A 70,764-nucleotide genomic window follows, 5' to 3' on the forward strand; every position below is an offset into this window, starting at 1 on the left:
ATACCACTTATAAATGACCTCTATTCTGATGGAATCAAAAGAAAAAACTACTGAATAATTAGACTGATCCCCTTGGTCATATTCATATTTGTCAATATTCATACTCATATTTGTCAATAAATAAGAAATTGTTATTAGGAGAAGTGACATTATAAATGTAATTTAGGAAAACATTTCAAACTAAGCTACTTCAACTACAAGATCACATTGAAGAAAAATTCTGCATTGTACCACCATTGCTTCGTTAGCCATACACACCTTTGCTAATATTTGGGCATGAGAACAAGAATAGGCACCAGACGAGTAAAACACTCATGACCATACCAGTTACCAAACAGTTATGAGACTTAAAGGTTTTAGATGATTAGATTTACCGAAGAGCATAAAATATAAGCAAGCTATTAAGGAAAGCTTCATCTGAATGTGCTTATGGTTCTTTTACAACAATAAACTGATTATGCTGTAAACCACTAGGTGAAAATACACATATTACACACATTTTTCTTTTCAGAGGGCTCTATTCACACAAAGGCTATAGGGCTATGGTTGCATCTACATTACCAGGCAAGAGTGGCTGAGTAGGAGCAGATATGTAGGAGTAGGAGCAGTACAAAGATGGCACTGAGGTCCCAACAGCCACGCCAACTATTTTGGGAACTGTGTTTCAGACTAGAGCTACTCTAGCCCCATACACTTAAAACCTGTAAGTATTTGGAGGACAGCTCTAGGTTTAGTTTCATCTGAAAGGAACCCAGTTTGTGTGCTCTGAGACCACTCTGCCATGAAAGCCACTATGTGGTAAATGTGGAGATTAGTTTCCAAAGAGTACTCCTGACCTAAAAGAAAATACTAGCACAGATATACCCTACGAAAAGAAAAAAAATTTGCTGCCCCCTCTCCCCCATTAGAAAAGAACCACTGGACAGGGATGCAAGCTTTGTAACTTTTTGAGGAAGAAGTTATTGTGCTTACGTTTGTCGGTTTCCAGTCATTCAGTCTATTGTCCAAAATTACATCATAACAGAAAGCTCCAGAGATCACTGCAATTCCAATTCCAAAGAGAAAAATATTCATGTTTGTAACAAAGTATTATTGCCATAATACACATTTATAAATATATCAAAATGAATGAGAAGAACAACAAAATGATCTCAAGAAATCATCATAAAATATAAATTTTCAGCTGTGAATATATACTCAAATGGCAGATTAAACCTGTATCAGGTCACAGATGAGCAAAGTTGTTACTAACCCTGTTTGTACTTCAATAATCTTCCAACTCGATGTATACATCATAATTTTTAGTAGCTCAAGTGCTCACAAGGTTATGTAGTTATTAGGGCAAATTTCACAGAAACACATCATGTCTTCTAAATACCTTACTCATGTAACTTCACAATAAGAAGGTTATGTCCTCAGATTATTAACTTAACCTATGAAATCCCAAGTGGTCTGAAACCCAGTTGCCACAGACCAATTTTCTGTACTTTGATAACAAAATTGTTTTCAGTGTGATTGCTGTAAATTAAAGGCTACAACGACAGCATGGAATACACAAATCAATGCTAAGTCCCTTCCATTACTGGAAAAGAAGCCTCTGATTTTGTTGGTAACATTATCAGACATCACTTAAGAAGCAGCAAAAGACAAGATGATGAGTATAGAACACTTATATCACCTGGCACTTCTGGAGCTTTAATTAGATTCACTGAGTACTCATCTTTGAACGCCCGCTTTAACACACATGCCATGATCATGGCACAGGAACGCCAATAGGCCTATAAAGAGAATTTCAAAACACAGATTTATTACCTCGAAGCTAACAACCCATACCAGATGAACATCAGCTATTTATTCCAAAAGAACACCAACATTTAACTGAATTAGGCACAAACCTAGCTGTCAACCCAAGCATTACTTTCTTTAGTATTTAAACTTCTATTTGGAGATTATTATCCATACAGAATCAATCAAAAAAGTCAAAACTGCACTTAAAATGCAAGCCAGATGTTTCCCTGGAGACACTTAAATCTGAAATCATAGAACAATACAACAATATAGGTTGAAAGGGATGCCCTCACATCATCTAGCCCACACCCTAGTCCAACTAACGATAACCATGATGTGCCAACCAACTATTAAAAATAACTGAACTTTCACGACAACAAAGTTCAAGAAAGCAGACAGACGTGGAACTGAAAGGGGCATAACAGAATCAAGTGGTCATAATCAGGCTCACCTGCAATGGGATAAGATACAGACTTACCTTGTTTACTTCCTCTGGATCTTCATCTTTGAAAGTAAGGAACTGAATTTCACATGATTTGGTCAAGGGTCTATACATATCCCACGCTTCACCATCCACAAGAGCTAGAACAGATTTCCTGCAATGCCATTCACTTAAGTCTAAAGAAAATTTAAAAGTATTACACAGTTATTAACCATACTCCTCAGAGTCAGCAGTTTAGACCCCTGCAATTGTAACAACAAACTGCAAGTTTCGTTTTTGTAAATGACTTGGAAGAATGATCCTCCAAAAATTAACTCAGCTTCTGCTGATGTATTTTAGTACAAATGTATTTTAAACATAAGAACTACAAATATTCTGAATGCATGTCTGTTACCTTGGTTATTAAAATGTCAGTAATATTAACATTTCAAATTTGGATGACAAGTACTTCAATTGGCAGTACAATTTCCATCACCAGTGGCACAACATTAGCTTAAGAGTCCATCCACTTACGCATGGCACAATTGTATGGAGTAGACAAAGCTTTGTTCATTACAAACACACTGCCAGGGTGAGATTTCCCAGTGTATTTTACTTCGATTTTCTCAATTCGTGGATACAGAGATAACTGTCTCTCTTTCTCTTTGGTAAAGAGCTCATTACGCATCTGAATCACTTCATCTGATGTCAGTCGAGAAACAGTCGGCGTAAAGATGAACCCTGGTAAAAGGAATAATCTAAAATAAGCAATAAGGAGTTTTTAAAGCCTCTTTATAAGATGTTTGTTTCTACAGAAAGGAAGACATGCCACTGCTCTGCTAATCCATGTGCCTGTCTCAGTATGTATAAGGTGAACACTTCAGCAGCTCTTACTGCCCGTCCATTCTCGGTCAGCGCCTGCATGAAGTCACAACAGAAAACTCTGAAGCAACGAAAGCTTAATGACGTTCTCTGGCTCCAAAGGCTCTTCCCTCAGACAGGCTCCTGCGGACCGGGCCCGCTCTGTGCCACCTCACCCGCGCCTGCCTCGTCCCTACGGCCGCCGCGCCCCGGCCGGCGCCCACAGCGGCCTCCTCAACCCGGCGGCCCGGGGGCCCGAGCCGCCCCAAGCCGGGCCCCTCAAGGCACCGGCGCAGGACAAGCCCGCAACCAGCCCGGCGCCCCGCTGCGCCCGCACACGCCCCCGCGCCCGAACCGCCGCCACTCACGGCGCCCCTCCCGCCCGTCCCGCAGGCAGCGGGCGGCCCAGCGCGCCGCCATGCTCCGGCCCAGTCCCGCCGCCCCGGTGCAGCCTCCCCCGGCTCCGCCGGAAACAGCGGCGCCGGCAGTGCCGTTCCGCCCGTTGCACCTCCCGCGGCCGCCAGGCGGCGCCGCGGGGCCCGGGCCGGGGCCGCGTCGAGGCGCAGCGCGGGGCCTGCGGGGCGGCGGCGGCTCGGGGCGGGGCGGGGCGGGAGGAACGGCCGGTGGCCGCCCGCAGCGCAGCGGGGAGCTGGCCCGCCTCGCCCTCAGCCCTTACCTCTCTCTTCAGAGGTCCCATTATGTATATATTAGCTCTGCTACCCTGCGGGTGTAACGCATAGCCCCTCTGCCCTCCCTTTGCCTCGACAGGCCTCATTTTGCCAGGCAGTAAGGTCATCCCCGAAACCAGCAGCTTTTGGATGGCCTTGAGGTGTATATTCAGCCATCTCGTATTAAGGATCGTTGATATGTAGCACTGGGCTTACAGCATGAACATTAACAGCTGGGTGGCCGGTGGGAAGGGTTTTTGGTGCCCGGCTCCCGGCTGTGGCAGGGCCGCGGGCAGGCCCGTGTGGCTGCAGCTCCTCACGGCCAGCTCCCCTGCGCCATCACTGGCCTCCCTACTTCCCCAAAAGATTGAAGCCAAGCACAGACTAGCTACTGCCCAGGTAAAAAAAAACATGGCTTGTGTCAAATTTTTTTTAAATTTGTGAAATAACTCGGATTGTGTTTCAATGCTTTACAATTTAGCTGATGGTGGTCTTCAGCCCAGTCCCCAATTGGCAAAGATAGAACAACAGCCATGAAGAATGCCAATGCCAAACAGTTACACTGAATTAGTGTCATTAAGAGCTAAAGGATGTAATTAGACTCAGCATCAAAAAAAAAAAAAAGTGTTCATACTGGCAAAGGCCAGCAACAGACAGAGAATTTTCCACTGTGAAAACACATCTGCAGAGCAGCAGGACAGCTGGCTCCTCCTGGTTCGGTACCTGGCACTGGCTTCCCTGCTCACCCGGGCTCTCATGCAGAAAACCAGGTGTGCAAGTATGGTAGCTATTTGTGCCCTTAGTTGCACTATTTGATAGATTAAGAATTTCAGCAAGTCAATCATCCTGCTTCCTCGTTTTTCAAAACAAGTTAAATACAAGTTATTTTTTAGTGCACCAGGCTCATTGTAGGCTACATACTTGCTTGTGTAAAACAGTTTATAGCCTTGAGGTGAAAGGTCCTGAGAAAACACAAAGATGCTATTATTATTTATATCATTGTAGCTCAACTACACCATTTCTTCTATTAAATTTTTATTCTATGGCTTGAGGAATCATATACAGTCAGTGATCAAATCACATAATTGTTTTATTTTTTACAGTAAAAAAAAGAAATTCACAATGTAGGGTATAAAAAGAACATTTTTACTCTATGAGGGGATAAATTCAAAATGTTTGGAGAATGAAAGACAGAATCAAACCCTATGCTGTCATTCTGAGGAAGTCTTGAACAACAAGAGTAAAATCCTATTTGATACCGCACACTTCTTTATTATATGTCTCTCTCTGTTTTAAATGGCCACTTTCTAAATCTTCTTTTGTACAAGTATTTGCAACTTTTTATTCAGCTTAATCTTCAGAAAAATGGTGGTAGAATATCTGGTCCATCCTTCCACTTGTTTGGTGTCATTCTGGAAGCACAATGCAGATAAAAACCATCTGGGACTTGTAACACACCGAAGACTATAGAAGGATCATGGTCATAGCCCTCTGCCTTTTGGTAATCCCTGTCCAACAGAGTGACAGTGCAAAGCTTTACCCCTCAGTGGAAATCAAAAGACATCCAAAGCTGCTGGAAATTTCACCCAGGGTTCAGCTGGCAGCTCTACAGCCCCTGGACAAAAGCAGAAAAGAGGAAGAACAATGGCATAGATTTGGGGTTAATTAAAAAGCTCAGACTTCAAGCTTATTTTTGGTTCATGCTGACACAGCTGGCTCACAACTGTAATATCATTTCTCTGTTTACTACAGTATATTTACTTGAGGATTCTGTGAGAGGGTAAAAACCCCTGAGTCCGCTCAAATCCCATGGACTGAGCCAAGGGCCAGCTGGGGGTTACTCTCAGCTGCCAAACATGGCCCTGTCAGCAGCCTGTGCGGGGACATAAAGGCTTGGTGCAATCCCCCAGCTATCGATCCCTCAATGCCAGAAGACAAAGGCCTTCCAACTGAGAATAACTCTGGGAAGGGTTTGGCTGAAGTCCAGCAGCTTTTAGTGTGCCACAACATGGAGCATGTTTGTGGTACTGAGAAGAGACAGCTAACAAAAGTGAAAAACTGTCCAAGAATAATTACAAGGTATCAGACTTCATAAAGCCCTTTGACTTTCAGGAAAACTGTGGATGTTATTTTATAATGTGCAGAAGAAAATGTGAGGTTGCCCTATGAGGCAACAGCAACCCCATTAGGTGCTCTTATGCCATAGTATGTGATCCAACTGTAACGGGTAAGTAACAAACCATGACGGTTTATGGCTCTCACGGAAACAAGATTGCCTCAAAAGCAAAACTGGCTTAAAAACTCCTGCCCCTCTCTTTGCCATTCTCATCTATTTCTCGCTGCTTACCCTCTAGGTAGACAACTGTGGCAGTGCTGTACAAGGCACTGAACACGGGATCACTGAAGTGATACAGATTGCAGGATCAGTATTGCTGAAAATTATGTTTTATTCACATTATTTCAGTGACCTGGCTTAAAGTGCAGCTTCATATACACATTCCTGTGCACACTGCGCACTGTGGCAAAATAATTCTGAATCTACCACCATCAGGATCCTGGCTAACGCATTGTCCACTGTTGCTTAGGTAAATCGGGAAACGTCCTACAATGCCATACAATTTGGTGGATCTCTTTGAGAGATGTACCTTTGATTGTACCTCATTTTGAGAGATGTACCTGAGCTGTCTGCTCAGCGGCAGTAATCTTGCAGATTCAGTTGAAAAAAATGGCATTAATACTGTACTTTGCAAGTCAAAGATAAAATTATACAAGACATTCCAGAAAACGGAGAGGGGGTATTCACAGAAAAAAGCTACTGAGAACAAGTAATTTGTATTGCTGTTATCTTGTTCTACCCTCACATTTTCTGGCTTTCCTGGTTCAAGTTTGGCTGACACATTAGATAAGAAATATTTTAACAGTCTAATAGAGATACAGTATTCTATCACAGCGCTCTAATCCTTTTCATTATAGCAAGACAACTAATCTATGGCATACTCTGTCTTTAAATAGCCATCAACAACAGCTTCATGGAAAAAATATCTGAAATCTTTTTTGCCTCTTTTCTCAAAACTATACTTGCTCACAGTTTTCAGTTTCAAAGTACAAAACAAGCAGATAATCTGCTAGCTAAATCAGATTTTTTTCCAGACAGGAGTTAAAGCAATTAACATGAAGCAGTGAAACAAAGTAACAAGATGCCACAGAAGTAGGAGGGGGACAAGGCCTACTGTAACTAAAGGAGTGGATAGCCATTAAAGCAATACCCCAGAACATTATAAAAAGCTAGGTGTGGTGACAGTTAAAATTGCAAAATAAAAATTTGTTCCATAAATTGTAGATATCAACCTCTCCACACACTTACACATGGCTGCTGGTAGTTCTTCACACTAAAGAGCAAGGCTTTCAAGCTGATAGATTTAATGTACTGCAGGCTGGTAGTCTGGCCACAATAAAAAATATATAGCACATTGATCAATGAGTTTCAGAAACAAGGTTTGTGACACAGAGCATGAAATATGTATTTTGGTGATTAAGCTAGTTAATTAAATTGAATCTGTTTTAGCAGTTTTACAAAATAGATTTCCATCAACCTGTCCCATTGCTGTGGCCAGAATCACACCAGAACAGGTACCTTACAGCTATGTGCTCCTGTCTTCATCACTGACTAGAACAAACATATGTGACAACAATTTGGTGTGCTTGGAAAAAAGGTGTGTACAGAGATTTAACCCACAGGCTATGGCACCAAGTCTCCAATGGCATCTCTGACCACCTCAAATGCAACATTCCTCTTTTAGAAATACGAAAAATTCTGTTTCTTCTTCTTTAAATATGGGAAAATATTCAAACATGTCTTCTTGATTAAAACCTAAACAATGTAAATTCCAATAACAATCAGCCCTCCAACTTTCCATATAAATAAAGATATAGGTATGCTTATGCACAGGAGTGCTTTTTTCCTATGTCTTTTACTTTCTCTCTCAGTGGCTCCAGATCCTAAATCCTTCCCCCTGCTCCTCTCACCATAACCAGGCACAGTTATCAGCAACCTTGCTGGGCTACCTGCTGTTATAGATCAGCTAAGAGACACTAAAAAGTTTAAAGAACACCGAACTTCGGAAAGCACAGGAAGAAAAGGGAAGAGTGGTGCAGAACTGTAATCTTTGATGCTTTCACTTCGCAAACAAGACATGAGCTACTCACAGATCATCACACATCCATACTACCTACTCATCAACACAATAAAAAATATGCATTTGCTTACATGAAACTAGGGTTACACTAGTTGATCTACTTAAATTCAATGAGTAAACTTGAGAGATGTCAGGTTTGCGCCTGAATGGGATATACTAGGGAAGCATTGCCTTTCATTAAACTTGTTTTTTTTAATGGCGGTGCAAGGATGAACATTCATCAGCTCTCCCATGACTGTCTTCTACTTTGGTATGTGCAAGCCATGACAGATGAGTGATTACATCTTACTAGTGAAGTGAATTAACATCTTACTATTCTAAGTGATAATTAAACAGCCAGTTCTCTTCTTGTAGTGCACTACTTTTCCCCCTATCCTACGCATGTTTTTGAGAAGAGGAATCATGATCACCTTCCTCTTTTACCTATCTGTACTGTGTACAAACATTTACATTGCAACACCTTTGTAACCACATTTAGCAGTTCTAATTTGTTGTACTGATTTTTTTATTATTAGACCTCAAAGTTATTCTAGAAATCAGTATGCAAGGTGCAGAAAAATAAATCTAGGGTGATTTGGTTTTGTTCCCCCTGCAAAATAAAACCTATTTTGAATGGAGAAATCACCAAAAGGAGTATTTTCTTAATATAGATTAATTTCTCTATATTCATTTTTATCATCCTGTAGCTAAGAAAAATGAAAAATTCCCAGAGTGAAGAGTCAGAGTTTTGGCTTATACTGTTTCACAGAATTTTTGCAAATTATTTTTCAAAACTGTTTTTAGAGTGATGGTGCCATCATAAAAGAGGTAAACTTGTATTGCTAGAGCAGATTATCATCAGCACTCTGCATTTGCAATAGAAAGTTTCATTACCAGGAGGAAGAATTCCATTGCAATGTAAGAATGTACATTTATCTAAAATATCGTCTAATGAAATGAAGGTAATCTTTTGGTTTGTGAACTATTGAGATCATTAAGAAGCAGACAAGTCTTGAAAACATGTTGCACTTCCACACAATTCTTAAAGGCTTTTCTACACAAAGGACTCGACTAGAATAGTTATTACAAAATAAGATAGCTATTCTTGACCAGAATTCTGTGTGCAGATGTTAATTGTAGACTATTTGTATTATTCTGAAAAGCAGTCTCTATGGAAAGCTCTCCAAGAATAACTGTTAAACTGAGTATCTCGAACAAATTCTTCCATGTTGGGCTCTATGTGCTGTGTAATGAAAATATTTTCACTATGTTTAACTTAAAAAGATTAAAAATATGGATAGCAGTCTTGTACTCTTCTAGCAAAGTACTTACAGTATTTTTAAGAATAGCATTGTTCAGCAAAGTACATACATAAAAAGTATATACATTAATGAACTATATGCATTACAACCAGTTTTTCAATAATTCTGTAAACACATTCAGAATACTCTCATTTAGTTGCTGGTGTTTCCTACAATTGTATAAAGCAAGCACAGAAACCGTGATCTAGTTGTTGCTGAAATAAAAGAGAGAAATGTAAAGCAACTGTGAAAGTACTGTGAAACTGTACCAGAAAAAGTCGGAGAAATGCTGGGGAGACAGCCCTGTACACTGGGTATTTGCTTCGCTTGCAAGAGAAACAAAACACTGAACAGAAAAAAAAAAAAAAAGGAATTTGACCTCATGCTTATATAAGCCCTACGCATTTAAGTGGATTTACTGGTTTACTGTGGTGTAAGAGTCATGTTAGTGAAATCCAAATTAAACCCTATATGTGAGTCTATGTATTTGGGCAGCTAGAACTGAATGTTTACTGTGTTGGAAGGACTACTGCACTAGTCTAAACTTCATCCCATCGCCTAATGGGATACCTTCTCCTCACGATTCATCTCTTCATTCCCCTCTTCAATTCATTGTAATTACATCAGCTTTAGTAGTCATGCTATGAGCTATCCCTTATTCCGTACTGCCATTTCTTTACATGCCCCACCTCTATACCTTTTCCACCAGGCTCCTCCCATATATTTAAATTTTATAGCAACACGGTGTTTCTGTCACCGTGTGGCTTTAAATAGTAAAGCAGTCCTACTGAAATCAATGAAACTTTGTATATGCTGAAAGTTACAATGTGCTGGGCCACACAAAATAAAGAACTTTTCTGTTGCCTATGGAATAGTTTTGATTCTATTAAATGCTTGTCACCACTATACGGGTAATATATACTGGACACATATATAGATATGCACATTTTTTACAGAAGTATTACTTGTATTCTGTGTACATTTTTGCATGTGAAAAATAAGCTAAGAAGATTTTGATATGAAGAGCATCATGGCATCCTACTTCTTTGGTCTCCATTAAAATAGCTGCTAGAGATTTTATTTATAAATAATCTTTCTTCATTTTGCTACAGTCTAACAAAATATAGCCAGCATTGCTGTTCTGATTATCGAAGAAATGCTTATTATACTTTTCTTGTTATAGAGCCGTATGACATCAGTGGTAATAATTTTTAAGATGTCATTAGAAACTACTCAGATGCACTATTAACTGTCACAATGAGTAATTTGCCTTGATTCATAAATTTAAAGGGCCATTACACCTCCTGTATATTTAATCAAGGCTCTCCTAGACTGGTGTAAACCGTTAATGAGAAAGGCTTTGAAGGTCACCGTGTAGTCCGGCTCCTGCTGGGCAGCGGATGTGCCCTACGGTAGGTGGGATTTTGTCCAGTCCGGCGGTACGGGCACAAGGAGTCACTGTGACTTCGTTTGAAGCCTGCGACTTAAACCAGCGCCTCATCGTCACATCGCTCTCTTTTCATCCAGAACATCTACATTTCTGTTTCGTGATTTCACCCTGTTATTCCTGCTTCCACCCCGGGTGGGTCTGACGTCGGGAAACGTACCAACAGGGATACGGTCTTCTTTGCGAAGTTTAAGCTTTTCGTCATGAAAAGTTTATTCTGTTGCAACAAATGTCCTTGAGCTTATGAAGACCTGACAGTTTAAAAATAGACAAATAATTCGGAGGAAAGAGCTGCTGAATACAGTACGATACAACACAACACAAGCCCCGGGATGCGCGGGGGCATCGCGCTAGCCCCATGGCGAGGAGGAGAAGAAGGAGGAGGAGGAGGAGGAGGGAGCTGCTTCCCGCCGCGGCTCCCCGCTCCGGGGCGCCGCAGGGCAGGGCAGGGCGGGCGGCAGGCCGGAGCACAGCCCCGCAGCCAGCCGCGGCTCCCTGCGCTCGGAGCCAGCGCGGGGCGGGGAGGCGCCTCCTCGGACATGTTAAAAGTTGTGGGGTGGCGGCGGAGGCGGGCTGGCGGGACCGGCGCGGGAAGGCTCTGCCGGCGCGGAGGCAGAGCCCAGCGGGCGCGGGCGTTGCGCCCCGGCTGCCGCACCTGCTGCACGGCAGCCTTCCCGCGCGCCCCCGGCCCGCCAGGCGCCGCCCCGTTCCCCCGGACCGAGGCGAGGCCGGGCCGGGCCGCCCCCCCCTCCCCGCCGCGCCTCACGCCCCGCCGGCGTCGCCCGGCCGTTATTAACCGCTGCCGGCGGTGGGGAGCGGCCGTTGCCGGGAAGATGGCGAGCCGCAGCCTCCGCCTGCTGCTCCTCGGTTACTTGGGGGTCCTGAGCTGTAAGTGGCCGCGTCCTTTCCCCGCGGAGCAGGCGTGGGGGCTGTCGCGTACCGATCCCTCCGGGAGCGCCCCGGCCGTAGGGCTCCCCGGCCCGCTACGGCGCTGGGCTCCCCGGCCGCGGGGGGGACGGTTCCCCCGAAGCGTGTGTGCGTTGAGGGGGCACGGCTCGCCCGGCCCCTTCCCCGGGCCCTGCCCTGCCGCGCCCCGCCGAGAGCCGCGCCCGCCCCCGCGGCGGCGCTGCCCGGCCCGGGGAGCCTCCGGGCCGGGAGAGGGGAGCTGCGGAGCGATGCCGTTTCCCTGCCTCGCCCCCGGAGCGAGAGGAGCCAAGTCGCGTCTCCAACAGCGAAATAAAAGCGAACGCGTCCTTCGCTGGAGCCGAGGGAGTGCGCGCTGATTATTTCCATGTGTCTCTTATTTTCAGACAGATGTAACCTGTTTAAGCCGGGCCTGTTTCAGCGCAAGCCAGTGGCTTTCTGCAGTGATGCAAACTTTAGGATGCAGGCTGCGTAGTTTGCTTTTCTGATGGCCTTTGCAAGATGAATGAGCGAGTGACGGGAGCATGTTTTCTGTTGCCAGCACTGGATGCTGCAGCTCCAGAACAGACTTACGTTTCCAATATTTTTGTGGTCCTATTGTCTAACTCCTTAAAAACAAAAGGGAGGGCCGGAGGAGATGTTAAAATAAGTTGGCAAAAGCTGCCCCATCCAGAAAGCACATGGAAATAAGAAAAAAAAACAGATCGTGGGACCACATACCTGCAAAGAAGCAGTGAGTTCATACACAGTGTTAATGGTGCCAGTCGTGTGATAATGCTGTAACTTTCGGATCATGTCTCACTGTGCTCCTGTTGTATGCTTCTTGTGTCTTGCTGGTATTTTAGGGACAGAGGCTGTACATGGAAATAATGTTTTGCAAAGAATTATGTAGCACAGTCTTGCAATGAAGTGACCACCTGGGACCAGCCTGGGACAGGTTCTCAATCCGTTGTGGATGTGGGATGTCCACAGTGCTGATGCTGGGTATATTTTGTAGTTTACCATTCATTCCTCCTCACCTAACAGAAACTTGTGTGTGTGGAAACTCCTTTTTTGCAGAGGAGGGATGAGTCCTGTCAAGGAGAGACTTGAAGTAACATGTGTCTGTTAGGTCTTTGGTTTGGTGGTGGTTTTTCTTTTCCTCTCTTTGCTTCTATGAGACCTTATGGAAGTTTTGGGCTGTTAGATGGGCAGCTAGTGCAGACTTTCTCTTTCATATAGTAAATAATAATAACAGTTATTTTCTCTGATGTTTTTTTCTTCGTTTGTTGTTAATTGCATGGGTATATCTGAGCAGATGAGGCTCCTGTGGTTTTTTTGGTGATGGGTTTCAGTGTCTTCAGGCTGCTCAGCTTTCCGGTTAGTTGTGTCTGTTGACAGTGCTGGCTTTGACCAGTGAGGAAATGATAGAGGGTGGGTTGGAAGCAGTACAGTGGATCAAGGTCTGGTGCCTACGTTGTTGTCAGACGTGCATCTTTTTTTTCCTTTTCCTGTCCCAATTCCCAAGAAATGCTAGGTGGGAGGAAAGTTTACCAACAAGGTGCTGATAAGAAGTCGCCGCATGAAGAAAGTGACTGTAGGTGGGTGTGCAAATGCTGATTGTTTATGTGAGCCGGAGGAAATCCAGGCAATCAGGAGTCTGCTCCTGCTCCTGTGGCTGGAGTATGTTCACATTAACAATAAGAGTGAGTAATACTGCCGTCCAAGTCAGACGTGTGGGCTGAGTGATCTCTTATGTGGGACTGGGGCCCAGCGTGCCATGGTGATAGTGGGAAATGGGCAGAAACTAATGAGGAAAATAAAGTAGTGATTGATACCTGAAGCATGTGAACATTATATTGTGGAGTAGGTCTAGAGAACTTGCTTGGTAGTTTAGCTGCAGAAATCAAGAGCTGTATAAGTTGGTCAAAGGATGTCAGCATAGCCAAGAACAGTGCTGAGGTAGATGAGGTTTTAATTGCTTTTCAGTGAGAACCTACTAAGAAATACTAATGACCCGGAGAAACAGTGGTTTCTCTGAGTTGAAGCTTCTCTTTCACCTTTAATTTAGGGGAAAGTAAGGGAGTTGGAGATCTTCAATCATATTCTCTGTCTGCATGAGCTCCTGAAACTGCTAGTACCTGGAAGGTTTTAAAAGGTGCCACAGAGTAAGACTTGTGAGCTCTGTTGTCAAGACAGTTAGAAAATTGACAGAAATTATTGTTATAAATCATCATGGCTACTCTGGAGGAGATAGTATGTACTGATGAACTGGCCTTTTTGTGAAGCTTCTAGGTGTGATTTTTCTTGCATTCGTGTACATTAGAAATTAAACTTAAGCTGGCAATGCTGGAAGCAAATCCAGTACAATGTGTCTGTGTGAGGACAATGCAGAGGCAATAAATAGTAGTCTTACATAAACATTTGATGGAGCTTACTGGGGTAGTGTGAGCAATAAATAAGGTGAGGTTTTGTTTGTTTGTTTATTTTTTGCTTTAAAATAAACACTCCTTTAGTGCTCAGGAATCTTTCAGCGAGATACAGAGGTTCCAGACTGCAAGATACCCGAATGCTTCTAAAACGGATAAAAACTGAGGACTTGGTTGTAAGACCTTCCTGCCTTTAAAGGGGAGACATGCTCGTCTCTCTAGCTTATGTTATATAACCTTCACAATTTCACCCTCTTGGTTAGATGCTCAGGGCTCAGAAGAAACTTTGGGTGTGAGCTATTGGCGTGTCTCTCAGAAATCATGGCCTTTGCTGCATTTGAGCAAGTCATGCTATTTCCTTAAACCTAGACATGCTACTTGGAAGGGGAGCTCTATTTCTGAGAGGCCTCAGCCAGAAGCAATGCTGTTCTGTGGTAAGGGCTTTGTCTCTCTCCTCTCTCCCTCCAGCAGAGAGGAAGCAGAGCGAGCTGGTCCCTGGCTGGCCCTGCAGTATCCTTAGTTCAGGTTACCGGCCCCACAGCCTGCTATTGGATGTACAAAAGAAAAAATGAGGGTGACTGCCTTCCCTCGCTGCATACAGGAGATGTACCTGGAAATGTCACGTCAAGACAGTCGCAATTCCTCTTGTTTTCTTCTGTTTAAGGTGGATGTATGCAAGTGGAGGACTTGCTTTTGCTGTTGCTTGGCCTCTGAGGTCCTGTTTTCTCAGCTTTAATGTTGCAACAATTCTTTGTTCATGTCATAGGACGTGTATTTCTGGTAATTGTGAATACCACAGGGCATCTGGCATTAATAATGAGAGTTAAAACTACCACTGTGATTAGCAGATCTAATTGAGCCTGGATGAGGTCTTCTCATTGGCTATTTAACTGAATTACACAAAGATATTTTTGCGATTGTTTCCTGTATTATACCTATATTTCCTACTGCAGACTGTTTTGGCAGCAATGTGGTAGCTGCCCGGTTCTGCTGCAGAAACTGGCTGATGACGTCACAAATGATTAGGTAAGAACTCACAAGCAGTTGAACTTTGACTTCACCTTTTCTCTTTAGCTGACTGACTTAACAAAACGTGTGGGATCATCTTTCGTGACCTAGAGCTATCAAACTTGTCTGTGTCCGCTGACTAGCCCTGAATGTTATTGGGGGGTGTGCAGACCTGTTTTTAAAGAAGTGAGTTAAAAATGTTAGAGAAGGCTTCTACCCTTCCTCAAAGGGTGCCCCAAGTGCTTTAGCTTCTTAAGTGCTGGTGGTCACGAGAGAGATCTCTTAAGTATGGGAGAACCTTCTTGTACAACTGATACTAAAAAAAATCCAGTTTTCTCTTCATTTCACATGAGTAAATAATAGTGGTATAGTGGTATTTCTTCACTGATGACAGACAGTGACATGCATGTGAATCTTCTGCAGTAGCAGTAAGCAAGATTCCCTTGTTGGGGGGGGGTGTAGGTTTGGGTTGTCAGTGCTTTTGGAGGGGCAGGAACAAGTAGTAATTTAGCTCTGAAATTGGGATTTAAAATTTACATATGGTATGATCTACTTAGAGTCCATCAACACTCAAAATGCCATCTTTTTGTTGGAGCACTTCTGAAGACAGTCTGTTTATCATCGGTTCTCAGCAGCTGGTGATCCCTTTTAGGAATACTTTTCTCAAAGTAAGGCTGAGAGTCATACTTTCTCTTAGCAATGCTAGAGGTGACTCCAGTGTAAATGCTTACATAAAGGAAGATTACTAAGAAATGTTCACCCAGCCAGAAGTGTCCACATTGCAATATAAATATCTTGTATATCAAAACAATTGAAGCACAAGGTAGATATTTGTATTTTTCATTGCAGACTATTTGCCAGGGCCATGTGGAATGGCTAAATTAAGGTTCCCTTGAAGTTATACAATGATATCAAACAAAAAAAAAATTGCTTAAAATAGTGTCCCTGTGGATGTATACAATGAACTATCTTATTGGTGTTTTTTCTTGTTTGGCTGGTTGGGTTTTTTTCTCCACCATGGTAACTTTGTGGCACTATTGCATATATGGGGGAAAATAGATGGTTTACAAGTTCTTACTTTTTAGTTGAGTGGCTAATTTACAATGGGGTGAGCACTTTAATGGAAACTGAGGGAAATGTTATGTGGAAGCTGAAAGGCAATTCATTTACCGGTAATTAATTCTATTCCAGTTAGCTCACCTTCCTCCTACCCCCTCACCCCCGCCCAGTTTTGTAAAGCTAGCTTTGTTACAGTTTTACTTTCTGGCATGTCCTTTCCCATCCTGAGTACTTTTCAAAGAACTATCAGTTTTAACAAAACGTTTTTGCAGAAGAGCCTGTCTCATCTTCCTCAAAGCATTGTACGTGATTGTGATGTAATTCCACCACAGGAAGCTTAAAGCAAATATTATGGTGTCTTGTAATCAAGACAAATGATTTGTTTCCTTCATCTAAATACTGGGGTTTTTTAGGGAGATGAATATGTATTTCAAAGAATGAGACAGCAAATAAGGCTGGAGGAGTGTTTGGATGATTGCCAGTGCTTGTGCTCACCTGTGCTTCCAAAGCCACTTTTTTTCTGGAGGGCTCCAATGAGTGATGTCACCTCTATGCTCACAGTATATCATTGAGCGCTCAAGTGCTTATGTAAAATTTCTTAAACCAGGCAGAAGGTGAGCTTGGCAGCTGAACATCTGGTCCTGTTCATTTATCGGTTTCTAACATATGCTGGGAGGTGAAGGAGCTTTTGGAGAAGGAAGAGGAGGGAAAATAGCCATTTCTGAACAACAGCAAGTGATATAACAGCGGTAGTTGTTGAACCACTAGTAAGTCTGTAACCCCTCTGGTTAATAGGAATTAAAGCAGGCATTCAGTTTCTCGCAAAGATTATTTGCAGGGGAAAACATGGTGGAAAAAATCTGGTAATAAGCCTTTTTGAATGCTTGCTTTTTACAAGTTCAAAACTTAGCAGTTTTCAGCAAGAGATGGGAAGATCAAACTTGCATTGAAATAGCTACAACTTGATCCTGGCTGTTTAAAAAAGTAAGAAATAGTCAGACTTGAGCTAGAGAGAACAGACCCTACAGGTATGAAGTTTCAATAGATATATTTACATAGCTTTTGTTTGGATTAACTTCTTAAGGGTTGAACATGCTCTCAAGCCAGTCCAAACCACTGAATCAGACTCAAAGGGAAAGAAAACATATCGTCTGGATGGAAAGTGAAGTATTATAGGGTTGTTTTGGTACCAGATAATGTTAACAATAGGGGCTATATTTGCAGTTCACAAACTGCTAGCATAGTTCTTGGAGGTAATGATGGAACATGCATTCTTGAGAAGCGACTTTTGCTCAAATTAATACAATACATAATAATTTTTGTTTCTTTCTTATATCTCAGTCTGCAGAAAGTGCCCACTATGAATTGGGAGAAATTCTTGGGGGTGGTATGCTAAGGACTTGTGTATGTTGGCTAGAGCTGGGTTAGAGTTGGAGAAGCGTTTGTGCTTGGCATACTTGTAAACATAAGAGGAAACAGTATGCAGAAAACCAGAGTTTGAATACATATTATGTGAGTTAGCAGTTTGTCACTTGAATGTATAGGCAGTACTTATCTCTGGGAGGCCTTGGTTCATAACCGAAGCTTTCTAGTAGCTGTGCTGGCAAAAATGAGTAAATACGCATCATCTGGAATGATATCTATAGAATGCGTAGGTGTGTTTAGGTGCACGTTATGGCTAGCTTTTGTACTCCAGTACCCTCTCTATTTCTATAAAATGGTCTTAAAAAGTAAATAGTGGTTCTTTGCCCTTTGACTATTGGGTTACCTAGACTGATTTTCTACCTCTCGTCCAGTCTTTAAGCTAGTCAACCACAAAGGTGAGTAATTCTCTCAAACTCCTAACTTGTTGTTTGTGGCTCTTGTTTTATGTACCCTTGTGCCAGATTGACTGAGATTTTGGGGAGTGTGACAGGGCTTTGATGCAGCTTTGACACCATTCCAACTGGTGGTGGTGAGCACTTCTGAAACTGGCATTCAAGCAAGCTGTCCCATGTATTTAATAACGAAGGGCTATACTTCTGTATTTGAGCAGGCTGCTTCCCTGACTAAACACAGAAAAATCTGAGAGGACACAGTGGCTGGGGATGAGAAGTATGGGCTTTGGTATGCCAAGACCTGTGGAGGGCTGCTGGCTGGGAGCCCCTGCAGCTCTGGCTTGAGGTGTTGCTCAGTGACCTCGGCTGGGGCATTCTGAGCCACCATTTTCATGCTACAGAGCTTTGCTGGGTCCGATTGACTGGTGTTAAGGTGTTGAGCTTGCTTGAGAGCCTGAACACTTTTAAAATGTAGATTGGGGGAAAGTCAGGCCCTGCTGAGAATAAAGCACTTAGCTGACCCATGCTATATGAAAGGTGTGTGTGTTAATTAAGTTAACTCTTAAGTTGTGCAAGTTAATTCTAAACAGAAATATATGCTTTCTGTAATAAATATGACATGACTGAAGACTCTTTAAACGCTGCCACTGAATTAAACAAATTTTAATGTGATGTCTTGTCAATTAAGATGTTATATGTCAAGATTTGGAAAAGGGTATACATTTTAGTAACTTCTAACAGATAAATGCATATATTTCATTGTTTGAGACTTAGAAGATTATAACTAATCAGTGACTTAGTTAATACTGCACATAAACAACTCCAGCTTGTTTCAGATGTTTGCAACTCCTAACTGTAGGAATAATTAAATAGAGGAGGATTATCTCTAAAACCAAAGTGGTAGAATATCAAAGGAAGATATGACTGGTATCTGCTTAGCACTGTTCAGAAACAAAAATATGTGATAAATGTTGCTGGGCTGAGTTCTTTTGTTGTGTATTGTTGGGGGTTTTTTGTCTCTCTCCATCCCCCCTGCTTTTCTTTAAAGAACAAACATGTATCACAGGGTTCTCCTTGGAAGGTGGGGAAGGGGTGTGTCCTTTTTTTTTTCTGTTTCTTTCTTTCTCCTCTAATGTCCATATAAAGTCCAGTTAAAAGATCAATAATAGCAATGCTTAGATTTTGGAAGTTTGTGCAGAAAAGGTTCTTTATCCTCTGAGAAGACTTAGTAGCTTTCCATTTAAATGTCAGTAAATATTTTTATGTAAAAGGTAAATGTTTTATTTTTAGTCAGTATTTGAGTATTCTTTGTATCTTGCAATGAATACTGCTGTTGCCTTCTGTTCACCAACATAATGGTCCTCCCTGGTGTAATGTGATTCAGTGATACACAAGAATGTCATAATAATTTGAGGGGCTCCTGAAAGGAAAATCAATATTTCAATATTAGAATAGAGCAATACAGCATGTGAAAATGTAAAAGAGAGGGAGGGTTGGGACAGCCAGGTGGTAGTAAGGGCTCATAAGATTTTTAAGATGATGGTGCTGTAGTATTGGAATGACTAGTAAAGCAAACAAATTCAGGACACTCAAGATTCACTGGTAACATGGAAGTTGGTGCCTAGGAGAGCAAGTAGAGAGAAGTAAGCAGATGCGTCCATAGTGGAAGTATGCTTAGACATCAAGAAGCGGCCCTTTGGGCTGCGTTAGCGTATGGTTTTGCTACTTGCCACACAGTCTAAGAGGCCTTCACATAATTCCATTTGTAAGTCAATTGCTTTTATTTTTTTTTTCCTTTTCTATATGAGACCTACATCCTGGACATCAACTAGTGCTGTTTGAATCAAGTGATACAGAAGTCTTCTGAAATGTATTGGGCACAAAAAGTAAATGTGATTCTTCTCTTTCTATGTGTTCAGTTTAAGTGTTGTTGAAATGATGGCTCGGGTACTTCCAGAAGTTAATGTACTTATAGCACTTGTCTTTGGAGCCTTTCAATAAATAATGTTCTAGGGGATAAAAGTCATCTGGGGAAGCTGTTTATCAACAGGGAATCAGCACCATATGGAGAGAGACTAACTAAAAAATTGTTTTCAGCTCTACTTTTCCCCTCTCACTGAGTACTCTATTTCTTGTTTCATTCATGTTGCAGTTGTACCTCCGGCTGAGTCCTCAAGGCTGTAACAATCCACATGTAGTTGCTGTTAGCTTTCTAGCTGTGTTCAAATTCTTAGCCCCCTTTTTTAGCGGGGAGAAGGGAGGGAAAACAGTGCTACAAAGGTTTTGCTCAGTTGCCAAAGAGTGCAGTGGCTTTCCAACATAAATAGCTGTTGGGAGAATGCACTGATTTTTGTGAGAGAAGAAAGAAGTGATGTCTCTTTATAAGCATTTAAACTTATTTAAAGTTTATTCAAAGCTTTTGAAAGGTATGTAAACAGAGAAAGAGGAGGGGGATGACCAGTTCTTATATGTACAGACTTTCAGGTACAGAACATTTTTCCTGAGTTAAAGCAAACTTAATGTCCTCTGTGGAACATCAAAGCTGCGCAGAAGTTGTTTTTTCCTTACCTTTTTAAGCTAGTCTTCAGTCCAACAAAAAAGTCACAGAAAACTTATATTTTCTTATGAAAATGTCATAAAACTTTGACAGATACTTTGTCTTCTACTAAAATAATAGAGTCTAAAAGAATATAATATCTATGTAACAATCTACTAAACCCAAAAGATTGTTTTACACTTCACTTTGGAAAGCTGGGAAAAAGTCAGTATTTAGGATAGCCTAACATTTGATAAACTCTGAAGACAACTGGTTTTAACTTCATGTAATTTGGGGGGGAGCAAAGATGAACTTGGATCTTATTGGCATCTTTAACAATTGATTGTATGTATCAGTGTACGCTCCCCCCACCCCCAAAGCAAAAGAGCAGCTTGGAGGTAGAACAGGACAGGAAAGGAACAGAGCTGCTGTTTGTTACTGAAGCGATGCTGTACCTATGGATTCCAGCAGAAATTAGATGTTACAAGCACTTAACAAAATATTGGGAGGGGTTAAGGGGGAATTTGCTCTTCTTTTGAAGTTGAATTAGCTCACATTGTGTGAATACAAAGAGAAGGAGAGGGACAAATCGTAACTAGGGAGAATATCAATCAAACTAACAGTGTAGCTTGTGTGTCCAATATGTACATAAAGAAGTTGACTGGAGTCCTAGTAACCCTGTTTACAGGCATACTATTTAAAATAGTATGTCCAATATAGATATGTTATAACTTAAGCACCTTCAGTTTTGGGGTGGGACTAATCATCTGAAAACTAGGAAAAATTATCTACTGCGTCATGTTGCTGTTAAGGCTGCAATCCTGCTCCTATATGCTGCATTTGAATCCCTTGTAACTTTATGGAGCCCTGATGAAATCTTGTAAGTAAAAATGTGGTATGAAATGTGATTATTTTAGATTGTCAGTTGTGGTGACTGAAGGGTAGATAGTCCATGTTCTTTAGCTGCGTCTGCCTTGGGATGGGAAATGTGCTGGGTGGACATATAGTATCCAAGGAAGCTCCTATGGCTAAATGTGGCAAGGAGCTTAGTTAAGAAACCAGACTGTTTAAGTAGAAGATATGGGTAGACTTGGCTATGAAGAGTTGCATATCTGTAAGCTCTGAAGTGGATACCCTTTCCTGTGAAGGAGTAATCAATTTTTTCTTGCAAGGAACCTGTTCCTTATCTGCCCTAAAACAATACCTGGCACTTCTAAACATAAACCATAAAAGCTTATGGGCTGATTTTACAAAGGCGCTTTCAGCAGAACTGTACAACTTTTACGTAGTTGGTGATGAGTTCCTCTTCTAGAAGAGAAATGATGGTAGCAATCTATTATTCAACAAGCCATCTGGTTCCCTTTCTTGATTTCTTGACCACTCATAGCTCTACTGATGCTAGCTCTGTACCATCCAGGCTCATTGCAAGAAGCTCAGCCCTGCAACAACAGTGGGAATAAATATGTAAATGTGCCCAGATCCTCTTCTTACTAAAATATATTGTTCTGTGAATTTAGAGCTGAACTCTGAAGATGTTATTTTGTGTTTGGGTTCCATGTGGTCCCAGTGCTTATGCTGATGTGCGTCTGCCTGCATAACCCGTTTGCCAGCATAGTCCTTGGCCTGTTCTTCAGTCATCTTTCTCAAAAAGAGATCCTTATGCTGAAATTAGTTGACCTGAGTTGAAGGAGCACAAGCACCTTCAAAGTGGTATTCTTTAGTCTTATTTCTAAAGGAAACTTCAGTTTAAACAATAATAGCATCACACAAGTTTCTAGAGCATTAGTATCTCATGAGCAGTTGGTTATAAAGGGAACATGGGCAGAAGTAGGCAAAGCAGGTGGCAAAATAGTAGTTTAAAGCAGCATATATGCCTATCTAGGAGTCATGGTTTCATGAAATGTGTTGATCTATTAACTCTAACAAGTATCCTAGAAATGTAACATGTGGTTTTTGGTGATATAATATTTTATGTGCACTGTCGAGTATTCCAGATATAGCCATTTTAACCACCAGACCTTTAAGCACTAAGTTGTGCTTGAGAAGGTAGTGACCCAGGGGGCTGAATCCTTAATCAGATATGGTTTATTCTAAAACAAACAAGCAAAACCAAACCAAAACAAAAAACCCCACCCCCAAAAAACTAATGGCTTAAAAAAAATTAATCCCAGCTCTACATGTTCCTGGTACTATTTCTGTCTGTGAACTGTGACTAGATTGACTACTTAATTCTGACAAGATTATTTGTCTTCCATACAAATCCTTCTGTCTCCTGGATTTTTTTTTTTGGTTGTAGTTTTACAGTATTACAGAATTGCTGACATCTTTTTTGTTTCACTTTTGTGAGAGTGAAACAGCTGGTACTTTCTTAGTTTAAGTACCTGCAGACAAGATCATCAAATCCTATTACATGAAGCAGCAAACCAGTGAATTGTGAATGTTAGCTCACATACTGAGCTTTCCCTTCTTCTGATGCAAAGCAGCAGTGTATTTCATTAGTGAACCTTACCCAAATATTCTCAAGGATGTGGCTCCTAACACATCTGTTCTATTGAAAAGCTGTGATGATCACCAAGTTAACATTTATGCTTGATTTAAAAATAAATAAAGCACAGAGTTACTCTATTATGTTTATTCCTGTTTCCTGTGTAACTTTCCAGTGTTGTTCTTCTAATGTTTTCTAATCAGAATACCCATATGTTGTTTTGCTTGTGTAGCTTTTAATGTCATGAAGACTGTAGTGGTTTTTTGTGGTTTTTGTTGTGGGTCTTTTGTTTTGTTTTTTTTTTTACCCTCTTCATCCCCTTTAAGGAAAACTTGGCACCTATTATACTGTGACCTATTGTTCCTAGCTCTGCCTTCCGGAGGATTTCTTCTAATCACCCTTCTCCTTTAATCATGCACAACATCTTCTGTTTGTTCTAGCTCCTCTTGATACATATAAGGCTTAATTGAAATGAAGGAGTGGCTTCAGTCTTGTTCAAATGTGCCGGAAGGTGCTTCTATAAAATTTGATATTGAAGAACTAAGTTATCTATTAAAGGTCTGTAGAATTAAGGCTAAAGATATGCATTCGTACTGTAAACTATAATGTTGATTGAAAGTAATAGTCATCAAACATGACTGTTAGCTGCTTCTGGCAGGAAGAGACTGTTGAGCAAACTTGGAAGTGTAAGAGATCATGTGTGAACGAAAATGGGATAAGCTAATTTGGCAATTGCATTTGGATTATTAGGAAGGGTTCACCAAATTCTTTTGGCCAGGAGAGAAGTGGTCATCATGTTCCCAGCTCATATTAGCAAAGAATCTGGTCTGTAGTCTGGAGGAAAAAAGCTAAAAAGCTAAGTTCAGTGCTGTTTATCACTAATAGGATGCAGTCCTAAAATTCATGGTTTGAGTGAAATTTGCTCAACTGAAAACACTGCCACCACCCCCAGTTATTGGAAACATCTCCTCAGAAATCCCACATTCACAAAGCATTGCACAAGGCTCTTGCTGAGCATTTGTATTTAAAGAACATCCTACTGTTTTTGGAAAGACTCTGACTTGTTCTAGAATGAAGTCATGGTATGTCCCAAAGTCAGCAAAAATTGAATGGGAGAAAGCCTGTGTAAAGCCCTTTTTAAAAACTCACCACAAGGAGTTATTCTTACATCCGTTGCATATTAGTATAGAAGTATGTTCTAGGTCAATATTTGCTTCAGAGAGAACAATTTTATTTTTTTTAAATTAATGTATTTCAGATGTATCATCCCTTTCAGTGGGGGACATAAGGTGACAATGCTGACTTGACTTCCATTATCACACTTTGCGGAAAATTAGACATTTGGGCATAGTTGGTCAAATTAGCTGTCCTACCTGCTACTTAGGATCTGTTTGCAATGCACAATTCTTGTTAGTTAGCTACTCCTATACCTTTAGAAGCCAGAACTTAATACATAATCATATGTACTCATCTTCCACAGTGAAAGTGCTTTGTAGAAGTGCTTAGATTAATAAAAAAGGGGTTGAGAAGACCTACTGGGGAAAAACTGCTATAAACTTGAGAAAGGACTGAGGATGCACAGGAAGTTTGGTTCCAGCTTAAATGAGTAAGACTATGGGAAGAGACATTGCTTCACTATAACAAGGTATTTACTTAAAATGATTTAAAATTGTAGTGTCTTGATGTTCTTCCTAGCATCTGGAAACATGATCCTACAGACAGGGAGCTTGAATTACTTCACTGGTTCTGAATGAGGAGGGATTCCAGTTTCATGTGGTGTTTACTGGAATTGTAACTAATGCTGGTTCACACAGTTGGAAAGTAAATTTGTTTTCAGGCTTTTTTAGATAAGTAATGTCTGTATTTGTAGGGATCTTAAAAGTCTTTTCCAACCTAAATGATTCTATGATATAAATGATGCGACTTCTTGAAAGTGTTTACCCTTTTCGAATTGCTTGGCAATTCCAGCAAAAGTCACTTAAACATTGTAGGGGATTTCAGAGACATTTATCTCAAATTGTGGGCCAGAATAGTTGTGTGGGTTTTGGGGGGGGTTGTTTGTTTCTTCTAGTTTCCCAACTCTCTTGTGTTTCAGGGCTGATTTTACAGTTGATGTAAATCAGTCTAGTACTATGGACTTCAGAGAAACATGCCAGTTTGCACCGGGTACCTAGCTTCATTTTGTAAATTTAATAATCCTTCCATGACAATTTCTCTAGGTATTTGCATAAGCAAGTGTTTTGCTGAATTGTCACACCTCGTAATGCAACTGGAAATCTGTTTCTTCAGATCACTGCTGTAGTGTGTGATTTGAGGTGGGTGGGACAGCAGTGGGAAGGGGTTTTGTTGTGGTTTAACCCCAGCCGGCAACTAAGCAGCACCCAGCTGCTTGCTCACTCCCCACAGTGGGATGGGGGAGAGAATCAGAAGAGTAAAAGTGAGAAAGCTCGTGGGTTGAGATAAAGACAGTTTAATAGGTAAAGCAAAAGCCACACACGCAAGCAAAGCAAGGAATTCCTTCACTCCTTCCCATGGGCAGGCAGGTGTTCAGCCATCTCCAGGAAAGCAGGGCTCCATCATGTGTAACGGTGACTTGGGAAGACAAACGCCATCACTCTGAACGTCCCCCCTTCCTTCTTTTTCCCCAGCCTTATATACTGAGCACGACATCATATGGTATGGAATATCCCTTTGGCCAGTTGGGGTCAGCTGTCCCAGCTGTGTCCCCTCCCAATTTCTTGTGCACCTGGCAGAGCATGGGAAGCTGAGAAGTCCTTGATTTAGTATAAGCACTACTTAGCAACAACTAAAATATCTCTGTGTTATCAACCCTGTTTTCAGGACAAATCCAAAACATAGCCCCATAGTAGCTACTATAAAGAAAATTAACTCAGCCAAAACCAGGACAGGCTTCTACTCCCATAGCCTATTCTCATGGCCTTTTGAAACATGATGCTACTAGACACAAGTCGTCAGCATCCTGATGCATCTTAAGATAAGCAACAGCTGAAGCAGCTCTAGGCTTGCACTGCATTTACAAGCTGTCTCTGAGCTGCTGAGTTGCCGTGGAAACCAGCGTTGAGTGGGACTTGGGAGAGGGCTGGAAAACAGGCTTTTTTGTGAGAGCCTGACTAGTTTAAAACCCCATCCTCCGTTTTCAGAAGCTCCCTCTGAATTGCCATGGCGACAAGAAGAGTAGCAGAGTTTTGAGACTTGTAAAAGCGCGAGCTATAAATATTTGTTTGGTTAATAGCCTATGCTTCTGGATTGTCTGTCTCTTGGAATAAACACCATGCTACATTGAACCTTTGCAAGCTGTGAATTCAAACCGTTCCTCTCTTCTGTGTGAGTAGAAAAAGAAGAGGCAAAACCAAAAAACTTTGAAGGGAATTGAATTTTACATTTTGATTATTAATTATGTAAATATTTTTTTTTTCCCAGAATTTCCCACACCATCTCATGCAGTAATCTTTCAGTGTTGGGACTGCTGAAAGCACTTAGGAGGCTGTTCAATTTATCTGGAATTGTTGTGCTTTGGTGTTCAGTTTCTTCAGAAAGGCTGACCTAAATAATCTCTTCCTTTCTTGTCCCGAGCCACTTGGTTTTTATTCCCTACTTTCTCCCCTACAAGCACTTCCAATGTTGTGTTTCCAGGGCCAGCTGTCCTTGGGGCTCTGCTCTGAAATGAATCATTAACATGATCTTAAACTCTTAGGACTACTACTGATAACTTTAGATAATTGGCTCTGAAAATTTCAGTCTCATTACTTTTACTTTCAAGATTTTTTTTTTGCTTAACTTGAAAATTAAGAATAAAGGCACCATCAGCTGGTGTGCTAGCCTTCCAGATTGCACTAAACAATACACACAAAGCCAAGGATTAACTCATTCTTAGGTTGGCATTACAAATGAAAACCTCTTTGCTAGTCTGCTCTGTAGTTGAGGCATTTAACACAAGAACTTCTTTCCCCTGTGAGACTGAGAACTCCTCAGATCATCCAATACCAGGTTTTAATACAGGTAGAAATCCTGCTCTTAGTCACTTTCTGGCAAAGGTTCTCTTCCCCTGTTTAAATAGCTCCTGGCTGGATGAAAATGCAGTTCTGCATTCTGTTTCTCATGTGACTTCCGTTACGAAGGCAGAGTTACTGAAGCTGATTTAAAATCTACTTTCTGTAACAGATGAGTGTGAAGGATTGTTCTTATTTTTATGCTACATCTAAATAAAATAGTGCTTTTTTGTATTAGGCTCTAGACCTCTGGATATGTAATAAGAAGTAAATCCAAGAAAAACTATTTGAACTTGAGCAGCTTGGCCACTTAAACTCTGTCACTTTAGCCCAAGTTTTGGGTGTTTGTTTGGGGTGGTTTTGTTTTGGTGGTTTTTGTTTGTGGTTTTTTGTGGGTTTCTTTTGCGGGATTTTTGTCTTTTTCTGAAACAACCTACTACTTGTCAGGTTTTTCTGTTTGGAGGAACCACCCTAAAGTACACTTTAGGGTGACACCTTGCTTTGTTGCAATAGAGATCCTGCAGGCAGGAAACTTAAAACTTGACTGCTTTGTCTTACTTGAGTATCTGTAGATAATATTTATGTTTTTAAATTGACTGCTTTTGCTCTTAATTTGAGATCTTTTAATAAAAAATGGTGAAGAGAGTATCTGCTGACTTCCCAGCAAGACACTTAATGTGTGTGTTAGATATCTAACTGACCTATCATCTGGATGCTGGCCTTGTTATCAGCTTCAAATGTGTAACTCTGCGCAGGAGGGCAAACGGAGTGGAGGATTACTCCATTATGCATGGCTCTGAGCCTGGGCTGGAAGGGGGGAAAATGCCTTTGGGTTTTGGGGAAGTTTGGTGGGTTTTTTGTTTTGCTGGGGGTGAGGGGAAGGTCAATTTTGTGTGTGTGTCATACTCAGCTGTAGAGATGGAATTTTAATTTTGTAATAGCTGCTCTTCCAAAAGAGAAGCCAAACCAAATATTGGATTTAGCTGTTTTCTTCCCACTGCCCCTGCCCTTGGTCCAAAAACCTAGTCCATTTCTCCATGAATAAAAAATTTGTCAGGAGTTAGGAGAGGGCTTGTATAAAAGGAGGGGAGGGAAAGCTAGCAGGTATCTATGTGCACAAATTGCAGTTCATTACAAGGCTTTTCATGAGGTTATTAATAAATCTCCTTATGGAAAAGGCACTGCCTACAACATAGAAATTAAGCTGTGTTACTCTGCCAGTGAGCTTTTATTCCCTGCATCCCCCTCTGCTTTGAACCTTCTGAGTATCTAAAAGCCTGCTTCTGCTGTATCTCTGTTATTCCCAAAGAGTCAAGACCAAGATACTGCATTTCTAGTACTGTCTAAGGAGTGAAAATAGCTAGCCATATTTTTTTTCCTGATGCTTGAAATATTACCAGCACAGATACACTAGAACAACTTCTTTGTAGTGCCAGAAAACCAGCACTGCATCTGCTCATATCGAGGAACGGTTTTCCTCATAGTTGTAAGGACTGAAAACTTAACTTCTTTGTTAAAAGCAGTTTCTTCAAGCTGCTAGAAAAACTCTTCTCATTTGCCACTGATGTAGGGTTAGCATATGTGTACATAGTGTAGGATCCCTAGGTTTTCTTCCTTGATTAAAAACATCTGCAAGGTCTATGTCCTAATTAGCCAGTAAGAGTGTTGAAAATCTTGCCACGTATTTCACAGGATGTTAAGCTACTCTCAAAAGCTGTATGTGTTACCACCAGGTCCCAGAGAGTTGCAGCAGCTCTGGGGTCTGAACAACTAAAACTTGCTGTGTTTAAGTCTAGCAGTTTCCAACACATGACAGGAGCACTGCTGACAGCTACCACATAAGTGAAGGGGTGCCTGAGAAGTTCTTTAAGTTCCTTTTGTGTTTTAGACCCCTTTAGCTGGTCAGCCAGAAAATGTGCCTTCTCTCTTAGGTTACCATCCTTATGCAGTCACACCATGCCTATTAAAATACAAACTTGCTCACCACATCTGGACTTAGATGGGCTGCTTATTCCCACCCTGCAGACCCTCCCTTCAGACTACTCCCTTATTTGTTTTCTGTGGCTGAAGATATGCAGGGTTGTTTTTTTGTGAAGCGGATAAATGCTCCCCAAAGTAAATCCTGTTCTATTACTATTCTTTAAGATTCAGGAAATTTTGTAACTCAAGATAACTGAAAGACTGAAGTTGAGCTTCTTTTTCCTTTTTTTTTTCCCATGTTGTGGGATAATTTCTTCTAGCCCTTGTCCAAAATTTGAAGTCTTAATGCCATATTTGTTATGTTTACTTAATGAAGCTGGGTTTATTCCAGTTATTTCAGGCTACGTTTTGGTGCCTAAATTGCCAATTTCGGAGATCGTTTAAGGACTCTGGCCAACACAGGAGACTCCTGCAGAGGCTGTGAATACTCGTGATCTCTCTCCAGCATGTTTGCTGGAGGTTAGCATTTACCAAGCAGAACTGATGAAAGACGAAGGCTGCTTAAACACTGACTGCTGACAGCAACGTGGCTGGGAAGAGTGGCGGGTCTGAGCCCTGCCTGTTGTTAACTGTCGGAGTTAACGTAGTCTAGCCTGCCAATGCCACCGTGGGTTGGTAGCCTTTCGGTTGTAGCAACTGCATCTAAGACTATTAAGAAGAATGGGAGTTAGTCTTTTTTTTTTTTCATTCACAACTACTTATGTCCAAAGGTAGATAGCTTCTCCTTCCCCTTCCCCATTTATGGACTATGTAATCTATGGACTACTTCTCTTAGGAAAAAATATGGCAACAGAAGAGCCAAAACAGATGTGAGTGTTTAAATGATGTAACTGTGGCAAAACTCTAAGTATCGTTTGAGTACCTCATGGTAGGTAGTTACATAGCTGAGAAGTCTGCATCAGCATCTAAGCATGTTGCCGGGGGTTTATCCTGAGATGGTCACGTGTCTGAAGGATGCTAACACCAAACAGATGTCTGGTTTCCTATTCTCTTTCAGGGATTTCAGTAAGAGAACTGGCTTCATTATCACTTTATTCTTGGGACATCGGACTTCCTAAACTTAACAGTATCCTCTGAAATCCTTTGTTAAGCTTTGCTCCAGACCACCTGCTATTTAGAACTTGGCAAAACAAATACCACAAGACTGCTTTTTCTCTTGTACTTATAACTTTGTTTTGATTCTGTTCTCATGTAATTTCCTCCAGGCACACTGTTTCCTTTGATTTGGTTTGACTAATATGCTTTTCCTTAATGATTCCTCCAGCTAGTAGTATCAGTTTACAGCTGTGTAAGTAATTATCAAATGGAAAGTGTGTATTTTTGTGGTTTACTTCTAACAAATGAAGTTACTAACATGTAAAAGTAGGGGTTTTTTTCAGTCTGTATAAAAGCATTTGATGAACAAAAAGTTTACTGGTACAGTAATAGGTCATCTTTTCACTATTGTTTTTATATGGTGAATTAAAATCCAGAGCTTAAATCTTTGATTCTGAATAATTGGTGGAGGCATTTCTAAAAGGACATTTCAAGGAAGAGATGCTCTAGCTTTAAAGAGCTCTCCTGTGTTTCTGCTTGATCAGAATATATAATGGTTTTAATTCAGTCAGCTATCTCTGCACCACCTTAAGTTACTGTTTGGACTCTACTGCTTGAAGAGGGACATGTATATGTGTGGTTTGTGTGTGTGTGTGTGAGGAGGAGGGCTGTGTGTATGTTGAACTTTTCTTTCTTTTTTTCTGATGTATTTTGTACTTACTGCATTGCATAATAGAAACTTCATGTATTCTATAAATTCCTTTGATGCAAGGGGAAATATGGAGACTTTGTGCAATTGCAAGCTCCCAATACAAAGTACACAAAGTAATTTAGTGATGACTTCCATAGTGAGAAGTAAGTACCATGATCCTGCCCCAGAAGTCATAAAACATGTTTTCTTATTGTGGCTTCTAGCTTATGAATACTTAGACCATGACAGTGAGTTGTGTGACATCTGTATTAAAGAGGAGGAGAGAAACTTCCAGGTCCATGAAACAGTGAATGTAATACAGTAGTGAATTGCATGTATTTGAGCTGCCTTGTGTCCAGACAGAGAAGGTTGATGTGCCAATAATTTGTAAATGGCTTTACCCACATACTGGAGTCCTAGAAATGCTTCCTACCTAAGTGTTAGCAAGTGTTAGCTGCTGTCAGAGCCTCAGAACAAAATGCTGCTGCCCATCATAAACACATGAAGGAAGATGTTATTTCAATAGATAAACACGATCTGTTATCTGTTGGCGTATAGGATATGGGGGGGTTATTGTTCTAGAAACAACATGGTTCGGGTAAAAGTCAAAAGCTAATTTTCTTTCCATAAATCTAAATAGGGCTTAATAGGTTAAAAGGAAAATTACTTAATGACTTCAGGCTTTATTCTAGACCAGGTTTGGACAAAACCAAGGAGATGGTCTCTGTGTGGACATGCAGGAGTAACGGTTACTTTGGGAGGCGCTGGAGAAGCAGTTCCCGCCTCTGGTTTCAACAGGGGGTGGGAGGGTAACTTGGTTTTTTTATTTCTTTTTTAAAGTCCAACAGGAAAGTTTCCTTTCTTGATAGGGTGGAAAAAATTTCCAAGCGTTATTTGTAATGCAAATATTTTTTGCTATTTCAGTATTCTAAGGGTACGTAAATGGCATTGCTGGAATTGTCTTCTTCACTTCTTATTTATTTTTGTATTATAAACTTCTGCTGCAACTATTTTGGGGTAAAACAAAGGTGACGATAAAATTAAAGCATATTAAGGACAGGATAGTTGCACACAAATTTGGATCTTCTGGTAATGTGCACATATGAAAATTCACTTTATGTTGCCAAGTGTGAAGCTGTATTCTCTTAGAAACAAGAAATGTTGGACATACATTTGGAAGGGGATGGTGAGATATCTAGGAAACAGCAACTCTGGTGAGTAATACAGGGGTACAGGGTGCAGGTGCCCAGGCGCTGGCAGGGGGCTGCAGGGCGGCCTCTGTGAGGAGAGGCCGGGGCTGCACCGTGCCGGACACAGCCGCTTCCAGCCGGCTCCAACGGCCCCAGCGCAGGGCACGGCTGAGCCCCGCAGCCATGATGGCAGTGCCTTGGGGAAAGCCTGGGTAAGAAAGGGCAAAACGCTGCCCAGCAGTGAGGGGTGAGGGGAAAAGTGTGAGAAACAGCCCTGCGAGCACCGCGGGGAGAGTGGGAGGATACCCTGCAGCCCATGGAGAAGCCACAGTGGAGCAGGTGTTGCCCTGCAGCCCATGGAGGACCACACTGGAGCAGATATCCACACCGCAGTCTGTGGAGGATCCCACACAGGAGCAAGTGGATATGCTTTGAAGGAAGCTGAAGTGCATGGAGGATCCATGTTATAGCAGGCTCCTGAGAGTAACTGTGGCCTATAGAGAGGAGCCCACGCTGGAGCAGGGGGAAAGTGTGTGGAGGAAGGAGCAGCAGAGAGGAGCTGTTATGGACCAACTGCAACCCTCATTCCCCACAACCCCTGTGCTTACTCTATTTTTAATTGGCATTACACTTAATTAATTTTCCCTAAGTTGAGTCTGTTTTGCCTGTGGTGGTAATTGCGAAGTGATCTCCCTATCTTTCTCTTGACCCATGAGCTTTTTAATTTTATTTTCTCCCCTGTCATGCTGAGGAGGGGAAGTGAGAGAGCAGCTGGGTAGGCGTCTGGCAGCTGGTCAAGGTCAACCCACCACAACTGATTACAGTGAATGAGTAACTGAACTTTTGCGACAGCACCGGGGACTCAAATACCTCTTCTGACTGTTGCTCCAAGACTCACAGAGGCAATGATTATATATACTGACAGAACCACAACCTGTATTTTTAAAGGATCCTGAAAAAAACTAGAAAATTATGGAGGGAAAGGGCCATAGGAACATTTGGATGGAGAATTCCCTCTGTAGTGCCAGACTTGAACAATAAGGAATGATCTTTAATTGAGAAGAAAACCATGATGGTGTGCAGGACCACTACTATTTAATATCTTCATCAATGACATAGACAGTGGGATCAAGTGCACCCTCAGCAAGTTTGCAAACAACACCAAGCTGAGTGGTGCGGTTGACATGTCTGAGGGACAGGATGCCATTCAGAGGGACCTGGACGAGCTTGAGAAGTGGGCCCATGTGAACCTCATGAGGTTCAACAAGGCCAAGTGCAGGGTCCTGCACCTGGTTCGGGGCAACCCGCAGTATCTGTACAGGCTGGGGGATGAAGGGATGGAGAGCAGCCCTGAGGAGAAGGACTTGGGGGTGCTGGTGCATGAAAAGCTGGACATGAGCCAGCAATGTGCACTTGCAGCCCAGAGGGCTGATGGTATCCTGGGCTGCATCAAAAGAAGTGTGACCAGCCGTTGAGGGAGGTGATTCTGCCACTCTACTCGCTCTGGTGAGACCTCACCTGGAGTACTGTGTACCCCAACATAAGAAGGACATGGACCTGTTGGAGCAGGTCCAGACGAGGGCCACAAAAATGATCAGAGAGATGGAACATCTCTCCCGTGAAGAAAGGCGGAGAGAGTTGGGGTTGTTCAGCCTGGAGAAGAGAAGGCTCTGGGGAGACCTTATTGTGGCCTTTCAGTACTTCAAGGGGTCTTATAAGAAAGATGGGGACAAACCTTTTAGCAGGGCCTGTTGTGATAGGACGAGGGGTAATGGTTTTAAACTAAAAGAGGGTAGATTCAGACTAGATATAAGGAAGACATTTTTTACAATGAGGGTGGTGAAACACTGGAACAGGTTTCCCAGAGAGCTGGTAGATGCCCCATCCCTGGAAACATTCAAGGTCAGGCTGGACAGGGCTCCGAGCAACCTGTTGAAGATGTCCCTGCTCATTGCAGGGGTTGGACTAGATGACCTTTAAAGTTCCTTTCCAACCCAAACCATTCTATGATGGTAGCTTTATACAATGAAAACAGCATGCTAACTCAGAGCTGTGAGAACCCATAGTTGAAAGCCCAAATGGACTCACTCAAGTGAGAAATGATGCACACGCATCAACAGAAGTAATCAACTGTCAAAAGAAAACAATAAGAAGCAAAAGATTCTTGATTTGTTTGTGTCTTCAGATCAAGACTGGATATCCATCTGCTAGGTTGTGTGCAACTCTTCCCCAATTAGACAGGGGAAAGGGAAACATTCTTTGGGGATGAACAAAGGAGGTCTGTGTGTGTGAGAGAGGCAAATAGCAAGATTAGAATAAAAGGAGTAAAGCAAGACTAGTTTCTGTCAGTCAAAAGAACATTATGCTCTTAAACAAGCCATGTTTCTAAATATTGTTGATGGGGAGAGGGGCTCATTTCTTGTTCGTACCCTCTGTAGCAATTGTTCAGTTGGCTGATGTGGATGGAGGAAATGGACTGCGTCAGGAGTGTCCATGCTGTCTTCAAAACTGGTCCTAAACCCAAGGGGACTTGAGATGCTTTTGGAAGAAAAAAAGTTAATGTAAACCTGTGTAAAGAACTGTATTGAGCTGTTCTTAAGCACTTGGTAGACTTGTACCCCTCCATGGAGTAATTGGAATAACTGTGACCAACTCTTGAGCCTTGCAGAAACGCTTCTAAATCATGAGGGAACACAGTGGAGTCCTTTCCTGGGAGGAGAGCAGCTCTTAAGAGAGGATGTATAGTGAGGTGCAGTGGGGGAGGAGGGAGCTGGGTGTAGTGGTTATTTCACTTGTTCTCTGTGGAATTTCAGTATTCCCGATACAAGAGATATCCAAGAATGTATGGGGGGGTTTCATCTCTTTGATGTAGAACTATAGAAATGTTGAATAATGTTTTCCTTCTCACTTCAACAGGAATTTGAGGTAACTGCCAATTACTGGACACTTTTTTTTACCCTGTAGAAGCCGTACATGGTATTCTTCAGTAAACATGCCTGCCTTGTAATAGGAATACAATGGAAAATACACTTAATACAAGTCTCCCCAGTTAGAAACAGACTGAGACATTACCCCAGTATAAAACAATGCCTACTGTTTATATAGACCTTCTCACATGTAAATATTATCATGGTATTGTAAAAGAGAAATATTATTATTTTTTACAGGTGCCAGGGCATGGAGAGGAAAAGATTAATTGTTCAAGGCCACCCACGTGGCCAGCCCTGGTCTAGCTCTTAGTCCGATGCTCTCTCTAGTAGATGGTATCTAATCTGTCCAGTGTAAGGAGATCTCAAAAATACTGCTTGTAGCTGCTGAAGCACATATGAAATTACAAGTGTTTATTGCTGAATTGTCTTTTTTTTTCTGTTCCCTTGCAGATCATGAAGTGTCTGGAATTTCCATTGAAACAGATAACAAAAACGTAAAAGCAGAGGAGTTTAAGGGTACAGTATGGGCATTGCTGTGATTATTTTTAATATATACACAATACATGCAAACTAAGTATACAGAAGCTGTGCAGCTGTTAAGATTGTCTTCCTCTTTCCTGAGGGGTCCTGCTCCTACTCTCTCCATTGACTCTGTGTATAATCTTGGTCTTGTCCCCATTTTCTCTTACTTGATTTGGGGTTGGACTAGATGCTCCCCAGAGGTCCTGTTCAACCTCACCTATTCTGTGATTCTATGACTTGTTTGTCAGTCCTGGTAGCTCATTCTGTAACTTCTGCCTGGTTTCCTTCCACCCAAAATGATGGGAACTGATATAAAGGAGAAGCATTAATTATCTTACAAGAAGTGAGGGCTAGAGAAAGAACAACTGTAAGTCAGCTAATTGTCAGTAACTATAATTTAATGGCTATTTTTAATTGTCAGTAACTATAATGGCTATTTACATACTTATATATGTCATATTTTTGGAAGCCATTTGTCATTTTACATGTGCTAGAGAAATTAAGGAGGCAGGGAAGAAAACCTGATGTTTGCTGGGTAGATGAGAAAGGGATCCTAGTAGCGTGTATGTGAGGTTTGTGAGTTATGTGGGGGGTTTTGTTTGGGTTTTTTTGCATTTGGTTGGAATGGAGAGAGATGGGAATTTGGGAATTGAAAGAACCGTTTGCTGAGCTTTAGGCTTTATTCATCTGTTTGAGGTAATATTTTGGAGGTCTCTAAAGCTATCAGCTGGGCTCCTTGTCAAGTATTCTTGTCACTTTTGGAGAAGAAGAACTTAATACATTTAGAGATCAGGACAGGCAAGAGGAGAGAGAGAAGCTCTTCAGGTAATATGAAAGCTTGATTAGGTTCTGTCTTTTTATATGATATATGGCTTGCATTTTGTTCTTTTGTTATTTGTATGGTAGAGTGAGATCAGTTTAACGCAGCTCAGATGCCATGCCGAGTTCTTTTTGTGTAGCAGCACTAAGGGAATGGCAGGGGCTGATAGATATAGCTATTCAACTGAATGCAGCTGATCTGAAGTGCATTTTTCTTTTCTCCTTCAACTCCTGTTACTGTAGAAGAGAGTGGTCGGTCACTGGAACAGGCTCCCCAGGGAAGTGGTCACGGCACTAAGCCTGTCAGAGTTCAAGGAGTGTCTGGACGATGCTCTTAGTCATATGGTTTAGTTTTAGGTAGTCCCATGAGGAGCAGGGAGTTGGACTTGATGATCCTTATGGGTCTCTTCCAACTTGAGATATTCTATAACCAAATTATAGCCTCCAGACCAGATGTAAATCCAAATTAAACATTGTCGAGACCTCCCCAAGATCCCAGAAGGTTCTTCCAGGCCTGACGCACCATGTCCTGTGGGCCTACCTTAATGCGAGTCAAGTAGACCTATTCTGGAAAATACTTCTCGCTGACTCCATTAGTATGGGAAAAAGCAGGAAAGGGGAGCTATAACTAAGGAGGGTTTTATTATGTTGTCTCTGTTCTGCGTGCACTCCCTTTCTTCCATTCCATTCCCTTTCTCCGAATAAGATTAGTGGGAGGGCATCAATGCTAGCTTTTTCTGAAATGAAAAAATGTGGCATGCAAGAAAGTGGCAGCTCATTCAAGATGGAGGTGACTTGTTCAGCTGAGAACACTTCAGCTGAGCTGTCTCTGTCAACTAATATAGACCAGCTCATGAGACCAGCCAACTGTCACAAGGTCAGTAGCAAAAGCAAGCTGAGCTTGAATGATGTTTTTTCTTTGTTAGAAGGATACAAAAACAAAATGGAAAGGAAACTTTAGCAAATCTTAAGATTCAGGAAGCCTCCACCCATCCACTCAACCTGAAGTCAGGAACCTCGGGCTTCCTGAATGCACAGCATGTTTTTCAAAGCGGCCAGTGCGTGTGTAACATGTTTCTGGCAAAGAATGCCCTCCTGCCTCAATTTTTCTTTCAAGTCTGGACATTTTTTCGCCTATGAGAGATCACCAAGGCTACCAGTCTGGCCCCTTGGAAGCTTTTTGTTTCGCTGCAGAACGGACCTGGGAATTCAGACTTTAAAGGGTGAGTGGGTAGGTCTGTTGGTAGCTCTTAATTGCCCTTCAGCCTTGTTTGCTGAGACTGGAAACAAGAGCGCCAGTTAATGCAGATTGTATGTTTGAGCAGTGGATGTTTGTCTCCTGAAAGCTAGACAGGCATTGCCAAAACTATGAAGGCTTTTGATCCTCGATACTCTGGCCGATATTGGAAGATGAGCAGCCTAAAGGTGGCAATATCAGTACTGTATTTGTTTCTTTTACAGAATTTTCTGGGAGATACTAAATTTTACTTTATTAATAGATTTGGAGCCAGTCAGATGTGTGGTTGGATTCTTTCCTCTGATGTTGTCTCCCTGTCGTGGTTTAGCCCCAGCCAGGAACTAAGCACCATGCAGCCGCTCGCTCACACCCCCCCCCCCCCCCCGGTGGGATGGGGGAGAGAATTGGAAGAGCAAAAGTAAGAAAACTTGAGGGTTGAGATAAAGACAGTTTAATAGGGAAAGCAAAAGCTGTGCACGCAAGCAAAGCAAGGAATTCCTTCACTACTTCCCATGGGCAGGCAGGTGTTCAGCCATCTCCAGGAAAGCAGGGCTCCATCACGCGTAGTGGTTACTTGGGAAGACAAATGCCATCACTCCAAGTGTCCCCCCCTTCCTTCTGCTTCCCCAGCTTTATATACTGAGCATGACATCATGTGGTATGGAATAGCCCTTTGGTCAATTTGGATCAACTATCCTGGCTGTGTCCCCTCCCAGCTTCTTCTGCACCTGGCAGAGCATGGGAAGCTGAAAAGTCCTTGACTAGTGCAGCAACAACTAAAACATCTCTGTATTATCAACACTGTTTTCAGCACAAATCCAAAACATAGCCCCATACCAGCCACTATAAAGAAAATTAACTCTATCTCAGCTGAAACCAGGACACTCCCAACAATTCTTATTAATACCTTGACTTAAGAGTTATTTACTGGGGAAAAAAAAATAAATATATATTTTGGCATGCTGTTCCACAGAGAATGGAACTACTGAAACACTGAGTTTGTCCCAATAAGTCACCTATACAGTTTGTCATGTCTTGTCTCCCCATAATAACTATAGGCTTGACCAGAGACCACAATTACTGTGATGCAAGCTACATATTAGTGATGGCATATGCTGATGCCCTGCTGTGATGGAGGAAAAAAGAACAGTTGAGCTCCCAGTATGACCTGTTCCTCATTAGGAGCACTAATTTTGGTTTGTTTCCTACCCAGTTATGGCAACTTTAACTATAATCAGTAACTGTTGAAATCTCAGCCTCTCTGTGAAATTTGGTTGGTGATGCCCACTATACATAAGTCAGGGAAACTTGAGTGGACAGACAGAAAGGTGAACAATTGTATGAACTTTCTTTTCTCGAGAACTCAAGAGAAATAAGAGGTAACCGCCAAGGGATGTTATGAGCAGCCCGTGCTGCCCACAGCCCCAGGGGACTGGGGGTTCCTCATGCCTGGCCACTGAAGCCCACCCCAATGCTCCTGGAGACCTGGGCGTCTTTGTCCCAGGCTGATGGACATAGCTGCTGCTTTCCCATTTGCAGGTTCAACCAGTAGCAAGGCTGCGTGTGTGTCCCAGGGATGCATGCGTGTGTGCACGCATGCACACATACACACACTCGTGACACTGGCACTGCCAGCTACACAGACCGCCACAGACAAGGCACTGCCTTCAACAGCGCCTGCATATAACACTGCCTGGCCTCACATAAAGCTTTCAGTATAGACAGCTAAGCCTCCTTCCTCCTCTCTGGCTGGTGGAGATTGAAGTTCAGTGGTGAAAGACTCTCTAGATTCACAAGCACATGCACATTCTTGGATCCCCTGAGTACCAGCACAGCCCCTCTGCCCATCTGCTACACCTGCCCTACTCACCAGCTTGCCCAGCTTGAGGGTTGCTAGTGAATTATACACACACCTCCAGGCACACCAGGTTTAGGGAAGATAGAAACACTGCACACACTGCACACACACCACACACCCCCACTTCCATAAGCCAGCACCACAAGCCCAGGGGTGCCTACACACCAAGTGTGACCCCAGCTGCTGGCCCTAAATTTACTCAAGCCACTCCTCTCTGCCCCGATAGCTAGCACTCCAGGCACATGTGATTTGAGGCTCACCAACACTCATTCCCAACATCTGTGGCCCCTCCAACTACTGATGCAGAGACCCTCACTCGCTCCAGTTGCCCACACCACAGTCCCATCAGTTTGTTTGGAGACTGATGGTCTTTGTCATCATCTCTGTTAGTCCCTGTCTGACATGTTTGTGTGTCTGTGTTTTTGTTTGTTGCTTCTCCCTTTACTTGTTATCACGTTTGCATTGAAATGGTCCTTAATTGGGAAACCTTGATGAAGCAGACTCTCACCTTCCAAATACCTTTACAATAATCAATGTGAAATTGTAAATAAATATGTACATTACTTAGGAGAATACTTAACCGTCTTAATGGTATGTTTTCCATCTGCATTAAGTTATACATTTAAACAGTTAAACTACTGATACTGAATTCAGAATGGTAATTCACAAAATATTGTTGATAACAGGGTCAGAGTCCTTTTTTAATGGTGGTCTGCTCACTGATGAAAATATTTAAACCTCAAATGAGGTAGTAATACAGAATCTGTGCCCATGCAACATGGGAATATCTAGTCCCCAACATCTGAAGTTTGATCCAAAGGCCACTGAAGTATGGGAAAATTACTAGTTTCTGTTTCCCCATTGTGTTTGTGTAAATCTGGGGAAGGTCTGATGACATCACTTTAAGAAGTAGATCTGGCCCTTGCTGACTGCTCAAGTTCTTTTGAAGGGGGAATATTAATTTCATGGAGCCTGAATGTGTACCAAACACAATGCTAAAGTCTCTAATTTTCCCTTTTGCGTTCTTTTTTTCTTTTTTTTTTCCCCTCTCTAGAGGCTATTCTTAGTTGCAAGCACAAATTTTCAAAAGGGGTGAGCTTAAGAATAGAATGGAAGAAAATCCAGTCTCAAGGAGTCTCATTTGTCTACTACAATGGTGAATTTACAGGTACAGTACTACGAACTCAGACTGATGGTTTAACATGTCATTCTCTAGCATAGATATTGACTCTTTCTTGGGGAATAACATTAGGAAAATGACTGAAAGAGAATGCTCTTCACTCTCCATACTGAACAGCTGTCCTTTTGAGGAAAATAATTCTTCCCCAGGGGGAAGAAAAAGCATTTCTTAATAAAATCATCAATGATTAGTTACCTTTTTACTGAAGTTGGATATAATAAAACTCAAACTAAGAAAAATGGCACTGCATATTCCTTGACATTTTTCAAAAATGAAATTACATTCAGATATAAACTCCCCAAAACTACTGCAAGCTCTGCACCTCAGAAAACTCAAAGAAGTTTCGGAAGCCTCCTGTAGAGCTGGAGGCTTAGATATGAATAATGCAGCATTTTTTTATACGTAAAATAGAAACTCAGCTGTATGTTTTAAATTATTCGTATTCTTTTCATAAGTGGAATTTCTGTTTATATGTTCTGAAAAGGACTTACCTGAGCTTTATGTGCTGAAGAAAATAGGGGTCTCTGGTACCTTGTACACAACAAATGAAGGTTGAGAAGTAAAATAAAAGCACAGCGATTTTGTTGGTTTTTAGAGTTTGCAAGATGTGCTGGTCTTGTTGATGAACTTGTTTTTTTTCTGCTTATATTTAATTTAGAGAAACACTGGAACTCGTGGTTCTGTGCGTGCACGTAATTTTAATTTCATAAAAAGCCGTAGAATGAAAAAACCTTCATTGTAAGAAGTCTGATGGCCATATCTTTGCTAAATCCATCAAGTTTTTCTTGCCAAGTTAAAATGTCAAATACTTTGCTGTGGTCTTGCTCACAATTCTTTCTGTAAGGTAACTAAGGTTAGTGATTGCCATCCCTCTAGTGGAAAATGATGTCTTTTTTGTCACCTGACTACTGCTATACATGTTTTTTTGAAATACCTGCAGAAAAAAAGCATTCCATCTTCCAACTAGAAAATGTATGACAGATGTAGGCTTTTTGAACTGAGGGTTTTTTTTTGACTAAATGGACAAGTTGTGGCAGGTTCTTACTGTCTTGGGAGGGGGATTACGTATTGCTCCTTAGTGATAGAGAACTAACACCGAACAAATGAGCAATAGTTCATAAATTGTACGTGATTTCAGAACAAGCCAATGAGACATAGACATTTGCAAAGAGCAGCAACTTCTCTGTCTGTTCTCCCTTAAAGGTGATCTTCGAGGCCGAGCAGAGATGCTGAATACAGGAATCCGTATTAGAAATGTGACTAGAAGGGATTCTGGGACCTACCGCTGTGAAATCAGTGCAAAGAGTGAAGAGGGGCAACGCCTGGGAGAGGCTACTATTACTCTCACAGTATTGGGTACAAACTTTATTATTTGGGCTTCTGTAAAGAAATTGATTGATGGCAAGGGGTGTTGAAGGTAGGGTTGTCCATATGGTGTGTGGCTGCTGGGGTTTTGGGTCTTCTTTGGGCTGGGTTTATAAACACATGTGCACGTGCACATTCTACAACATACTTCACAAAAGAGCTTTGCAAAATGCACACTTGCATTAGAAAGGAATAGAAATAGGGGTTTGTTGATATAAATGTGGGTTTCAGTTCTCAAAACTTAGCAAATATGCTGATTTATGTAATGGCGAAACTTCCATTTCTACTAAAACTGAAGTCACTCAGTGGCTGAGAATCTGGATAAGCTGGTCATGGTGTTTGGCACTGGAAAGTCAGCATCTGTCAACACTTATCAAATATTCCTAAGCAGCACTTCATTCCAATATGCTACAGTCTCCTCCTGTTTTTGGAAGGAGAAACTGCTGCAGTATCTGTGCAATGCCAGCCAGCAAGCTAGCAATCTGTGGACTTTATTTACAGGAGAGATGGTGTTGGCTTGGGGGGGTGGTTGTTCTTTGTGGGTTTGTGGGTTTTTTTCCCTCTTGGGGAAAGGAGGGAAAAGTGAATACTGAGCACATTCTTCTTACATTGTTCCTGGTATTTTTCCCAGTGGATGAGTAGTAGAGGTTGGTAGTTTTCTCCTTTTCTCTGTATAGGGAGAAAAGAAAATATTTGCTTTTGTAGTTTCTATATTTTTTTCTATACAAAAATATCTGATCTTTTGAAATTATAAATAAAGTCTCAAAGTTCTTCATAAAGGATGATAAATTAATGAACTTCTGATTAGCTCCAACAATGAGGTAATCCCAATTATTCCTTCTTTCTTCCACTCTCTCAACAGCTTTCCTCTTTTAAATGTGGCTTCTTAATTTAAAGTTGAAATATTAGAGCCCAAAGGAGAGTGTGTGTGTGTGTGTGTTGCTCACAAACCTTTTTGAAAGTGAATGTGAATTAGTTAGTATTTCACTTGGTTTTCTTTATTTTTGCTTTTTATTTTAAAATCAGCCAAGAAAAAACTATGAATACTTGTTAAGGTGTCACTTGTGCTTTTAATGTTCCATGCATGCCTCTTCACCCTTAGTTTTCTTCTACATAGCTTCAAGTTACCAAACACCCCCCCCCCCGAATTTCCTTTTCTGTTCATGTAATAAAAGTCAGAAAAGAGACGTTCATCTTCATAGCAGAAGGAATGATCAGTTCTCCTGCATCTGTTTGTGGGAATGTTTGTTTTTAATTTAAACTGAAATTTAGTAGCCAATTGTTTTTGGTCCTCAACCTGGAATTTATACAATGGCTGTGATGATGGCCAGCCTTGGTAATTCTTTCTGAGAATAATTTTTCAAAACCTAGTTGACTTCTTTTAATACAAAAAATCTTTTTCCTTTTCTGCACTTCTGTTTTTAAATACTGGGACAGGGAAGGGGGGAATTGCTGGACTACAGATTCCCTGAGTTATCCCTCCTCTGTCTGTGAGCAAGAAGCCCCATACAAGAAACGAGGTGAAACAAACTCTGCAGTTGGATGAGAGTGTATAGATTGGAGGCAGGATGACACAGCATGTGGTGGAGGAAGCTGGGAGCAAGTCTCTTTCTTCCATTTTTAGCAACTCACAAATTTTACTGTGCTCTCCAGCAGCAGGACCCTGCCTTCAACCCCTTCTCCAGCACCTCATTTGATTAATTTGGTAGTTTCTAAGCACGTACACAAGTGCTCACCTCCTCACCAGTGACTGTCAAACTGTTGTTATATAGACAATACTGATAAGACTGTGTAACAAGTGCAATTTCATTGTCCAGTTGCTCCGACTACTCCGGTATGTGAGGTACCCAGCTCCGCAATGACGGGAACAGTAGTGGAACTGAGCTGTAAGGAGACTGAGGGGTCTCCTCCGTCTGAGTACCAATGGTACAAGAACGGTGTTGCCTTACTGCAAAAGACAGGAACAGGCAGCACTAGAGCAGCAAACATAACTTACACCATGAATAAGAAGTCTGGCACTCTGGTAAGTGTAATAACCAACTCTGTCATAACCAGCTATCAAGAAGACCAAATTTACTGTTTAGTATAATGATGCACAGGGGTCTTAATCGAAAAATGCACAAGGTCTTTGTCGGAGATCAATGTCATGCTGAAATATGTGTTAACAAACATAGAAGGTGGTTTCTGCCTTACACCAATGACAAGCCATAGATGCTGAGTGATACAGACAAACTGGGTGAGTTGCAAGGCTGCAGTAATGATGAATGAGAAGAATCTAGACAATACATGGCAAATTTCACCTTGTCAGTTAGCTAACTAGTGCCAGGTGAGAATGATCTCTCAGTATGTCAACAGAGTTATATTTGATAGCGCCTTAAAATCTGAAATAGCAACTTCACACTCTTCAGTGGGAATGCAGCACTAAGGGCAGTCCAGAATCTGTGCAATCCAGTGGCATTTACAAATTCCAGTCCAGTACTTGTGAAGTCAGTGAGAATGAGTCAGGGCTGTAAGTAAGCTTAGTGGTTTTTGGTTTAGTTGTAGTTTGTTTTGTGGGGTTTTTTTTCCTCTCAGAACTGGCTATCTCTTTCTCATCCCTCTCCCATTAGCTGATCCTTCTAAAAAAATTGATACATATTACTTACAATGTATTGTCAGCTGAGATTTTTCAGAAGTAAAGAGTTGTTCTAGGAACACGCTACTTTTGTGCATGATCAAATGTTGAAACTGACATGTGACTAAGCATTCAGAGATGCTGTGGATCTTTCAGCACACTGGAAATTAGGTGGACTACTCAAAATTACTAATCACTTCTGAAAATCTTAGTTTTAAAGTATGGGATATATTAAAGGGGAAAAAAGTTAACAAGTCTAATGATTAAAAAAAAATAAATACAGAGAAACACTGGAATTGACATGAGGTCAGACTCTATCCCTCTCGTTTCCTCATTTTCATTTTTACAGTAATAATATTTGATAAATAGTGCAGTTTAGCATTTCTCCATTGGAAGAAGAGAGAAAGTGCCATTTCAGGGTGGAGGGGGACCACAAACTTTCCGTGGGAAATATTTTTTGTAGATACATGATTTTTTAAAAAATTTTTTGTTGTTGTTTTGGTAAAATGAACAAAATGTTCTGATTTTGGGGATTCTGAAATTAGAGCATGTCTAAGAAAATGTATTTTATTGGACAGTACTGATCCACTGAAAAAGAATCTCCTTGTAGATAAACTCCATCTAGTTAAATGTCCATCTAAAAGACCCTCTTAGACCAGAAGCTGAAGTTAAGGACCAGGGAATGTGACTAGGGAGCTGAATTATGAGGTCGAACTGGACCAGAATTTCTCACTTTCTTTCAGGTTTTTTTTGTTTAAAAAAACAAGCAAACAAAAAAACCCTGTTGACATGTCAAAATTTCTATCCCACAGGAAATTCTGATTTTTTTTCCATTCTGATAATGGTTTTGGACTCTGTCTTAACAGCTATTTAACACAGTTACAAAGAATGACACTGGAGAGTATTTCTGTGAAGCCTACAATGGGATTGGATTATCTCAGAAATGCTCAGTGAAGCGAATGCAAGTTGGTATGTGTCAAAGAAAATAAGGGCGGAAAACAGTCTTGCAATAGGAATGATTTTATTGCATGATGCAACTGAGAAGCTAAGACCAGATTGAATTATATCTTTTTGTTTAATTATGGCATTTTGGGGGAGGAATAATAATAATAATAATAATAATAATAATAATAATAATAATAATAATAATAGTTCCTTATATGTAGTTGCTGTGGCTACGTAAGGCATTCCTTTTTTACAGCACAAACATATCTCACTGTATTTCACAGAAAAGCAGCTGGTTTAATACCTTAAAATTATTGCAGTAGCCAGCCTTTAGGTTGCTAAACACTGAACTTCACAGAACAGCAGTATCCATATGAGAGCCTTAATATTTCAGAATGCTTTTGTGGAAGGTGTACAGGATAATGTGCCAGTCCACTGGGTTATTTTCTTTATGAAAAGCCTCCCTTTTGAGATGCATTCATGTGAGATCTTACTGTAATAGATCAGAAATTTAACTGAATGACTAATTTATACCTGCCAGAGGAACACTGAAGAAGTCAGTGTATCTTAAAAAAATATATATAAAAAAAAATCCTGCTGTCTGTTTCTTTTCTACTTTCCCAGTGTAGGTGAAGGGTAACATTGGTTAGCTAATAAAGAATTTAGCAAAGACTGGAGGGGCAGAGTCTATAATAACCAAAACCATATGAATATTTTTGCAAAATATAAAACTAGCTCTTGCAGATGTGATAGGAAAGCAGATGGTAACAAATCCTAACAAATACTGCACAGAAGTTCATCCCCAAGTATTCCATAAAGCAATTGTCTGGTGCTTTCTTAGGACTTAGCTGAAAAATCACTCTATCATGGCTCTTAATGCATTCCTGGTTGATGATGAGCAAGTATTCCACAAGCTACCAAGATAGAATCCCTCTGTTGTGGAAATACTCACCAAAGTCCTAAATTGCTGTCAACCAATGCACAAAAATTGATAAGTTTGGGGGTAAAATTTCCAACCATATATTAATGTATGTTTAAAGTCAGGATCCAAGTAAGTAACTGGACATATTACAAAAACTTATGAAAATGTTTCTGCTTGTTGATGTTTTTGTTTTTCCTAAAATGGATGATTGCCTGAAGCTCTTAAGTGATTATATCTTATATTAATAATATAATTTTAGTGATTATATTATATATTATAGCGATTAATGGGCATGGGTCATCACCTTCAAAATAAAAATGGCTAGATGTTTCGGTAGCCCAGTGCAGTTGAACTTTAGACATCTGGGCTAAAATATTTGTTGGCCTTTATTGTGTTGAATTTTAAAAGCCTTGCTGTTTAAAAAGAAAAAAGCATTGAGTTTTAAATAACTCACCTGAAGAGTTCTTCAGGACTGGGACCTGGCATTGCCATCAGCTGTTTCAGTTATTTTAGGCAAACTAACTATATGAGAACACTTGTTTTAAGACTTTTAAAGATTTCAAGATATTTTCCCTTAGAGACATACGCCTTGAATAATACTTATTTGGGATAGGTATAATGAGGAGTATGTATCCCTTGACTCCTCTTATTCTTTCCTTACTTTTGACCCGAACTAAGCAGTTGAAGTGTACCAAGCACTCCTGTTAAGGTGGCTGTGATACAGTAGTGCTTTTGGACTGCTTATCTACATCTAAGTGTTACTAATTAACTTGTGCAGCTTGGGCCAAAGACCACCTATAGATACAAAAGGTGCCTGTAGTAATTAGGGAAAAAAAATCCAGCCAATGGAAATTTTTACAACTTACAACATCAGACTTATGTTTTATAATTACAGATGACCTTAATGTAAGTGGTATCATCGCTGCTGTAGTATTTGTGGCTCTGGTAATGGCATTGTGTGGTCTTGGAGTATTTTATGCCCAAAAAAAGGGCTACTTTACAAGTAAGTAAAATAAAATCACTCCTTCCCTGTGTCAAAAAAAAGTCTGTACTTCTGCTGACTGTAACATGTCCTCCTTTTCATGAAGGCTCGAACTCCATGGTACTAAAGCTAAAGAGCGTTACAACAGCAACTTTTTTGTGCAGACGCTTTTATTCTGCCAACTTCTACTGCAAAAGATACTGCAAGAATGACATGGAGACGTTTGTGCAGTTGTGTAAGGCTACCAAACAACAATCTAGGGAAAGCAACGAACCGAACCTCTCTGTTCCTCGAGCCTCTCTGCTCTAGTTTTGAGAGGGAATGGCAAAGAAAGGCAACATAAAAACAAGCCGTGCAAGTTCACTTTTAGTCTAAAAGGTCTGAGCGGCTGAGTTCTGATGAAAGGGAAACTAAATTACTGGCTCCCTCTTCTGGCTCGTGGTGAAAGTGCGCGTGGAGGAAGTTTGCTTTTAAGGATTGCTGCAAAAAGCTCGACACCAAGCAAGCCTCTGCATAGCGTTTACATTAGTGCCTGTAGAGTTCAGCACAGCAAGGAGGGATGCCAAGTGTCGGGGTCTGAGAAGGTCCGGCTGCCTGAAAGCAACAGGCTAACGCAGCTGCTGTTAGTTCATGTTCACTTGGAAGTTCATTTACCTTTGAAAGCAACCTAATCTTTTTCTGTTTAAACTCACTACACCAAAGAGACATTTGGTTCAGAAAATCCTAGAAACTGAAGAGCTGAATAAGCTATGAATAAATATTTCAAAGAACTTTAAATCAGCTAAGGAAACTGTTCTTGTGCTAATTCTTTTTTTTTTCTTTCTTTCTTTTTCAGAGGAAAGCTCTTCCCAGTAAGTATCTTGATGCAAGTAGTACACAAATCACTGCCAACTTCATTTACATTTCTGATGATTTAGTAACTGTGAAGATTGTTTAAGGTCTTTCTCACGATTCTCATACACTGGCTTTTCTGAACACTGAAATAAACCTGATTCTACACACCAGCTGGTTCCCTTATTAGAACCAGTGTGCTGGTCAGAAAATTAATTAAGCATTTATTACAGTGATAAATGTGCAGAAATGTGTCATTTCACATAGTTAGGGCTTACATGCCTAACTCCGCTACAGGCATGCATTTTTCTCCTCTTCAAACTAGACAAAAGATGATCAGAACCAAATTGAACTGTCCTCATATCCACGTCTACAGATTATTTCAGGAAATGTTTTGTAAAAATATGACTGGTGGAAACTTTCCGAGCGTGTCTGGTCTACTCCTTTGATATGGATTTCTTTCATGCACTTAAATTTCTGAGTAGCAAATCAGAATTCCTCAAGCTATTTTAGTGCTCCCACACAAGGCTAAAATTGCATGCTTCACTGGAGGCTGGCCTCCAATTTTTTTTTTTTATTTTAAAAGTTTATCTTAGCACTTCTAGGTAATAGCAGGTGAAAAAAAAAAAAGAGTAATGTACTTAAAGAGAAATACAAATATTACTTTAAAATACTGTGTGATTTATACTGGCCATGAACTAGACAAAAAGCATAACTGGAAGACTTGAAAAGACAAGCTACGGGAGGTGATTTGATATAATGACAGCTATCTAAAAGTATTCAATGGATTTGTTATTGTAACTTTTTTCCTAAGAGGGGGAAAAAATCCTAAGGATTGCTGGAAATCTGGAAAAATGCATTCATAAATAAGGTTCTCAAAGGGTTAAAACAACACCAGAAAAGTCACTATTTAACCTATGTTCCTTCCCTGTTCTGTTAACAGAAAGAAGGCCAACTATCAATCTACAAGTGAAAAGGCAAGTATTTTGCGTTCAGTAGTGTGTTTAACGTTTTAGAGGTCTTCAAAATTCTTTAGATGTGACGTTTTTGCACACATACACACCCACCAAACCGTACATGCCACCAATACCTGGAGATACCTTATCTCTGTTTGCATTTATAGCTTCCTATTACTCTGTCTCAAGTGCCATACAACTACAGCACCTTGCTCCATACTTTGCCATCTTTTTCTTTACCACACTAACCAGATTTTTACCTGGTTGTCTTTTACCTACTTCTTCCTACATTTGCCTGTTCTATTAGCTTCTTTCATTCTTTTTCTTTCCCATTTTCATGATTATTTTCTCTCTATCAATCAGATAAACTAAAGAGGCAACACCTTTACACTATTTGGCAATATCATCTCCATACTGTCCACTTAATGATGCCATTTCTGGTGAAGACTTCCATTCTGCCTTGCTTGTACATATCAGTTAACCAAGGAAACTAACTCAGACACAGTCCAAGGCAGCAGAAAGATTGGGCCTTAATTCCTCTAAGATTAATGTGGGTCAAAAGGCTTGACTAAATACAGAAGCTAAACTTACTACTTTTTTGTCCCCCTTCCTTATTGAGCAGGCTCAAGGGCTTTAACTGCAGGTACATTGCTCCAGCTTTTCATATTGGTGCAAAAAGCACGGACCTCCAACTAAAGCTTCAACTAGGAGCAACTTAATTTCACTCTCTATAGTTTAAGGCTACATTAGGAGCCTTAAAAGCTCACTGAACACCACCCATTTCTTTAATCAGAACATACTAAATAGCATAAGGTTATTCCTTTGCCTAGTACGCATATAAGAAACTTACTGAGGCCAACGACCTCATTGCTCTGAGTGGGAAGGAGCAAACTTTGAAGAGCTGTGGTATTTGTTTATCAATATTAATGCACTTATTAATCAGATGCTCAGAGCTGTTTGATACTTGTATTTTTTAATAATTATTACTGCTAGTCTGTGTAGCACTGCATTGTGTAGACTTCCCTTTCCAGAAAAGAGTAAACCTTAACTAACAGTGCTTCAGGCATGCTTCTTTTCGATCTCAATGCCTTAGTTTCTTCTGAAATGTACACTAAATATTAATCTGGTTAAAATCTTTGAACTATTACTTATGTACCCTTGTTTGCTTCATTTAGGATTTCAAGCATACCAAGTCCTTTGTTATTTAGAAGATTTCAGCCTCTGTGAGGGACATCAAATGACTACTTGTTATACAAAAGTATCAAAGGGATCTTTTGACCTCTACTCTGTAAATATTGTTTCCACGTACAACATGCTGAAAATAGAAACTGACAACGTTTAGATCTAGTCAACCTAACTGTCTGTGATTGCTTTTTAAAAAGAACAAAACCCAAGAAAACTTAACTTAAAGATAGACCTAAATTGAATATATAAGTCAATTTGTGTGAAGACTTCTAATTTTGCTCATGTATACATGCAGCAATACAGGATTCACTCTTACAGCTTGGAAAAATCTATTCAAATAACTTTCATATATGACCTTGCTGCCACTACTTCTACTACTTATGTCTCCACCACTGTCAAGGGCTCAAACTTTCCTGCAATTCTGACTCATTAGTACCTTGACATCATATTAGATTTGCCAAAGCCATCTATAAGTGCATAAGTAGTCATGCAGACTTAAACTCACTATCCTGACCAAATAAAGCTTCCTGTCATTGAGGCTCAAGCAGTGTTTTACTGTCTAATATAAAATGCCTGCAGCTTCTCTTCCACAAGGAAGTATCTCTCTCTCTGTAGACTGCATATGTAATTTCATTCTGAAGAAACATCATGCCAGTACAACACAAGCTGTAGTATCTGGACCCTAACTGTTGAAGTGTCACAAATAAATAGTTCCTCAGAACCTGAAGTGTTTGTGTCAATAGTTCTGTTACTGAAATTTAAATATCACAACTTCATTAACAGGTTTCAGTTGCTTCTATAAGAGTAACACTTCATCACTTGTGTGTTCATTGATGCAGTGTAAAATTAGTATATTTGTGCCTATGCTTTTGGCTGTGCAGGTCCATCACTACCATAAGGCTTTGCTACAGATTTAGGGGTTCATGGGGTTTTTTCTGCAGAAGCTTTTTGGATGCAACAAACTCAGAAAAACAAGTAGTTCCTTCTTTGTGTATTATTATCGGTGTTATAACTTCTCAGCACTAAAATGTAGCTTGGTAAAGCAGTTTTGCAGTTAACATTGAGAAACACTACTCAGATGCCTCAGTCACTTAAAAGAGTTGACAATCACAGCTAACTGTGCTCACCATACAGTTAAGAACTTATGCACGTTTCTGAAATCAAACTGAAACACTGCATTTATTAAGTTACAACTGGTGCCATGTTCAGCAACTCCATTGATGTACACTGCTATTTGGTGTACGACCTGCAGAGATCACTTTGGAGTCTCCTCAAAGTTGGGCTCTAAAGGAAGAAGGAGAGAGAGAAAAGTTGTATTAGTCTCTTTTCATTCCAGCCTCGAACACCACAATGCATCTGTTATTCAAAGAAAACTAAACATTAAGTTGGCAAGCTAAAGCAAGCTCTTGTACACTGCAGTCTACACCACCACTTACTTTGTATCAGGGTATGATTGGATGTGGGCAGCACTAAAGAATAAACTACACTGGAGACAGGTCTTTTCCACCTTACAGGAGTTATGCATAAGGTTTAAGACAGACACGCACCTTAGTAACATTCTGCCAAAACAGCTTTTAGCAACACCTGGGGTAGGGGAGAAGGCAGCAGAGAAAATGAAGAAGTCAACCAGAACATTACTGGACATGACACTAGTATTTCCAACATAGCTCTGATATAAGAACAAGTAACCAAGCTCTCCTTTCCTCTTGATTAGTGTATTATAGCTGCTTAACAGAATGGAGTGCACAATTTCAACTCCACTCAGCAAAAGATATTCTCCACATACAAGCACTGACGAAGGAGTTCTTGACGTCAAAGGTACAAACTCAGAAGGGTTAGGGCTTCTGACAGATGGGCTATTAATACCTGTTCTTCTTGCTACAAGGAGTCTGAGAGGTAAGGCTCAGCTTATAGTAATCTTCACTAAGACAAAAAATTAAGTTTCTACTCATCTAGCCACTTAGTTTTGAAGACTTGTTGAAATTAGATTAAGGATAGGCAACAGTGGTAAAAGAACATGGTCTCCCCTCCTCCCCACCCTTTATTTTGTTCCTATAGTCACACAAATTTTGTTTTATTATGAAAAAAATCCTAAACTTTAGTATGTGTTGTTTCACATATTACATAGAAATAAAACTGAATATAAAGAAACCACATCCCTAAAACTGGGAGGAAAAAAAGAAACACCATAGATCCTACTTTACAGATGCTCTGTTTTATTTGCACCAGTAACAATGCAACACCAAATTCTTCCTTAATCCAACTGAAATACCACCAAAAGCCAAAATGGTTTTAGGTGTGTTCCTAGTCTAAATTAGAATTTCCACAGTTAGCATGATGAGAATTACAAGTCACTGACTATGGTGGCTTCACCTTGGCTGGCTACCAGATGCCCACCAAGCCTCACACTCTCTCGCTCTTTCCCTCCCCAGGAGGGCTGAGAATAGAGACAGCATTTTTCACCCTTTTTAAAATATGTTGTCACAGAGGTGCCACCAGCATCACTGACTGGCTCAGCTGTGTCCTGCAGTGGGTCCATTCTGGAGCCTGATGGAATGTGTGGACACCCTCTGGCCTCTCCTGACAGAGGCCACCCCTGCAGCCCCCCACTACCAAAACCTTGCCACATAAACCAAATACACCGTCACATTCAAAAGATCGCTGAATCCCAGTTACCAGCTGCTTACAGCTTACGAGAAAGACAGCTTACCCCCTGCAAAACCTGACTTTAGCTAAAACTGCCTGTGAGCAATTATGACATTGAGCTGTAGTTACATAAGCAAGCAAAAGAAACAAAGAGCTATAGAAATGAGCCTGTCAGTAAAAAAAATAATTAAGTTGCCTTTATGCCTTAAGGCAGACAGTCTGTGCAGTTGCTTTGCATTCTTGATAAACCAATCGTCACAAGCATTCTTCTTGTCATAATCAATCTGGGTAATTTGAAAACATGCTAACACAAACTTAGAGCAGTTAAATGGAAGTCATATCCAAATAACCAAAGAAAAAGGTTTAATATAATTTAGTCATGAAGCAATCATAAGTAACAAAGTTAAGTTCTGTGTTCATTTTCTGAAATCACCGACTTTCCAGATGAGCTTACAAAATTTACAAATTGCAGTTTGGATGACATAGACAACTGGTTTTCAAATTATAGTCTGCTGACCTCTTTGGGAGGATGAGAAAAAACCCAAAACACAACAATAGGCCCTGGGCTATTTCTATTTATATTTGGACTATTTCTTTAGGGTCCATGAAGGGTAATTAAGACAGCCTGATCTGACTGATTGTTAAGCATTAGTATAAGCAAGTCCACATCTCTACTGGAAAAGGCAAATAATCAAAAAAAGGAGTCAGACGGAATCAGATGTGAACTGTGTGAAAGTAAGGAAATTTGCTAAGGGCATCTTATATGAAATTAATGGTCCACATAAAAACTAAATGGTAATTAATTAAGAAAACCAGTCAGTGAACAAGTCCTTACTTGCAATTAGAAAGATTGTTAACTCACCCTCAAATTTAAATTCTGGAAACTTGGTTAGATCTCCCTCACCATACGCCCGTTTAAGTCTAGCAAGGGATTCATTCATGTCTTTCTGAAACTCGGGGCCTGCATCAACAGGCCCTCCAGCTTGCCTAAAAAACATTAAAAGTTCTGATTAACAGTTCAGTTCTGAAATTTCATGTGGAAGTTCTACATTTTCATGGCCATTTATGAATTTAAAACCTTTCTGACAACCAACTAAAGCAAACCATTTAAAATATTTCCAAATATTTTAACACCTTAGGGCCTACTTACCTTCCATATAAACAAGGTTCTCAGGGTGAAGTACAGGCTTTCTACTATCGATGATGAAAATCCAAGCTACAGAGGTAGCCTTTTGAGACATAAAACTACACTGAGTATCCAGGCTTTCAGGGCTCTGAGTTTCACTTGTTCCAGGTGTGATTCCCTAACAAAATTGTGATTTGTACCTCTGCTATTTCTGAATTACTGATCTTGGTTAGTAAAGCTTAACTTTTCTTGCAAAGAGAACACATTTTGAACACTAAACAAGCAAAAAAAATGAAGAGACAGGGCACCTTGCATTCATATAGATTCAGACAGGAATTTCTTGGGATACAAATATTAATTAAAATAGTAACTCTTTAAATTACCAATGCTCAGTTGTACCAACACAGGTATCGCTTATGATTGGTAAAGCCACCAAAAATATGCTTCCCTACACAGGCTAGTTTGTAGGTGTGGAAGCACACATCTCCCTCCAGTAGAACTAAGAAGTGGCTTATTTCCTTCCCAAGAACAAATTACACAGAATTACTATAGTTGTAGTTTCCTGTTAAGTAGTTCTTTCAAACATTACAAGAATCTAAGATTCCATTTGAATGAACTGCTTATTAACTTAAGATGTTTAATGAATCGGCCTCACAGTTCCATTAATTCTCAATTGCTTTTGGAGGCTATTTCCATTCAGCTTCTGTAAACAAGACTGAAGAATAGCCGTTTTCCCCGGCCAAAAAAAAGGGGCTTGTTTTGTTTGTTTTCTATTTACAGAGCGCATAGATAGGTAAAAATTACCATACTGGTATGTTCACGTAGTGTACAAAAAAACCTTAATTGAATGCCTAAATTCCCCAAAAAGAATGACATCAGCTTTACTTTTTTTTTTTAAGGGGAAAAATTTATATTTTCTGGTATGCAACAACAAGCCTTCTCACTTGTAACACTAATAATAAGTGTTGCAGGAAAGCATACCTTAAGTACTTAAGGGACCAAACGACAAAGCTAGCATTTGTCAAAATCAACATTTTTTCCCCCTTTTGCTATCAGCCTTAAAATAATTTCCTTTACTTACTTGCTCTTTGTGTTGTATTCTCTGATCTTGTCCAAGAAGAGCTTCTGAACTGGATCAAGCTCTTTTGCTTTGTTAAAGACAACAGCAGAAAGCCCTATGTTTCTGCGCAAGTGAATGGAAACAGCAGCGCGAAAAATAGAAGAAAGTCGCAGAATCTGATGCAGAATCATGATGACACTAATGTTTTAGGTTAAAAAAAAAGACAAAACAGAAACACAGAATTAGTTAGTCTTTCCACAGTGTAAATGCATAAAGAAGCAAAAAATCTAGTTCAGAGATGAGCTTTAAACCAGAAGGAACATTTAAACCAGCATGCAACCTGGGGTGAAAACTCAAGCAGCCAGGGAACCCGAAGAGCACCAGGCCGCCCAGCGCGCTGCTACACGTCCCGTTCGGCTACGCACCGCCACCGAGACAAATAGGGAATTTCAGGTTTTGTCTTGTTTCAAGAGAAAGTAACAATTTTAACCCAGCCAAAGCCAGCAGCAGCATCGGCCGCCGGCCTACCGCTCCCCCCCGTCTCTCTCCACCTCACCCGCCCCGGGAAGCCACCCCCACAGGCGGCGGGGCCGGGAGGCGCCGTTAGCCCCAGGGCCCGATGCCCCAAGCACAAACCGACGGAGGAGGAGCCGCCCTCTCAGCACCCACCGGCGCCGCGGAGCCGCCCCGGCCCAGCTCCAGTCACCTTGGGAGAGCCGCCGCCGCCGCACGGCTCCGCCCCGCCCCGCCTCCCCGCGCAATGCACGCCGGGAAGCCGCCCCGTCCGCGCGGCCCGGTGCCGCCACAGCGCTGAGCCCCGCGGCCGCGCACACGGGGCTCCCGGGACAGCGGCGCCTGCCTCACCGCACCGCACGGCCCCGCTCAGCTGCCAAGCGCGGGGGGAGAAGGAGCACGGAAAAAGCCCACGACCAACCGTTATCGCCGGAAGTAGGCGATACGCTTCCGGGTGAGGGGAAACGCTTCGGCGCGACAGGCGGCACCAGCCCCGCCCCCCGCCCGCGGATTGGCGGCGCGCGGGGGCCGCCGGGAGCTGTAGTTCCCGCCCCTGCGCGGGGGGTGGCGGTGTGGCGCGCCCTCCCCGCCCGGGCCCGCGCTGGGCCGCGCCGCCCAATCCCGAGCGCGCGACGGCCTCCTCAGGGCGGTGGCGGCGGGATCCGCTGGAGCTGTGAGGGCCGCGGCCGGCGGGAGGTGTCGTGCGGCCGCTCCGCTCGGGGCCGGGGCGGCGGACGGCGGCGGCGGGTGAGCGCGGCGCGGCCTGGCGGCCCGGCCCGTGTTTTGTTTCCGTTTCTCCCCGGCGCCGCGAGTCTCATTTCCGTTTCGGGTTCAAACAACGACGAGGCGCCGCGGGGAGGAGGAGGGGGGGGAAGCGGGCGGGGTGGCGGGGGGGAGAACCGGGGCCTGCGGGGAGGAGCGGCCTCGCTCGGCCGCGGGTCCGCGCTGGCTGCCGGCATGGCTGCGGCGTCGCCTGCCCGCCCGCCGCGGGAGGGCCCGTGGCGGCGGCCCCGCGGCCGGAGGAGCCGGTTGGGGCGCCCCGTCCCGAGGGGCCTCGGCGCCTCCGGGTCAGGTCGCCGCCGCCGGCCACCCCGCCAGCGGGAAATGGAGCCGGCGGCCGCCGGCTGCGGCGGGGCGCGGAGATGGGCCCCTCGGGCAGCGCGGCGGAGCTGGCGCGCCGGAGGCGGGAGGAGGGTGAAGTCCTCTCGCCGCAGGTCCTGCGGTCGCGGCCGGGGGCGAGTCAGGCAGCCCGGATCGAGGTCCGTGAGTCCTCTCTGGGGCGTAAAAACTTATTTCCGCTTGTAAAAACTTATTTTGGGTGAAAACGTACGAGGGTAATTGGCATCTTACTGTGTTTGCTTCCTGGTGTTCGGCCAGGTACGTGCTGCACAACCACTGCTCCCAGTTCGGATTTATTTTCTGACTTCTGGCTGTTGATAAGGCCGGAAAATACTTGAAATCTGGCATGGTTCCACCCTGTTTAGTGGTCCACTGTCTTCCGTCTTAAATCCCAGCTGGCCGATAACTTGCAAAAGCTGATCTGTAAAGGATAGGTTGTCTGTTTGTGTTGGTATTTACCAATTCGAATGATAAGAGGGATGGATAGTGCCAGGTGATCCATGAACAACTGAACGACCAGAGCATCTCGGGAGCACAAATATCTCCAGTGATTGGGCTTCAGTATCACTTGATAATGCATATGGGCTCCTGTAGTTGCCCCCACTTCACAATTGCCTGGTAGGGTAACAAACGCTGATTCTAGTAATAGAGTTTGTGTCCCCGTCATGATGGATGGGCTTGTTACTTGCGTAATTCCTTGTGTTCCAGGGAAAAGGAAAGATAGATCTTTACAGAGCAATGGGGTTTCTCCCCTGACTGCAAATGCCAAACTGTAAAAGATACTGGCATAGCACTGGGCTGTTGTGCAGGGGAAAAAAAAGGCTCTGTTAACAGGTGCCATCTCTTACGTTAGTGGATGTCTGTGTTGGGCATTATGGTCAGATTTGTTCTAGGATATTGGGTAGATCTTAAGGTTTTTTAGGTTGAAGGAAAAATAAAAACAAACAGAAATAGGAAGGCTGTAACTTCCACAAATCAAACACAGTTTTATATGTTCCTCCAAACAAATGCTGCTGTTGTGGTATTCCTACCACATCGACCCTTCTAGCAAACCAGGCTGTTTGAGTTCTCTTGTTTCTCAGTAGCCTTCAGGGAAGGCTCAGGAAGCTTAGTCCCGTCTGAACCTATGCATGCTTTCAGTCTCTGCGTCATCCTGTAGCAACAAATTTTGCTAGACTTCGTGTGAAATGTTTATATCATCAGGAGTCTCTCTATTCTTGCATAGGAAGGAGTGAATAATTTTCCCCATTAAGTTTCTCTGACTGTTAATAGCTTTACATGTTTTCATAATGTTATTCTTTCTCTTTCCACTCGTCATCTCTCTTTCTTGCATCTGTGCTTGATGGAACCATGTTTCTTCCTCTTTCTGTACTTGCTGTCTGTGCCTATCCTCCCCTCTCCTACCTCCCCAGGGTAACCAGAAATGTAGTAGAGCCTGCGAGATGCAACCGCAAACTGCCTTTGAAGAGTGAGTGAACAGTTACTAGTCCAGCTGCCAATTTGGAGTCCAATCCATAAGGACTTCAGAATGTCTTGCCTAATTCTATACAGTTACTGTGCTGTTATAATATTTACTCACTGTGCATCACTTTGCATTTACCAATATTGAATATTTTCTGCTAGAAAACATTCAAGATGGTGAGTTCTTTCTGCAGGTCTGCACAGTTTTCTGAATAACTAACTTATGAATATGTCAAGGAAAAGAAATCCTAGCCTAACCCCTTTTGTGACCTTACTGGTAAACTCCCTTCCTTAGGAAAAAAATGATAATTTATTCTTGTTGTTTTGGGTTTTTAATCTGATTGCTAATATAGGAAATAATTTCCCCTTTTTTTATGGTAACAGTTAGCTTCTTTAGGAGTTTTCAGTAAGGGACTTTGCTCAAACCTTAATTTCAAAATTCTTTGAAATTTGTCAACCAGATCACCTGTAACCATGCAGGTGTCGGTTCTTTCAGATATTAAGCTTGTCTGCATTCCTCAGAAGGGGTGTTTCATTCTTCTGCATTTATCATGAAGATGATATACAAGATTAGGTGATATGGAAATGGGACTCCCAGGACTCTGTTCAGTGGACCCTAACCTGGCAGTTAGGGGATTTTCACAGAGCCAGATCTGTGAGCAGAACAGATTGGGATTTTGCTTCTAGTGGTGAGATATTAATGAGGTGCTGTTTACTTCCTATCTAGCCCTAGTAGCTTCTTACAGATTGATATCGCATACAGCACTTGATTTCTTCAAAAGTAATTTTACATAATAGTTTTTGAAGGAGATGATTAGTAGTTTGAATTTCTTTAAACCTTTTCTGTAGCAACCATACAACTTAGTTGATTACTATTCCTTTCGAGAAGTTTTAAAGTTTAATAAGTTCCCTTATTGTCTTTAATAAATTCTCTTACTTACAGTTGTGTTTGGGATAGAGAAGTCCCTGGAAAAGAATAATTCCAGGATGGAAACCTTGCTAATCTTTTCTGTTGTGGATATTTAAATAGTAGCATGTTTTGCTTTTTCTACGGTGATTTTTTTCCCTCTGTACTCCTACTTCCTACTCCTTTTCCTATGAGTTGGTAGTGTTATTTATTGTAAACTGTTAATATAATTTGGCCCAGTTCTTTATTGAATGTATTTCATACTTATGATGTATGGGATGGTTAGTGAAACATGATATACAAACTATGTCTTTACAGACCAAAGGCTGTAATTCTTTCTTTCCCCCTTACACGGCATGAAAATCTACAGTGTCAATGAGAATATCATCACAGAATAGCTTTTGTTTTAATTGCTAACATATACTGCATTAGTTTGGGACTTAACAAGATGCATTCATTATGCACATATCATCAAGTGATTGTTCGTGAGAGGGATGGGTGGAAAGATGGGACAGTCAATAAGCACTTTATTGTTGAGTTTATTTGCCTGTGAGGAAATCATGGAACTTCTGTCTAGCTTCCTGTTGCAGCATTTTATGTAAAATCCTGCTTAAACTTATAAGCAGCATCTTTCAGCCTTGCTAGGAAGGTAGTATGTAGCTGAATCTAGATGGCAAAATACACATAACTGTCACAGAATTTTTAGAAGTTCTTTGTGATCAGCCACTGAAAGCTGTAGCTGGCCCATAGCAAAAACATTCCGCAAATTTGGATGCCTCCAAGAAAATCAGCCTTTGGGCTCTGTTCTGATGTCCATTTATAGTCCTGGATTTGCCCCTAGAACGTTTGTTTGAGGAACAGGTATTGTCATCTATTTTATGAAATCTGTATTAGCTTTTGGCTTTATTTTTTAGCTGAATTCTTGTCTTGAAAAAGCTATCCTGGTATTTGGTTTAAAAACGGTTTGATAGGACACAGCTCATCATCTACTTACAAAAAAAATTCTTTTCTGTTCATAGCTCTGTTCTTAAGATATTTTAGCCATGACTAAGAGAGAGGCAGAGGAGCTGATAGAAATAGAAATTGATGGAACTGAGAAACAGGAATGCACTGAAGAAAGGTATGTACTGTCTTTGCTTTTTGGGGTCTTTAGACTGTAATTCATTTATTTGTTTGTTTGTTTTCTTTAATTGGTTTCAGATTTGTGGCTGCACACACTAAGTTTGGTTATTCAGATTTATTATTGGGTATTGTGTAATGCTTCAGAGATGGTCATGGTTATGAAATAAGTACAAGTGTTTTCTAGCTAGGCAAAAGAAGTAACTTTAAACTGGCAGAAATAACTGGCTCAGTATGATCTCCATAATCCTGCTGTTGATTGTTTCCATGTTTTTTCAACTTTCTTGCTGGATACGAAGTTCTTGGTTTTGCTTGTGCTCTCTTCAGTTTCTTTGTTTCTTATCTAATTAAATGGTGGTTTTCTTGAAGTGGAACTGCAGCCACTATAGGAAATCAGTATAGCGCTGTCATGTCCTTCAATCTTAATTGCTTAAATCCCAAACTGTTTTGTTTATCTCTTGCTACGTTCTTATCTGTAGGAATATGTCTACATGTATATGCTGCAAACCTTTCAGCTTCAGTGTATCCTTCTGTAATTGAGATGAACCTTTCAGTTTCTCCAGTCCACTGCTTTACTGTTATACAGGATCATTTGTTTTTAACAGAGCAGAAATGATGTTCTGTATCTATTGACTATATTGTTGTTAGGGCTGTTGAAATCGTAGATACTGAAGTCTGATATCCTTTGATTTAATTACCCCAACCTGTTTTTTTTCTTTCTAACGCATCCCTCCTAACTTTTACAACTGTTTTTGAAAGCACAAAGGTGCAGTTAATGTGTTGGATAGAAATACCTGAGGCTGGTAGGTGACCTGCTTTTTAAGAACCTGTTTTGGAGAATGGATTCAAAACAACTTACTAGTTTCTTCTTATTCTGAGCTCCTTGTATATTTTTACTACTTACAAACTGGCTATGTCTGTATATTTTCTGATTTCCTTCTGTGTAAATATAGAGAGACCAACTGTCGAAGGTTGTTGTTAAGACATGAGTCCCATAACGTTGATGTTTCTGAATGCCTACGCCAATATTGTCATCATTTTAGTGCAGGACAACCATGACACGTGACTAATGTTTCCGTCAAGGCTCTATGTTGCTGTAGTTCCTTCTGGCTGTCTCTTGTATGCATTAAGCTTATCCTTGTGCTGACTGGTGAAAAGACATGGACAATTACTCTGTATGAGAGAGGATGTTTTTGCCTTCTTTTTTCCCTATCTGTTAAGTTTCTGTATTTGCTTTTAACTTGAATATCTTTTAAATACAGTCTCGGCAAGGCAAATAGAATTAGTTTACTCTACATGCAGGTTAATAATGTTTAATATACTAATCATGACTTAATCTCTTGAAAACAGTCATCTGAAAATAATCTTGGTATTTAACCTAGCTTTTTAATGGTGACAGGGTAAAAGGAAGAGTTACACAACTGTAAAATCAATGGGACCCAATTTAGTAATTTACTCTCAATTCAAGCTAAAGGTTTTTCTGCATGGTATTAAGATTTCAGTACTACCTTTTATGTAGTTTACTCTAACTTTTTTTTAAGTTTTCCTATACCTACTGTATTAACATGTAGGTAATGATTTGTTGTATTAATTTGGTATTTAAGCATCGTTGAGCAAACCTACACCACAGCAGAATTTGTGAGTCAAGCTATTGACATCAATGAACCAATTGGAAATCTTAAGAAGTTGCTGGAACCCAGACTGCAGTGTTCCTTGGATGCACATGAAATTTGCCTGCAAGACATCCAGGTAAATTGAAAGGCTATGAAAGATTTAACCTCTTATGGAGAAGCATTTTAGATACTTCTTCCCTTTCTTCCATTGTTTGTGGAATTCATGCTTCATTTGGTATATTAATTACAATTAAGAGTTTAGTTTTATGTCAGGTTCATTATCATCAGACCGTTTAATATGTACACACTAATACAGTGTGAATAAAACCAAAATACTTTTGGGGTTCCTGGGGTGAGGATAAGAAAGCAAAAAATTACCACCTTGCAAGTGAAAGAAGAATGAGGGCAACAACAGTACTATCTTCTCTTGAGGTAGCCCACATCATTTGTTGCTGCCTGAAATTCTGTGAGTCTAATCTTGTTTTGAATCTGAATAAAGCGAGGTTTTTATACTGTTCAGGGGCACAGATAGCAAAAAATTGCTCAATAAATCCCCCCCCCCATTTTTATAGGCATCACCACATGTTAGACAGTATAACTGTTTTGCATTGTGTTTAGTTGCATGTTTTATTTGTAGTTATAATCAGACATCTGTGGCTTCTCCAGAAACAGGGAGAATACTGCTTTAAATACAAGAATTTTTATGAAGGTGTTAAAAACTGAGAAAAGGAAGTGTAGATATTTTTCACAAAGTGAAGGTACTTCCAGGTATTGCATTGCTTTTTTTAGGTTAAAAAATGCCCCTGTGAGTGAACCTACCTTAAACAGAACAGAGTGGCATGTTTCAAATTCCGATCAAATTCTTTCTGTCATGTACTAGGTCTACATAGTACTAAAAATATTTGCACGCTTCTTCAGAAAATTTGCTGCAGATACTGTTTCTAAAGTTTAAAGGAGAATAAGTTTCTTATAATTGTGAGACTAATACTTTTTTTTTTCTTTCTTTCTTTTATCAAGCTGGACCCAGATCGAAGCCTTTTTGATCAAGGAGTAAAAACAGATGGAACAGTGCAACTCAGTGTGCAAGTAATATCTAGGCAAGGTAAGCAGTAAAGTTTGTCTGTTGTACAGACAAATTAATATTGTAGGAGTGCTTGTGAGCAAACCTAATCTCCTACTATTTCTAGCTGTAAAATTGAGAAAATCACTGAATGGCCACATAGCTTCAGAATGTCCCTTTCATTGTGTACTGTGGTTATAAGTAGTAGTAATTAAAATAAATGTCATAGAATAATGCTATTTGAAATTTTTATTTTATAATAATGTCATATCAATTTCTAAGTTAAAAAAAAAAAACAAAACACAAAAACAAAAACAAACAAAAAAAACCCCAAACCCCTCAAACAAGCAAACCCCCCAAAACCCAAACAAACCTGGGTCAAATAGTAACAGTTACAGTATGAGGCTTTCATTAAGGGTGGGTAGTTACTCATACCAGACCAAGTATCTAAGCAGGCAAAAGATTTTTGTGTAGGTAGGTGACAATTTCGTCTTTGTAAGGTGAGTGAGCTTGTGTGCTCTGTGAACGATTAAATGATGAGAGTATATGTAGCTAACTGAAAATTGGTATGAAAGGCTGGGATCACTATCTATTGTCTGTTTTCTTTGGATGAGAAGTCAGAATAAACCGTTGTGACAGAGGAGCATTAACCAGGTGGGTAAGGATTTGTTGATGCATAGTTTTTATTTGCTTGTGGTATCAGGTATGACAGGATTTCCCCTTGTTGAATCCTCAGGAATTAGTAGCTTCATTGTTTTCCTTTTTGTCCTATTCTTCTCCTTTGCCCCCTCCACATGTCTTGAGTGGAAGGACTGCCGCCACTCACCGAAGTTCATGTTGGGTTCTGGGAACAGCTACAGATGTTTGTTACCATATTTTCAAACAAACAGTGACAACAAGTTTTTAATGGAGTAGGGTATCTTTGATTATCTGTTTTGAGTTATGTCAGGAAAGCAGATTAGCAAAATTTGGGGAGCATGTTTTGTTTTCTTGTGGCTTCAATGTAGATTAGAAGAGAGCCTTTTCTGTTTTGTATTAACAGTATTAAGTAAGACTGACGATTTGCATTTAATGAGGAGTGTCAGGTGACTAGTGTTAGGTTGAATCCTTAGTTCCCTGTATGTAATGGGGATTGAACTACCTTTCTGATTTTAAAAATAGAGTAGAAATATCCTTCAGGGAACTAGAATAACTGCTCTTAATTCATGCCCAGTAACTTGTAGTATGCAGTGCTCAGAGTTTCCATTTTCAAAAGGATGCAGGTGATAAATATCTTCACTATTACTCTCCATTTTCTTCCTGTGGTTTTTTTCTTCTTTAATGTAAAAGTGAGGTGCATGACCATATAGCACAAGAAGCTTCTATTTTTTTTTTTTTTTTAATCTTCTCTCTTTGTCTCTCCCCCCCCTTAAAAGAAACACCTGAGTATTAAGTACTTTTGTATAACTTCAGAACGATCCTCAGTGTTGTTTTTCAGGCCATGATACTTGATACTTAAGCAACTCATAAGAAATCTGTTGAAGGCAAGTAAAATATGGCAGGACAGAATATCAGAGAACAAACAGCATGGAAATAAATAATAAAAGGAAGATATTCGGATCACTAACAGGGAAATTGGCTTGTTACTCTGACTGCAGTGTCCCTTTGAGCCAGAGGAAAAAAACAGCTTCTTACACCATCCGCATATTTTTCTTGTATGGATGAGGTATTGAAAGATTCTCAATTTACTTATTTTTATTTTTTCCCAACTTGTATAATATACAGAATTCAGCTAGCAGTAATTAGTGATGCTAATCCTTGTGATGGATTGGGCTCTCTTATTTCTTAAGAGAAAAGCTGTTAATGTCAGTTCAAGTGTTCTATCAAATTTTGATTGGCCATCTGTAAATTCAAAGGAATAAACACCAGCTGAAATACAGTCCATTGTAGTTCTTTTATAGCATTTCATACGAAGATATCTTAATATAAGTTACAGCAGATACAATATCAGTCCTGTTTATCCTTTTTACTAGAAAGACCATTCTGTCACTCCCCCTTGCCCTAACTCCTTTCTTCTGGTTTGAAGAATGGAGATGTGTATGGTTTTCCTGCCATTGTGAGAACAGCAATTTTGAGTGCAGCCCTGTTCTGTACTGCTCTGAACTAAGCCACTTGCAAGTCTGTGGAGATCTGAGTAACTACGTTGCATTGTATGTCAAAGAATTTGAAAAAAGCTTTAATTTTGAAGACCTCCATAGCAAATATTTTGGTCTTTTTTTTTTTTTTCTTCAATCCAGACACAAGTTATATCTGATCAAGGCTTTCTCCTGCCTGTCTGACTATAGATAGTATCAGATTAACATTTTGCCATCCTTAAGCTGTTTTTGAGATATGATAAAATGGATTCTGACCCTATCTTTAGTTGCCTTTTTTTTTTTTTTTTTAAAGAAAAGAAATGGGTGGGGGGAGGGAAGATAAACTTTTCCGGTTGTAAATTTGAGTGCTTGGTGTGTGACATAGATTGAAATCTTTTTTGGGAAAACTTCAGAGGTGGAAAAATCTGTCTGGCAGTCTGTCACCTGAAGGAGTCTTTTCTTGCTTTTTCTACTTCCTTAATCAACAGATTAGAGGCAAGCTTGAATGGAAGTACTTGCTACACTTTTTTCAGAGTAACTGTGGGAGACAGATATTAGATTGAAAGGGCTAGAATGAGAGCAGCAATCTCTGACATTGGTTTGAGCAATGTCATTGGTTTGAGCATTAGGAGGAGAGAGACCTGTATTATGGAGGTGGACAATGTAGTTTTGCTTTCTGTTTCTTGTTGTTTGCAAAGTATACAAACAGGTAGTCCAGTTAACCTGATATTCAAGTCATTCAAATGAGTCAAGGCCGTGTTTGTGCATGAAAGTGTCTGTAGCTGCTGTTTGTGTTGAGCTCAGTTCTATATGTTATGCACACCCAAAGCACACCTGCAAGGTTAACATTTTCCCAAACAGATGCTGTTCCCACCTACTTTTTAAACACTTGACTGACATAAGAGGTTAGTGTCTAGCTGCTTTGCGAATTTCTGAGCATGCATATGTAGCTGTACTATAGATACACAGATTTTGGGACTAAGTGGTAGTTAAGCACAAAAGGTTCTTTGGCATTAGGTAGCTGAAGTCTGAGTCCTGTTTTAAGTGTGTAACTCCTCATTTGACTGTGGTTTCTAAACTGTTTTTTGCAATAACTAGGGTTTTATTATTTTTAGTCTGTAAAGGAATGAATCATAAGTGTAATGAAACATACTGATTTAGATTAAAGGTGCAGTTTGACTAATGTCCTGTCTCTGGCTGTGGTTAATACTAGACATTTCAAGGAGAAAAAAAAAAAAAAACAAACCAGGTTGCCTGTAGGTCAGTCTTAACCCTAGTGTATTCTCTAGCTTCAGACAATTAGCAGTGAAGGGGCTTGTACTGGTAACATCTGGATATGTCTTGATAGCTAATGTCCTTGAATTTTTGTACTTTTGTACCAGTTTGTACTTCTGGGGTCCGTGACATTGTCACATTGTGTTCCACAACTTACTTGCTGTCCAAGGAAGACTGGACATCTGGCTTTTTTATGCAGTAGGTAGAGATGTGAGAAGGGATGTTAGACAAACCCAGTGAATTAATGTTGATGTAATGTTGCAGTAGGTTAGGTAGCAGACTATTACTTCACAACATTTTTACTTAGAGGCTGATTCCTCTACAGAGACTCATCACTTTGATCTCCATGTTTGCATTATGGATAAAGCAGTAGATTCACAGTTCTTTTGTCATGTAGCTATTTGACAAACAGTGAATTATTTTGTTGAGCAATAGCAAACTGTTCCTCTCTAGAAGCTTTTTTCTTTACTTTTGTTTTTGAAGATAGTGTTTTCAAAAAAATTAGAAACTTAACCCTCAGTGTTTTCCCTTACCCGTTTCTATCTGACTTTAAAACAAGCCTGTGCTGCGCATGTTAATCTTAGGTGGCCTAGATAAAACACGTACTCTCTTAAGTAAGCAACTTGTTTGCTTTTTCTACATGTTTGCTTCTTCATCTAATCAACCACTTACTGGTTGTCTACATCTGTTTTCACTTCCTTAATTTCATATTGCTGCATGTTGTACTTACGGTCTTTGTAGTGTTCCCTTTCTAATATTTTTCTCAAGCTGAATTCCTGTTAAACTCTGGAGAAATACTTGTCTGAAAAATACTTGGTTTGTTCTTACTTGTACTACAGGTACATATTCCATTTGTTTTCCCTTATAAACTGTGAATGGATTGTGGTTTTAGCTTTTAAGACTGTCACCGACAGAACCTACCATCTCATACTGATCTTTAATACAGATTAGATGGGAGGAACACAAAGTAGTACCTTACAGCACAAGATACTGAAGTTATTCTGGCCGTGTGATGTTCTGTGAATCCTACTTTCAACTGCCTAACCCTAGTCAAGGTTTTCCAAGTCATAATAAAATGGAATTTTACAGATTTTTTTTTTTCTAATGTGCAAATATGTTTGATAAAAATCTCTTGAAGAAGTGTGGTTGTTAGTTGTTATTATAATAGAAATTATGTGTCACAAAAATGGAAATAATTTTTTTCTGTTTAGCTTATTATAATAACAAGAAGAATCTTCTATACAGTGTCAGAAATTTGGTGAGGCACCAGTTGGACTAAATACCTTCTCAGAAGATGACAGAGAAGGTGGTGATACAACGCATTAGTAGCATTAGTGAATGTGTTCTTTATTGCTGCCGAATAGATACAGACATCTCTTCCAAGTCCATGGTCTAATATCTTAAATGACAGACATAAAACCAAAACATGACTCGCTGATGAAGCTTAAAACATGAAGAATTTTCTAGTTTTCTTTTAACTTGCTGTTGAACACACTGCCTCTTCCAGGGTACTGAAAGAAAATGTTAACTCCTGTGTGTAGACCCCAGAGATATTGGGGAAATATTGTAAAGGCTGAAAGAAAAGTGTCTTGGTTGGAGGAAAGAGGTGGATGCTTATTCTGTTTTTTTGGGATTTGCTTTTTTTTTTTCTTCGGTTCAGTATATTTCTTACAGACCAGAATACTTGTTCTTTATGCCCACGTGCTGAACATTCTGTTCAAGATATGTGACATGGATCACCTAAACAGAACAGGAAGCTGTTACACTAGAGGAGGAAAGAGGGACAGCTTTGTATTCACCTTACTAAAGTATATAGTGTATAATAGACTATGTCATTCTAATTTAGGACACTTGCAGAAATTTTATGATGCTTTTGTGTCATGCTTCTTTCCTAAGTATACTAACACCTGTTAATCAGAAAGCTTTAAAACAACTTTTTTTGTCATATTTGCATTGCTATCTTCAAGTTTTGTGTTTGTTCTTTCTATACCTAGGGATAGAGCCCAAGTTAAACATCCTTGAAATTGTGAAGCCTGTGGAGACTGTGGAGGTAGTGATTGATCCAGATGCTCATCATGCAGAGGCTGAAGCTCACCTTGTTGAGGAAGCTCAAGTGATAACCTTGGATGGAACAAAACATATTACAACAATTTCAGATGAAACCTCTGAACAAGTGACACGATGGGCTGCAGCGTTGGAAGGCTACCGAAAGGAGCAGGAGCGCCTTGGAATACCGTATGGTAATAATACATGACTCTCTGTGTGTGTGTGTGTGTGCACGCGTGCATTCAGGTAGGGGCTGGGTTCTTTTGTTTGTTTGGGGGATTGGTGTTTTTTCATAAATTATAATTAATTTTGGTTATATAATTAAAGTGCTCCAATACCTCAGAGAAGGCTTCTTGTGGTATGGGTAAGAACAATGTAAATATCTGCATAAGAGAAGTCTAAAGAGAAATAGAATCAATGCTTGTAATAGCTTTATTAAAATAGTGCTTTTTGCTCCATAACCTTCTTGTCATTGTAGTTTTTAGAAAGCAGTGTTCTTCTCCCCGCCCCCCCCCCAGCCCCTTAAAAATGTGAATGTTAATGATAAAGCTTTTTCATGTGTGTCTGAATTTGAAGTAGACTCAGTACTTGGTGGGGGTTGCCTCTAAAGATACTGAAACAAATTGTTCATAGGTTGTAGGATGCTAAGCATGGTGTTAAATCAGATTTTGCATGGAAAGCCATACTTGACTTCAACATACCGGAAAAAGATGATTCAGAACTGAATATAAGTATTCTGGTAGATCATAATTTCTTTTTAAGTAATGTTGTTACTTAGTAGGCTGCTAATTTAGTGTTAGCTTAGAAAAAGCATCTCTGAATGCCTGCTTAGGATTGAACTGAAACTGTGGGTTTTAGACCTCCATCACGTTTGGGAGATTATCCAGCTGAGTTGCTTGTTGTGACTTGCAGAAATGTACTGTCAAGGCATATTAAGCACGTGAAGCTGTAGTTATCTAAGCAGACCTGCAAAACTGGAATATATTTGGCAAGTGGTATACCCAGAAGTGTTTAAGAATTCCAGTCTAGTCACAGGTCTTTGCAGGACATGTAGCTTGCCAATATTTTGAACGTACTTTTGATAAATAAAGCAATGACTTTTTCATGCCTTTTTGTTGTTCTCATTGTCAAGCACATTCAGAATAGTTTTCATCATGCTATGTCTGTTGATAATCAGGGATTTGATGCAGAATGTTTGAGAAAAAATGTGAGGCATTATCAGGAGCAGACTGATATTTTTTAGGATGCTCTCCCATTAATATAAGAAGAAAATTACTTAAAACCATGTTATCATTATGTTGAATAATGTTGTTAATAAACTTTAATAATGTTGCTGCGTTAAGAAAACCCTATAACCCACAACTGTGACTTTAAAAGTTTAATGTCTTTTGTGTCATGGGTGTGCAGATTTTCCAGAAAAATCATACTAGTTCGTTATGGCAGAGATCTCTGTATTAAGAATAATAGTGTTCTCTTGATATCAGAAAAATGTGCTAAACTGCCTTCCTAGGAAGAATAAAATTTTAAATGTTATCTTGAGTTGACGTTGCAGGGACTTGGTTTCAGATAAGACACCACTAAGTTCTACATTATGACACAGTCAGAAGTTTCTGAGCCTGAAGAATGTTCTTGAGGTTCTTATGTAGTGCCCCAAAAAAGCCTTTTTTTTTTCCCAACATTTATAAAGATACATCTTAAAAAAACAGAAAAAGAAGCCAGTTTCCTTCAAAGAGTTGTGAGGCTTGGTTCTGTGTAGTTCTCTGAAATTATTCATCTGAAATTATTCCTTGAATTTTTTCAAAAGACAAGGTATGCAGCTATTAAAAGTCAAGTCCAGTCAGTAAATAATCATCATCCAGAAAGGTAGTGGTTCAGTATCTTCATCCTTACAGGTTTTTCTGTTTTGCTGCAAATGGAAAATTAGCTTTTAGCAAGTCTTTAAAATAATGTGGTTTTCCCTTTGTGTTATGTTTTGGTGGGTTTTACTAGAGATTACAAATTCTTAGCTGTTAAAGGTATTTCTGCTAGTAGAATTCAAAATTTGGTACCATTGCAAAGGTCCCTAGGAATAAGGAAAATATTAACTGGTATGAGAAATAAAGCCAGAAAAGGGAGCAGCAGAAAGCTTGGAAACCATGGAACTGGTTAGAGAAAGTAATGATTCATATTACCTTGCAGATTATGTTCTGTCAATGATAACAAATTAGCAGCTTTTTAATGAAAATTCTCTGCTGATAACGTTTTGAAGACCAAAACCCTTTTGGTGTGGCTTTTCCCTAGAGGATTACATTGCATGGTTTTGGGTAGCATCAGTGAAAAATGATGCAATGTTGCTCTCCTTTATTAAGCAAAATGGAACTTGTGGCTTCTAGATAATGTTTATAGACTTAGAAAGCTTTGCTTTCTTTAATTCTTAAAATAAAAACTTGTCAAAGTGACATCTGTTTGGGGTATCATAATTTAAAAATACATAATTGTTCTGCTCCTGTTTTTTGCCCTTGAGACAGTGAAAGTAAATATTCTTGCTTTAGTTTCCATTTCCAGTTCATACTCAT

General features: G+C 40.6%; 4 protein-coding genes across 10 annotated transcripts in view; 2 read left to right on the forward strand and 2 right to left on the reverse strand.

Annotated features, from left to right (window-relative positions):
- MRPL39 (mitochondrial ribosomal protein L39) overlaps positions 1-3,578 on the reverse strand; it is a 10,845-nt gene extending 7,267 nt beyond the window's left edge. The window contains exons 1-5 of one of the 2 annotated variants that reach the window (XM_072844603.1): positions 3,439-3,578; positions 2,744-2,950; positions 2,267-2,406; positions 1,679-1,778; positions 973-1,040 (exon numbers count right to left, since the gene is read on the reverse strand). In XM_072844603.1, coding sequence (XP_072700704.1) covers positions 973-1,040; positions 1,679-1,778; positions 2,267-2,406; positions 2,744-2,950; positions 3,439-3,490 — 567 coding nt within the window. In that variant the 5' untranslated portion in view covers positions 3,491-3,578. Of the gene's footprint in view, positions 1-972; positions 1,041-1,678; positions 1,779-2,266; positions 2,407-2,743; positions 2,951-3,038; positions 3,393-3,438 lie in introns of those variants that run through there. The other variant, XM_072844611.1, reaches the window with a different exon arrangement.
- Positions 3,579-11,402: 7,824 nt separating this feature from the next.
- Positions 11,403-47,443, forward strand: JAM2 (junctional adhesion molecule 2). The gene is made up of 7 exons (XM_072844650.1): positions 11,403-11,549; positions 35,185-35,250; positions 40,225-40,338; positions 41,554-41,706; positions 43,533-43,738; positions 45,196-45,298; positions 47,092-47,443. The coding sequence occupies exons 1-7, from the start codon at positions 11,495-11,497 to the stop codon at positions 47,205-47,207; spliced, it is 813 nt and encodes a 270-aa protein (XP_072700751.1). The 5' UTR covers positions 11,403-11,494; the 3' UTR covers positions 47,208-47,443.
- Positions 47,444-51,301: 3,858 nt separating this feature from the next.
- Positions 51,302-56,057, reverse strand: ATP5PF (ATP synthase peripheral stalk subunit F6). Of its 4 annotated transcripts, none has more exons than XM_072844687.1 (4): positions 55,917-56,057; positions 55,004-55,180; positions 53,659-53,783; positions 51,302-51,434 (listed from the first exon to the last, which is right to left on the reverse strand). In XM_072844687.1, the coding sequence occupies exons 2-4, from the start codon at positions 55,171-55,173 to the stop codon at positions 51,406-51,408; spliced, it is 324 nt and encodes a 107-aa protein (XP_072700788.1). In that variant the 5' UTR covers positions 55,174-55,180; positions 55,917-56,057; the 3' UTR covers positions 51,302-51,405. The 4 variants fall into 4 exon arrangements, with proteins under 4 accessions (XP_072700788.1, XP_072700780.1, XP_072700763.1 ...); XM_072844679.1 differs by lacking the exon at positions 55,917-56,057 and adding an exon at positions 55,689-55,828; XM_072844662.1 differs by lacking the exon at positions 55,917-56,057 and adding an exon at positions 55,652-55,779.
- Positions 55,806-70,764, forward strand: part of GABPA (GA binding protein transcription factor subunit alpha) — a 28,827-nt gene continuing 13,868 nt past the window's right edge. The window contains exons 1-5 of one of the 3 annotated variants that reach the window (XM_072844630.1): positions 55,806-55,949; positions 60,002-60,102; positions 61,706-61,850; positions 62,732-62,816; positions 68,158-68,403. In XM_072844630.1, the coding sequence (XP_072700731.1) occupies positions 60,026-60,102; positions 61,706-61,850; positions 62,732-62,816; positions 68,158-68,403 (553 nt within the window). In that variant the 5' untranslated portion in view covers positions 55,806-55,949; positions 60,002-60,025. Of the gene's footprint in view, positions 55,950-56,067; positions 56,243-56,735; positions 56,755-60,001; positions 60,103-61,705; positions 61,851-62,731; positions 62,817-68,157; positions 68,404-70,764 lie in introns of those variants that run through there. The other 2 variants (XM_072844620.1, XM_072844638.1) reach the window with 2 other exon arrangements.

Source organism: Ciconia boyciana, chromosome 1, assembly GCF_034638445.1.
Source record: "Ciconia boyciana chromosome 1, ASM3463844v1, whole genome shotgun sequence".
In the NCBI taxonomy this organism is placed as follows: Eukaryota; Metazoa; Chordata; class Aves; order Ciconiiformes; family Ciconiidae; genus Ciconia; species Ciconia boyciana.

Coding starts and splice junctions, on each gene's coding strand:
- JAM2 (XM_072844650.1), top strand. CDS start 11,495: ATGGCGAGCCGCAGCCTCCGCCTGCTGCTCCTCGGTTACTTGGGGGTC. Junction 11,550..35,184: donor TTACTTGGGGGTCCTGAGCT/GTAAGTGGCCGC, acceptor GTTCCCTTGCAG/ATCATGAAGTGTCTGGAATT. Junction 45,299..47,091: donor AGTGAAGCGAATGCAAGTTG/GTATGTGTCAAA, acceptor TTATAATTACAG/ATGACCTTAATGTAAGTGGT.
- ATP5PF (XM_072844687.1), bottom strand. CDS start 55,173: ATGATTCTGCATCAGATTCTGCGACTTTCTTCTATTTTTCGCGCTGCT. Junction 53,784..55,003: donor GAATACAACACAAAGAGCAA/GTAAGTAAAGGA, acceptor AATGTTTTTTAG/GCAAGCTGGAGGGCCTGTTG. Junction 51,435..53,658: donor TCCAGAATTTAAATTTGAGG/GTGAGTTAACAA, acceptor TTCTTCCTTTAG/AGCCCAACTTTGAGGAGACT.